This window comes from Ochotona princeps, chromosome 25, assembly GCF_030435755.1.
Source record: "Ochotona princeps isolate mOchPri1 chromosome 25, mOchPri1.hap1, whole genome shotgun sequence".
Lineage (NCBI taxonomy): Eukaryota > Metazoa > Chordata > Mammalia > Lagomorpha > Ochotonidae > Ochotona > Ochotona princeps.
The window spans coordinates 18,229,739-18,286,703 of record NC_080856.1 but is presented as its reverse complement, the minus strand read 5'-3'; the positions used below and the strand labels follow the sequence as shown (position 1 = coordinate 18,286,703).

The 56,965-nt window shown below is 46.6% G+C and overlaps 2 protein-coding genes across 2 annotated transcripts; one reads left to right on the top strand and one right to left on the bottom strand.

The window, feature by feature from the left end:
- The first annotated feature begins 6,091 nt into the window (after positions 1–6,091).
- CLCN1 (chloride voltage-gated channel 1) lies at positions 6,092–37,602 on the top strand. Its single transcript, XM_004594333.3, has 23 exons — positions 6,092–6,411; positions 9,546–9,666; positions 10,063–10,194; positions 10,765–10,893; positions 11,116–11,249; positions 13,142–13,219; positions 14,265–14,343; positions 20,886–21,011; positions 21,329–21,413; positions 21,645–21,746; positions 22,081–22,165; positions 22,410–22,559; positions 26,900–26,969; positions 27,157–27,267; positions 29,499–29,712; positions 29,931–30,064; positions 32,011–32,255; positions 32,658–32,775; positions 33,011–33,090; positions 33,272–33,310; positions 36,339–36,443; positions 36,536–36,622; positions 37,170–37,602. Exons 1-23 carry the CDS (start codon positions 6,232–6,234, stop codon positions 37,548–37,550), a joined length of 2,985 nt encoding a protein of 994 aa, XP_004594390.2. The 5' UTR covers positions 6,092–6,231; the 3' UTR covers positions 37,551–37,602.
- A 2,561-nt stretch (positions 37,603–40,163) lies between these two features.
- Positions 40,164–47,638, bottom strand: FAM131B (family with sequence similarity 131 member B). Its single transcript, XM_058681464.1, has 7 exons — positions 47,489–47,638; positions 45,151–45,260; positions 44,757–44,792; positions 44,447–44,540; positions 43,991–44,188; positions 42,448–42,591; positions 40,164–42,241 (listed from the first exon to the last, which is right to left on the bottom strand). The coding sequence occupies exons 1-7, from the start codon at positions 47,514–47,516 to the stop codon at positions 41,766–41,768; spliced, it is 1,086 nt and encodes a 361-aa protein (XP_058537447.1). The 5' UTR covers positions 47,517–47,638; the 3' UTR covers positions 40,164–41,765.
- Positions 47,639–56,965: the final 9,327 nt, after the last annotated feature.

Genomic DNA, 56,965 nt, shown 5'->3' with positions numbered 1-56,965 from the left:
TGACATGGCCCTGGGATTTCTCATGGTCTGGTGTCATGGGAGAGTTATTAGCAAGCCATGTTGGTGCTGGGTTATTTATATTTTAGTGTGGAGATTGAAATAAAAGGTTGGACTGAACTAGGAGATTGAGAGGGCTGGGATGGAAGAGTTTGTTTTTCACATGGTTCAAAGTAGATTTAAGGTTTTTGTTTTGCTTTTGTTTCTAAGCGTGGGCCTAGATTGTAAAGGATGTCAAGGACAGCATGAAGAGATGTGCCTAAGCAGTGGTCTGAGAATTGGGGAATGCCTGGAGAGGCAAGTGTGCAGGTGTATATGGGCTATGAGGTTTTGTAAGAGGGCAATTTTGTAGGAATATTTATGTAGGAAACAGCTGATGACAGCAGAACCTGATGAAAGGTACTGAGAAGTACAAGCATAGAGGAAATAGCTGTCTAGCAAGAGGACCTTTGAGTCGGCCTGAAACATCACCAAATAATAGATGGGAATTTGGTATGGGACAAAAGGGTATGAAGAATAAACAGGTTGTTTTACAAGAAAAAGGTAGATAGCCTTAAAGGAAAAATTCAGAATCTAGGTGAGGCCGAGAAGTCATTGGAGTAGTAACGCTCTTGGGAAGTGTGATGTGTCAGAAGGGGAAAGCAGCATCTGGTTGAGCTGGATGCCATGTCCTTCCTACCCCCGCCCTTGAATGCGGGTGCGGGATCAGTTTCACAGCTCTGTTCCCTGCCCCCACCCCACACTGCTTATCTCTGCCAGGGGATTCTCTTCTAAAATTAACCCCCTCCCTGAGCTGGGGGCTGCCCTCTGCTGCCCTTCCCTATCCTGTTTGCTCACACGGAGAAAGGGAAAACAGGAAACAAAACAAATGGAAGATCCAGCCAAAGCTGCTGTGCAAAGAAAAGGAGGAAGGCATTAATACTGGCTGCAGCCAGAGCTGAGTAGAGCTTTCCATTTCATCTTCCTCACAGTCCCCACAAGGGAGTCATTTACCCTGTTTTCTCTCTGAAGTGGAAAATGAAGCTCAGACTTTGAATTATCAAAAGAGGCACAAATGCAGCTCACTTAAAGGCATGGATTCTAGAATTGAGACAATCCCATTGTGCATACCAGCTCTGCCTTTGCACTTAATGAGCCTCGGTTCCTCTTATCTAAGAGTGAGGAAAATGTTTTCTGCCTTTAAAGTTCCTTATGATGATAAAATATAATGTTACAAGGAAGGACTTGGGAGAGGAGCAAGGACTCTGAAAGAATAGAGGGCAAGGCCCCATAAAGAATAGGAAAGACAGCTAAGGTGTGCTACAAAGAGAAAGTGTTCAGAGGAAATTGCAGTTACTTTGCTGTAACAACGTGAAGCAGGAACGGATGGTTTTCTTCTCCCTGCATTTACAGAGGGAAGTAGTCACCAAAAACATCCTTACAGGGTGTGATGGCTGTATTGCCCACTAGGTTGGGGCGGCTGGTGTAATCCAGAAAGAAAAACCATTCCGAAATTGACTTGGGGACACCAGAGTGCTGTCTCCAACACTGCCATCCCTACTCCCATACAGGTCATTGACCTCATTGTATCTTTATGCAGACTTATAGCAAATGGCAATTCTGTACCTGTGGTGTGTGCGTGTGTGTGTGTGTTTAAAGATTCGCTTATTTCTCTGAAAGGTAGAGTTACAGTGATCCAGGTAGAGCTTTTACCTCTACTGGTTCACTCCCCAAATGGCCACGACAGCCAGTGCTGGGCCTGTCTGAAGCCAGGAGCCAGTAGTTTCTTCCTGGTCATCCACAGGGGTACAGAGGCCCCAGCACTTGGATCTTCCTCTGCTGCTTTCCCAGGCATATTAGCAGGGAAATCATTGAGAAGTGAAACAACTGGGACTCAAACTGTGCCCATATGGGACCCCATCACTGCAGGCCGTGGCTTTTCCACTGTGCCATTGTGCCTGCCCCCAGGTCTATATGTTTTTAGGGAGTAAAGAGCTATTTGCTTTTTTTTAATGTTTATTTTAATTGACTTGAAAAGCAAAATAGCAAATAGATCTTCCATGACCTGGTTTACGCCCCAAATGCTGCAAAGGCCAGGGCAGAGCCAGGCGAAGCCGGAAGCTAGGAACTCCATCCAGGTCTGCCTCGTGAACGGCAGGGGCCCAGTGCGTGAGCCCTCACCTGCTTCTCCCATGATGCTCCAGTAGGAAGCAGGATCAGAAATGAAGTATCCAGGACTCCAACCAAAGTCTGACAGTAGGGTAGACATAACCACCTGTTTCACATTGCCTGGCCCAGAATCTATTTTAACTATTTAATACCATGAATCCTGGGAAAATACAAGAAACCTCAGAAAAATGCATGTCATATATACGCATGAATTTATTTTCTATTGTAGGAGCCTTATAGTTTCCAGAAGTCCACACTTGACTTTGCAAATTAGAACAAAAGCACTAGGCGCAAGGCGTGTTGGGGTGGGTGGGGAACATAGTTTAAGTTTTGTTTTCTAGTTGCCTGCAGGACAATAACTGAACCATACTCTGCAAAGAGCTGAAAACTTTTCTATTCCTGAAGCCCTCCAAGAATAAAATTTAACGTAGCATTCTACTTCCTCTATTAATAAAACATTCCTTTCATACCAATCCCTTAGTGCCTTCCCTGTTTTCTTCCTGCAGAAAAGTGGCTGTCATTACAGACTTGCAGTTCGTGAGTGGACAATAAGCCTTGAGGTTTGTAAGACTCATGGTAGAAAAGGTGCTTTTTGATGTATAATTGACAAGTAGAAATTACACATATTTAAGATGGACAACTTGATATCTTAATATATACCTTGTGAAATGACAACCACAACCAGGCAGACCAATGCACACATCCCTCATCATTTGTGTGTGTGTGTGTGTGTGTGTGTGTGTGTGTGTGTGTGTGTGTGTGTGTGTGCTGGAAACCATTTGAAGTTTAATGTCTTGGGGCAAATGTCAAAGCCAGCATCTGATACTGAACTGCTGTTTTGAGTCCTGCTAACTCTGCTTCCAAACCTGCTTCCTACTGATGCACCTGAAAAGGCAGTGGAAGGTGGCCTGAGTACCTGGGTCCCTGCTACTCATGTGGGAGACAGGAATGCAGTTCCTGGCCCCTGGCTTGTTCCTGGCTCAGCCCAGGCCATTGTGGCCATTAGGGGAGTGAACCAGTGTGTAGAAGAGCTTTCCCTCTCTGTCACTACCTTTGAAATAAATATATATTTTTTAAATTACCCTCTTATTAAAGTTTAAGTGTATAATTCAGTGTTAACTCTAGGCACCATGCATGTTAGGTCCTTAGAAGTTGCTCACCATGTGTAACTTAAACTTTTTAAAATTTTTTTATAAATTTTATTTTTTAAAATGATTACGTGGTGGACTAGGGTGGGAACGATCGAGGTTTAGGGAAAATTGGATGTACTCGTTGCATCCAAATTTGCTATTTCTTCTTGTTGTTTCTGAAGGAAGGGGAGAAACATAGGGGGGAACCATGCATGATTTTTCGCACACCGCAGTACCCAGGGATGAGGAACTTCCACCTCATATCAACCCAGAGTCTCAGTGTGTACATGTTCCGAGGGTTCTCTCCAAGTGGTTTGAATAGATCTGAAATGCTGCCCATTTCACCAATCTGAGGATGATGTCACCCTCCTAATGTCCATTGGTTCCATTCACCAATATTTTTTTTTGCTGTGATCGTTTGGTGTAGTTGTCCGGTTAGTGCTGTTCTTCTGCTACAACACCAAATGAGCTGAACTTCCACCTCATATCAACCCAGAGTCTCAGTGTGTACATGTTCCGAGGGTTCTCTCCAAGTGGTTTGAATAGATCTGAAATGCTGCCCATTTCACCAATCTGAGGATGATGTCACCCTCCTAATGTCCATTGGTTCCATTCACCAATATTTTTTTTTGCTGTGATCGTTTGGTGTAGTTGTCCGGTTAGTGCTGTTCTTCTGCTACAACACCAAATGAGCTGCCATATTCTCCTTTTACAACAGAGGCATAACTTAAACGTTATACCCTTAACCAGTATCCCACTGATACCCTCCACCCCACCAACATCATCAGCCAGGTCCTGATAACCAGTAGTCTACTCTCCTTCTATAAATTCAACTGTTTCATATTCCAAATGTAAGTGAGATCATGCAGTGCCTGTCTTTTCATGTCTCGTTAATTTTACTTAGCACAGTGCCCCTCCAGGTCATTCATATTATTGCAGATGGGAAGATTTTTTACTTGTTTTAAAAAGGTTTAGTTTTACTTGAGTTACAGAGTGAGTAGAGAGAGAGATCTTCCATCAGGTGGATCACTACTCAAAGAGCCCCAATGGCTAAAGCAGGGCCAGTCTGAAGCTGGAAGCCAGGAGCTGCTTCTGGATTTCCCATGTGGGTACAGGGACCATCTTTGTTGCTTTCCCAGGCCATTAGCAGGGAGCTGGATTGGAAGTCAAGCAACCAGGACTCGAATCAGTGCCTATTTGGGATGCTGGTGCTGCAGGCGGAGGATTAGGCTATTACGCCACTACACCAGCCCCTGGATCCTCGTAATATTCCATTGTGTCTCTGTATCACATTTTCTTCACCCGTTCATGAGTTGACAGAGGCTTGGATTGTTGTGATAGTGCTTCTGTGATCATGAAAACAGGTACTTCTTCAACAATTGGATTTTGTTTTTCTTATGCCCAGAAGTGGGATTGCTAGGTCATACAATGGTTCTGTTTACATTTTTAAAGGACCTTCTTACCATTTCCATGCATTGCCTGAACAAATTTACATTTCCAGAAGCAGTCCACAAGGGTTGGCCTTTTCTCCATTTCCTTGCCAACACTTACCGGGTGCCTTTTTGATGATAGCCATCCTAGCAGGTGACAAATGATAATCCAAATAGGTGGTTTTAATTTTGCCGATTACGCATGCTGAACACCTTGAAAAGGTCCTTTTAGTGATTATAACAGCTTTCTGCTTGCTTTGGGTAGTCCCACCCAGCCTAGATCAAAATTATACTGTGTGCAAGAGACCACATATTTGGTGTAGCTACACCAGTCCCTGAATTTGGATGGTCTGAATACATACTCCACTTGAGGAAGCATCCTAAGCATCTCACCTTGTATCTCTTATTCTATAGCAGGTTTACACAGAAAGAATGTACTTGGAAGAAAAGCAAAAGATACCAGGTAGAGTAGCTTGACCTTGGCCAAAACTTATTTATTGACCTGAAAAGGGAAGCATGGCTGAGAGTACTTCCCCTGTGTATATGGTTCTCATCGGGAGAAGCACCTCTTCCCACCTCTGCCTTCCCTGCGGCACTGGCCGACTTCCCCTTTCCTCGGTCACCTAACTCACCCTGAAAGTACTGCCGTGTGTACATATCCACAGTCTACATGGAAGCTCAGTTCTCATAAATCTAGACTGATAGTGTGACTGACACTTAGGAGTCTGAGAAAAAAGAGAAATTGCAGAAGCCAAAGGCTCTCTGCTGCCTCCCACACCCAGGAGTTGACAAGGGTGGGATCAAGGGAACAGGACCAAAGTGTTATTAGCAACCCCTGGCAGGCAGAGGGACTCGGAGCTGGAGGGGCAAAGTGGAAACAGCATAGACTGGGAGAGCTGGCCAGACGGCAGTCCGTGATCCAGAGGAAGCCTAAGCCTGGAGAAGATACAGAGCTAAGACCAATCCGGGAGGGAGAGATGGCAGAGAGGCACCGCTTGCTCTCCCAGGTGAGTGACAGCTCCCTTTTTCCAGACCTTTGATTCACTGCATCCAGCACACAACACCCCTCACGGTCCACACACCGAAGAAGACAGGTGGGATTCAGGGAGGACTTCAGGGGAAACAGTTCTACACACAGGTTTGCCAGCGTACCAAGCAGTTTCCCATGCTGGGCATGGTGATATTTATAGAGGGCCCAGTGGGGTGGGGCTTCAAGCCTACTAGTGGCTCAGGAGGGGGCGAGGCTGCTGACTTGCAGAGGGATTCCCTGTGAGGCTCTCCCTCAGGTTGTCTCTCCAACCCCCACCCTACGCTGCACTCACACCTGCTTCGACCCCAAGCAGATCAGATGTGGCCGTGGGGGGGAGAGGGGTGTCATGTGATGGAGAGGTAGCTATAAATAGCTGGAGGTGGGCATGCTGCCCCAGACGCCTTGGGGACAGGCAGGAGCAGAGGCTTAAGGAACTGCATTGGGGGAAGGACGGGGCAAGCAGGCCAAGGCCTGGCTAGGACTGGAGGGAGGGAGCATGGAGCCATCCCAGTCACTGCGGCGTGGGGGTGAACAAAGCTGGTGGGGCAGTGCCCCCCAGTACCAGTATATGCCCTTTGAACACTGCACCAGCTACGGACTGCCCTCCGAGAATGGGAGCCTTCAGCACCGGCTCCGAAAGGACACAGGCCTCCGACACAACGTTCATCCCACGCAGGTAAAGCCTGAGGGGAGAGGGGAGTGGTAGGTTAGGTGGGCTCAGTGGTGCCAGGGATTGATAGAAATCAGGAATGAGATGCAAATGGGGAGCAGTGTTGTTTTTTTACAAAGTTCAGGCATGTGTGTTCAAAAAATGAAAGCTTTCTAAGATCTGGGGTCACTTGAGTATGCATTTGCCAAGAAATACATGAGCTTTTATATAGTCTTTGATAACAGACTAGTCAAGACTGGGGAATGGCAGAGCCACACGTGCATGGATAGCCTGTGCTTACGTAACGTGCATGGAGTGATTTGTACGGGAGCCACACCACCTGGTGCTGCAAGTGTCTCCACACATTCACCCACGTACAGACGCCACCAGATTTCTGCCATTCGACCCTTGGCAGAACACCCACACACATGAAGCCTTCTGCAGAAGGCAGGAGAAGGGATCTGGGAAAGGGGAAAGGACTCACTAAATTGTTCATCTGTAATCAAAGGCCCACTTGTGTATCAAAAGAGGCAGCAAAATGTAAACAGACTACAATCAGACACAATCTAGTAGGTGTGAAGCACTGGGAAGGTGTAGTGATGTGATCCAGGTGAGAGGAACGTACACACTAAGTAGAGGTGTTCAGGGATACATATGCTCCAGGGGTGGGCATTAGCAAGTTCCTGACATCTAGGAAATGGAGAATAGGGCTGGGCAGAGCTCAAGGACAAGTGTGAAATTGCCTTAAGTACAGGTTATCTTGAGTAAGTGTGCCAGAGGATGGACCATACCCCAACAGGGAGATACCTGGATGTAAAAGCAGTTTTGCTCACCAAAAGCCTCCAGGTATTTTAGGTTTAAGGGTGAGAAGAGTGACCACAGCACTGGGGACCAAGGGAAGCCATTTGTCAGTCTCTGATCTATTTGCAGGTGCGAAGAGCGCTCCAGGGAGTGAATTGGGGAGCCAGGGAAGACAGACATCAGTGTAGGGGGTCAATTATAAGTTGGCAGAGGCCACCCAGAGATGATGGGGCCTGACTGAGGCCCTGGTTAGACCAAAAGACCCTCCTGGCCTGGTGCTCTTCACCAACGTACAGTGCGAAAACTGGCAGAGCAAGCCAGAAGTTCATGTTGAAAAGAAGTGAAAAGTTTGGGAAGTAGTGTTGGACTAGTTTGTAGAGGGCCTTCCTTGAAAGCAGAGTTTAGACTTAAGCTGTTTTTTAATTTTTTTTAAAAGATTTATTTATTTTTTTTAGAAAGGCAGATTCATAGAGAGGAGAGATAGAAAGGTCTTCTATCTGCTGTTTCACTCCCCAAATGACCACAAAAGCTGGAACTGAGCTGATCTGAAGCCAGAAGCCAGGAGCCTCTTCCAGGTCTCCCATGTGGGTGTAGAGTCACAAGGACCTGGACCATCCCCCACTGCTTTTATAGGTTATTAGAAAGGAGCTAGATAGGAAGTAGAGCAGCTGGAACACAAACGGCCACCCATATGGGATGCCTGCTCTTAAAGGTAGAGAAGTCATCTGTTGATCCACCATGCTAACCCCCCAGTTGTTTAAAAAAGAGACCGGGAGAAAATCTTCCATCCACTGGTTCACTCCCCAAATAGCCACATCAACTGGAACTGGGCCGGATCCAAATCAGCAGCCCTGAGCTTTTTCTAGGTCTCTTACATGGGTGCAGGGGTCCAAGCACCAGGACCATCCTCCATTGCTTTCTCAGGCACAGTAGCAGGAAGCTGGATCTGAACTAGAACAACTAAGACTCAAATTAGGACTCACGAAATGCCAGCACTGCAGATGGCAGCTTTATCCCACTACCCAACTGTGCCAGCCCCTTTCTTTAATTTTTATAGTGGGAAATTCCAGATTTACACAGAAACAGAGTGGCATAATAAGCACCCAAGTACTCAACAGTTGTCAATATTTTGACAGAATTGCTTCATCTATCCTTCCTACTCCAACCCTCACCCCTCCACACACGCTGGTGTACTTTTTGAACAGATCCTAAACATTGCATCACTCTTAGACTGGAGTTTTGATTTCTTCCTGGCCCTCTCCAAACTCTGCCATAGCACGGTGGTGGTTAACACTGGGCCAGCCGGGACAGATCTGACTCCAATAGTGTCCTTTCGTCAGCTTGTGCCCTCAGGGAGCCGGAGTAGCCTCTGCTGACCTCCTGTGGGAGTGTCTTCTACCTCTGGGATCTAGGGAGCATTTAGAGGGAAGGTCTGTCTCCTTCAGTAACTAGCCTCATCCCAGAAGATGAAATAGCTGTATGCATGGGCCTATTCAAGACCAAGGCATAAAACTGCAGCTGGAATTGTGAAGTCAGATTTCTACCCAGGTTCTCCCAGAATCAGCAGTGGCCTAGGATGACTGTAGCCTCATAGGACAGAGTCAGTATAGCAGGGGTGGAACAGATTAAAGTGAGTGGAGTTGTAGCCTGCACACACACACACACACACACACACACACACACACACGCTTGCATGCTCTGCATTGAGAGGAAAGAAAAGAGTCACCAGGTCTCAAGTTGCTACTCTGTCCTCTCCACATGTTGCTGGGGGCCCAACTGTTATGCTTTGGAGAAAAGCCTGCCTGGTCTTAACAGGGCTGCTGCTGCTGCTGCTGCTGCTGCTGCTTGTGCATACAAGCCCTAGAGATGAGTTTGACAAAGGTTTCTCAGTACCTCAAGGAAGGCTACACACACCGGGCATCTGCCGACCAAGCCATTCTTCACCACATCCATCTTAGCTTCCCAGGGAAGGAAGCCAGTTCAGAGCAGACCAGGAAAACTGCAGAACCATGCAGGCAGAAAACATGGTGAGCCATAAAACACCTAACATACAGATTGCCAGTCTCAGCACAGTTCTCCGTGTCTCCTCTCAAGTAGAACTTGGCCTCAATGAGGGCTGCTACCATGGTCCAACTGGAGGAAAGGCTGCATAGACAGGGATGGATAGACAGGAGTGCACGGAGGGAAATGTGTGAATGGAGAGTGAAGAACTGAAGGAAGTAACCCTACACGCAGTGCTTCAAACCCAGGCCTCAGGAGAGCCATTTCTCTTTCCTTTTGCTGGGAGTCTGTGTGCTGCTCTCTATCCACTCTTTGCGTTCTTCAACCAAACAGACCCTGGCCATTTTCTCTCCACCCAGATTTACGGCCATCCCAAACAACAACTCTCAGACAAGGAGCAGGGCGTGGCGATGCCCAAGAAGATGGGCTCCCGTTCCACACTGGACAGCAATGATGAGGATCACTATTCTAAATGTCAAGGTGATGGGGACTGAGGAATAAGGAATCTGGAGTAGAAGGAGGTACAGGGATTGGGATGATGACTTGAATGCACCGTTGCACATCCTTCTCCTCCTTCCAAAGCCCTCTAAAGCATTAAGGAGAAGCTACCTCTCCTGACCTTCACACGTTGCCTTGCTCCGTCAAAACCAAGAAATAAAAGTTGTAGAAAGAAATTCAAGCATCCAATAGGGAACTGGATCCTGAAGGGCAAAGAGAGCAGCAGTTGGCAGAGAGATTAAGGGAAATTCAGTGACTGTGATGTACAGACATGCTCCCAAGGATTCTATCCCTTTCCTCCACTCTTCAGTTGTGCATCCAAAGTAGTGACTGGTCAGTTGCTGTTCTTTTTCGTTTGTTACTCTTTTCTCTTCCCAGATTGTATCCGCCGCCTGGGACATGTGGTGAGAAGGAAGTTGGGGGAAGACTGGATCTTTCTGGTGCTTCTGGGCCTGCTGATGGCTCTGGTCAGCTGGTGTATGGACTATGTCAGCGCCAAAAGCCTTCAGGGTTCGTTCAACCCCCACTGTGCTCGACTAAAGCTGTTTGAGTTTCCATTGAGGACAAGCACAGTGTGTTTGAGGGGTGGCTGGCATGGGAAAGAAACCTTCTGGGTCTGCAACCCTAGACAAGACCAAGTTTGGATCCTGACTCATTTTTAAAGCCCCTTCCATCTAAGCTGTGGATGTCCTTCTAATGGATGACCACCTTGTCCCCATTTTTCCAAGGGCTATTCCAGATTCAGCACAGAAAATGTTAAGCCCCAAAGGAACTCCCACAGTTTTTGGCAAACCAGGAGGTTGGTCACCCCATGTATAACCATAGACCTCCCAATCTGCAAGTATGACTTGCAACACAGCCATAAGGCTGCCTCCTACCAGTGGCAACTTGAACAGGGTCTCCCTCCCCCACCAAAAAAACACTCAGGTTCCCCACATGAAAAGTGAGAGGGGTAGCACCTCAGGAGGGACAGGGGAGCCAACTGTGCCACAAGCACACCGCAGTGCGTGATCCAGTGCTGTGGAGACACTGAGGCAGTGGCATCGCCATCACTCTCTGACCCCAGGTGTGTCCCTGCAGCCTACAAGTGGACATATGCTCAGATGCAGCCGAGCCTCCCTCTGCAGTACCTGGCCTGGGTCACCTTCCCGCTCATTCTCATCCTCTTCAGTGCCATCTTCTGCCACCTCATCTCTCCCCAGGCAGTTGGTGAGAACTTTCTGCAGCATTTCTCAACCGGGTGGGCTTGCACTCCATGCCCTCGGTCTTCCTCCACCCCTGCTGTCCTACAGCCCTTTCCCAGCTCTGTCGTTATCAGCCCCACCTCTACCTCTTTATCCTCCCCCAACCCCCATTTCCACTTGCTGGATGTTCACCTCCCTTGGGATTCCCAGCTTGCATCTGCACATAACCACTGTACTACCCTTTCAGGCTCTGGAATCCCTGAAATGAAGACAATCCTTCGTGGGGTTGTCCTGAAGGAATATCTCACACTCAAGGCCTTTGTGGCCAAGGTGATTGCCTTGACTGCTGGGCTGGGCAGTGGCATCCCTGTGGGGAAAGAGGTGGGTCTGACTGCTGAGGTGTGAGCTGGGAGAGGTGCTCAGTGGGAAAGAATGGTGCATAATCTGGAGGGTTCCCTGGAGAAGAAATGGATAGTGCTGATCGTAATCAGCTAGGGCCATGGAGTATGAGGAAGGGGAAGTGCTTTAGACAGTCCTTATCCTGGGGTACAATGACAAAAACGTCAGCATCATGGAGTCTGGAAGTGACATTCAGTCTGGGAATCTGGCTGTGTCCTGCAGGATGTTTAGCAACATCCCTGACCTCCAGCCCTATGCCTGTAGGAGCCCCAACTTGGGACAGTGACTGCCAGATGCTGCCTATCAGCAAAACCTGCCCCAGCTGAGAACCAATGTCTCAGTGGCAATGCAGACCAACTCCCTTGTTTTAACATGCTCTTTCCCAGGTGGAACATTTGGGTGTCCTTCACTTCTGTCCTCATGAGCATTCTTGCCCCCTGTCACTCCCCAGCAGCATCTTGTAAAAATGGAAGCAGGCACTTCTGGCCATTGATCAAGAGCTTCTTCATGGCTTTCCATCACACCAAAATGATCTCTTAACTCCTCACTATGACTTGCAAAACTGTGCTCTTCTGGTCCCCTCCTGCCTGTCCAGCCTGCTCCTCCCAGGTTGCCCCTAACTATGTTTGATTCACAGGATTTTGTACTTGTCTCTCATCTGCCCAAGCCTGTCCCATTATCCAAGCTGCTGCTCCTGCGGTAACCTCAGCCTGGAATGCTCTTCTGATTCCCTTGAGGCTCACTATGTCCCAGGTCCTTCTCTGATGTCACCAGTTTGACATCCGAGTCTAAGCTCACATCCCCATCCCACCTTCAACAACCCCATCTCCTCTCTCCCTCTCCCTTATTTGTTGCCCGAAAGAATCAGAATCTGGGTGAAGTATAAAACAGTTTGTTTAGTGTGGAAAAGAGGATTTCAGCCCGAGAAAAACGTCAGGCGTCGGCTGAGCAACTGCTCCACCTGTCTTGTTTGAAGGCAAGTTTATGCCCTTCTTAGTGAGTGTATACAAGCAGAAAACTGGGCCTATGAAGCAGATTTAGTCAAGATTCATTAGTCTTTTTTTCCCTTAGGTCTGTTTATTTATTTGGAAGAATTACAGGGAGAGAGAAAGAGAGAGGTCTTCCATCCGCTGTTTCCATTCTGCAAATGTCCCCAGCACCTAGGTCTGAATTAGGCTGAAATCAGGAGCAGGAATTTCATCCAGGTCTTGCACGTGGGTGCAGGGTCTCAAGCACTTGGGCCATTTTCTTCTGCCTTTCCCAGGCCATTAACGGGGGAGCTGAATCTGAAGTGGAGCAGTCAGAACTTAAACTAGCACCCAGATAGGATGCAGGCACCAGCCTCACATCATCTGGTTGTTCTTCAGCAAGGGATTAGCACATCTGTGGGTCATAACAACGGAGGTCACTGATGACAAGGCGCTGCACCGTGTGGCCACATCTGCCGTAACCCATAGGCAGGAGGAGCCCGTACTGGGTGATTAGTGATCTTCCTATGGTCCCTGCATTGTCAGGCTGGCCCCTTTCACTCCATTTTTGTGTGACTGGGACAGACTTGCCTCAGAAAGGTGAGAAGTGGAACTGAAGTTACCACAATGCCTCTAGGCAGCACAGATCTATCCTGCTGCTTCAGGCTTCTGCAGTCTCTGGTTCATTCTGAACATTTCATTCAGTTCACACCTTTATGAGCACATTGTTTCTGACACCTCCAGGGCTAATTTGGAATGATATGATGTGAATGATGACTCCTCCTTCCTAGGATGTGGTAACACAAGGGCAGACTTCATGCCTGGAGCAGGATAGATTATTCTGCCAACATGGCATGCCCGCCACCTCCACCTCTCACACCTGTGTCTGACTGTCCTCTCTTCCAGGGCCCTTTTGTCCACATTGCCAGCATTTGTGCTGCCGTCCTCAGCAAGTTTATGTCCATGTTCTGTGGAGTCTACGAGGTAAGGCTGAGACAGGACAATTCCAAAATGGTCAATTGGTGGGAGAAAGCCGGGTGTGTACAGGGCATAGGGAGGGCTGCCTCTGCTCTGGGCTGGCTGATATGCTGAAGGAGGCATCGCACTAATCCCTGTGCCCTCTTCTCTGTGCCTGTAGGCAATGCCCATCCTTCTCCCTGTATGCTCATCTGTGTCCAACCTGCCCCCTGGCTACCCGGGCAGGTCCACACCGCTCCTTGTGTGTCACCTCCCCTCCACCTTTCTCTCCTGTGTTCTTCTGCCCTTTTGCTTGTCTTGATTCTCTACTCTTGTCCTGCTGCCTAGTGCCTGCCTGCCCCACCCCGCCACCCTCCTGGTCCTGCGTGCTTCTCTGTTGCAGACCGTGCCTGGGCAGCTTGATCTCCTGGTGCCAGCCTGCGCAGTGGGCGTGGGATGCTGCTTTGCAGCCCCTGTTGGAGGCAAGTTTCACTTCCTCCCTACCTGGGTTGCCTGAGCCAGACCTGGAAGGGGAAGTGGGTGGCTGCCACGGCTCTGGGGTGGAAGGGGTGGTGCTTACCAAGAGACTGGTGGGTGGGCATCCAGGGAGTGACCATGGATCACAGCCCTTGGGCTCCAAGCACTTGCATTTTCCTGCCCAAGGGCTGTATTCTTTTAAGACCGGTTGCTGTACCATGCAGATTCTATTAGTACTGTCCTGTCTGAAATCTTTGCCAGTCTCTCATTATTGCCACTTCTCTCTCACAATGGATTGTCCTATCTCCAGCCCCTACTTAGTGATAATTTATTTATTGATTTCCATGATTGTTATTTATTTGCCTTTTATTGTATTTGCTGTCTTTGGACTTGTACTGTGAGGTCACTTCCTGTTTGCCAAACTCACTGAGTTTCTCTTTGCCTGGGAGTCACAGGGTACAATGGAATCGTGGTGATTACCTGCGACTTTGGCCTCTCATTCCTCCTCATTCCCCCTCCCTGCTCGTACTCTCCTCTCTTTGGTCCCCTTCCCACCTCTTCCCACCTGTCTCTCTGTCTGTCTCTCCCCTAGTAGCAGCCATACTATTACACTGACATCCTGACGGTGGGCTGTGCAGTGGGAGTCGGCTGCTGTTTCGGGACACCACTTGGAGGCAAGTGATGTGCCCCTCCACACCAGGCCTGCTTGAGTTTTACTCCAGAAGCAGTTTTTGTCAGCATTCCCAAATGCTGGTGTTGCCAGCTTCCTTGTTAAAACCAGAAGAACTAACTCTCAGGGGGCATTTACTACATGCCAGGCCACATTTTTAGCATTTGTTCTGGCTAAAATCTCTGTAAGACAGGGGTTCCAAAAGGAGAAGAAAGAGCTGAATTACAAAGAAGACAAGTGGTTTGAACATGGTCTCCGCATTTCCCTCAATCATTTAAAAACATACTTAGCTTACTGAATATGTTTGCCCTACACTTACTATAGCCTGTAACAGGGTACTGGAGGTACTTCCTGTTCCAAGAAAATTTTCACCATGCTGTTTCATTAAGGCCATGGGAGTCTGGGTGGAGTTATTTAGATGCCAGCAGCCACCCCCTCATCTTGTGGGTGACGTTTGCTTGTTCAGAAACTTGCTTCTCAAGTGATGAGACTCTGGCATTCAACCTGACCCACTCAGAAAAAGATACTTGTGCGCCAAGATTCATCTTGGTTGATGTTGCTATTTATAAGTATCTAGTGATTTTTTTAAAAAGTAGATTACAGTAATTTCCCCCTTTTCCACAGGGGAATGTCTCAAGACCCAAGTGAATGCCAGAAATTGCAAATAATACCAAACTCTAAACATATGATGTTTTCTGCAATACTTACATGATAGGCACAGTAAGAGAGTTACAACTATAACTAGTGATAAAATAAAACCAGCGTAGCTATAGATTACAATAAGAGTTATGTGAATATGGTCTCTCTGAAAATATCTTCACCTGTATTTATTCTTCTTCTCGTGAGGCTATGAGATGGCACAGCACCTGCATGAAAAGATGAAATTAGGTGAATGACATACGCGTTGTAATAGATCATTAGGCTGCTGTCTAAGGGTTACAAACACTGTTGTACCATGCCCGTCTAGCTGACAACCACAGTGTTAAAGTGACTAACAAGTAGGAAGCGTGGATATGTTGAACAAAGGTATGATTCACATCCCGAGCAAGACACAGTGGGACACTGAGAGATTTCATCACATGGCTCAGAACAAAGTGCAATTTAAAGCTTGCTGTTTGTTGCTGGAACTTTCCATTTTATATATTTTTTTATCATGTTCAGCCTTGGATCAACTAAAAGAGTGGAAAGAAAAACTATTGTGAAGGGGGGAGGAAAGGCCAATTATTGTCATGGTACGCTTTAAATAAGTATTTATAGGGAATTTTGTTCCCTGATAGCAATTTAAAACTGAGCTGAGCCTTTAGGTGCCTTCAGTTTGTTTTCTTATTATTAATAACTACCAAATGGATACGATGAGAAAAAGCAGTTACATCTGTTTTTTTTTATTCACCAAATCATTTGTAGCCAGAATAACAGGGCAGGGATAATATTGATCATTCACGTAGCTTCATTGGTGCTAAAAAGGGCACCAAGTTGGCAACTGAAGAAACAAAACTGCAGGAAAGACATATGCTGCTTGAATGATCGCTGCTGGAGGTTTCTTTTCGGTAACGAAAATGTCATCAGTAGTACAGTACAGAGTAGTCCTCGTGTAGCTAGAATTACCTGGCTCAGCAATGACATATGGACAAGAGTTTAAAGTAGATGAAAACGAATCATGCTACTTTGTTCTAATACTGGGCCAAAGTGCACAGCAGCAGGGGATCCGGTGAGGAAAGGCAGCAGACAGCACCCTGTTTGCACATCTGTTATGAGCACCCATCATTACAGCCGTTAATCCCTGTCAGGAAAGCAGAGTGTGTTGGATTATCTGCACATGTTAAACATTCACACTTGTTTTTAAAACATGTGTCTTTATTTGCTCTTAAGCATTCCTGTTCCTGAAGGCCTAAAGAATGTTTTCAGAAGTAATTAGTTATTGCTTTGTTTCATTTTATTTTTAATCAATTAGATTCTTTCAACATGAAGAGAATCTATGTTTTCTTCATAAAACTGGACTATCTGAGATGAACAAGAAAGCAAGGTTCTTCTTGGTCCTGTGCAAAGTATGGGAAAGATAAACAGTGCAGCAAATTTACAGATAGCATATTGTTCTTGACACAGGAAATTGTTCAGCACTTAAAAATTAAGGTGCAGTGCTCATGTTGTTTGTATTAAGTACTAAATTATAAATGTATTTGTAAGTGGGATTACTTGACCTTTTTAAAAAAAGGATGTATTTGAAATGCAAAGTTACAAAGAGTAATGGAGAGAGGAAGGGAAGAAGGAAGAGAAAAATAAGAGAGAGATCTTCCATCTGCTGATTCACTCCCCGAAGGGCTATAAGGCCAGGGCTGGGCCAGACTGAAGCGAGGATCCATGAGTTTTTTCTGGGTGTGCCATGTGGATTACAGGGGCCCAAGCACTCGGGCCATTTTCTGCTGCTTTTCCAGGCCATTAGTAGGGCGCTGCATTGGAAGTGGAACAGCAGAGTCTTCCAAAAGAGATGCTGGCATTGCAGGCAATGGCATTACCCACACTATCAATGCCTCTTTATTTCCTTTGTTAAAATCTATAAATTTAGATTAATTCTAAAAGAAAAAAACAACATTAAGACATAAGCTTAACATATTTTAAGACATTTATTTGTTTTTACTGGAAAGGCAGATTTACAGAGAGAAGGGGAGACAGAAAAATCTTCCATCCATTGGTTCACTTCTCAAGTGGCCACAACGGCTGGAGTTGAGCTGATCTGAAGCCAGGAGCTTCTTTCAAGTCTCCGACATGGGTGCAGGGTCCCAAAGCTTTGAGCTGTCCTTGACTGCTTTCCCAGGCCTCAATCAGGGAGCTGGATGGGAAGCGGGGCCGTCAGGATTAGAACCGGTGCCCATATGGTATCCTGGTGCGTTCGAGGCGAGCACTTTAGCTGCTAGACCACCATGCTGGGCCCTATTTTATTCTTTAGACCATGATTTGCCCATATGTGTTTTATAGAACACAATTTTTAAAGGCATTTTTAGATGTAATATATAAAAATGGTTCTAAGGTCAAATCAGTTGAAAAATGCTTGCTTAAATGTGTTTTTCCAATGGAAAAATTATCAGGACAGTGATATGTTGATTTGCATTATGCCATCCAAAATATACACCTAAGGCAGCACTTTCTATGAAACCCCATTTACAGGGCTATGTCATGGGACTTATAGTATGTCATGAATCTCACTTTGGGAAATGCTGCCATAGGTCAGTTGAAACCATGGAAGAATTTTGAAAAAAGTGGCATGGCCAACTTTGCACATCCATCCAGTCCCTTTGGCATTAGTGCACATGATAGTAGCGGCCTGTCAATTTGCAGGAATAACTCAAGATGGACGCAAAGGTTATCGTAGTCCTTGTGCTGTGCTAGATAATGAGAGACCAAAAAACAGAAGAGATAGGGAATAGAATGATAAATGTGAGTCATGGAAAATAAAGATCAATGCTACCTCGTGATTGATTTCACCAAGCACGTGAGGGACCAGCAGAAAAGGGGTTTAAGGCTGACAACCAGACTTCCAGTAAGGGTAACTGAACAGACAGTAGTATCAGAAACCACGATGGAGGTTAGGGAAGAGCAAACAGGGCATTGATTGATTTCATTTCGAGCATACTGAGTTCAAAATTCCAGTGACTTGTTCATGTGCCACCAAGTAGGCAGCAGGCATGATGAGTCTGAAGCTCAGGAACTGGGCCAAAAGAATGGCTTGGCTAATAGGCAGCATATAGGTGTAGCTGACATCATGGGTATAAGCAAAATGAGAGAAAGGGTGTCTGAGCAACAAACATACGAGACCAAGGGCAAAACCCTGGCACCAGCTGAGGCAAAGGAGCTGGCAGAGAAAACAGAGAAGGAATCCAGAGTGAGAGAAGAGAGCAATGTTCCAGAACCTAAGAGATGAAAGTTTCCAAAAGCTGTTTATATTTTTAATGCGTTGTTTGCTTCTAGCTGCACATTTTACGTTTGGCTCAGGCTATTATTAAAATTAGCTCTCATTCCTGTGTATATAGTGACAGACTGCAAGGAAAAGTGTCCCAGATTTACACTGAGGGAAAGAAAACCAGCCTAGAGTTTCAAAACAACAATTGCCGCAAGATACTCCCAAGTTGGATAGGTGACACCCAAGCAAATCAAAGCTGACTTTGCTTTTGTTACCAGTTTAATCAGAAACAAAAAGGAGCAAGACTCCCTCCATCTGATCTCCACTATATCAAATCTTGCATTTAGGCCACAGAGACAGCTGTCTTCCTTGATGTGATTTGCAGAACAGGGCAGGAGTGGTGGTTGAAAAACTCTCTACCCCCAGGTTACTCATTGTTTTACTCTGTTTTATGAAGTTCCACCTATTCTTTCCTCCTCTATTCTGTTTTTCTTTTTCTTACCCCGTTCTTTCCTCTCTGCTCTTGCTCATTGTGAGAATAAACATTGATGATCTACCAGGCCCTGTAGTAGACAATTGGTTTCCAAGCCTAGGGATCGCTTAGAAATGTGAATAAATCACTAGATCAAAGAGTGGTGCCCTGAAGGGCCGGAAATCTAAGCAAATATGACAAAGGATGGATGGTTTCTACCTGAGGAGCTGGGGAGAGCATGCTGGATAAAGTGACATGGAGCTGGCCACTAGAAACCCTTTGAAAGTACAGCAGCTGCTTCCTGAGGGAGAGACCACCAGGTGTGTGACTCAGTGTGGACCATCACCTTTGGAAGAGCAAACGAAGGTGTTGAAGGATTAGAGAGGTGATTTTTACAGGTCAAGGAAAAAGAAAAATTCCTGGGAGCTGATATGCTGCCTAAAGATTGAGGCAGGAGAGGGGCTGAAGGCAACTGGCAACGATTTACTACAGAGATAAAGGAAACAAACCTTGCTTAGTTTATGGTTTATCTTGAGAGCACATCATTGGCTTTCATTCAATTATGTGTTGTGTTTCCTTGGTTCTCTTTCCTCGTTTTGGATAAAGATGAGATTTAGCCAGATTTTAGGTAATTTTAGTCTTTTTTTTTCTTACTTTAAAGCCCAAGGATCTTATTATTACTGTATTAAAGAATACTTTTCTTTGCATCACTTTAATATTGCTTCTTATGTTCTCATTAGTGTTATTTTACTTTGTCCCTACCCACTGTTATATTTATGTATCTGCCTCCTCATTTTCTGCTTCAGCATCTATTCTCAGAAACAGTACTAGCTTTAACTACTAATTAGCTTTCCTTTACCTCACCCACTTTCTTAAATGTGATTTTTACTCTTCTAACTTCACTTCTCCCCCTTGCTTTAGTCCTTTTAAGGTATTCTTATTAACTTCATTTTTTTAAAGTGGGTGACTCCCTGCCTTCTTAAAAAATTGGGTATTGTTAGCTCTAACAACCTCCCTTTTATTTTCCTTCTTTTTTTTCTTTTTATTAGAAAGGCAGATCAGATTTTATGAAAAAGAGAGACAGAGGAGGAGAGACAGAGAGAAAGGTCTTCTGTTTGCTGGTTCACTCCCCAAATGGCCTTAACAGCTGGAGCTGAGCTGATCTGAAGCTAGGAAACAGGAGTTTTTTCCAAGTCTCGCACATGGGTGCAGGCTCCCAAGGATTTGGGCCATCTTCTATTGCTTTCCCAGGCCACAAGTAGAGAGCTGGCTGGGAAGTGGAGTAGCTGAGACATGAGCCGCTGTCCATATGGGATCCTGGCACTTAACCAGTGAGGGTTTAGCCACTGAGCCCTTGTGCTAGGCCATACTGCTTTCTCCTAAAGGTCCCAAAAGGTATGCGGTAAAGGGAGACAGATGGCATGTTTTAGGGGCTGTCAGGAGAGCTTCTGCAAACCCTGAGCTGTGTTGTTGAAGTCCTTCCCTGGAAGCTTTCTTGCTTTTAACCTTTCAACTCCTTGTTAGCCAAGTGTATCTAACAGTTGTGAGCCCCTCACACCTACATTCCAAGGAGTCAGGAGGGCATGGGGTTCATCCTTGTGGTTTTGGTAGTTCAGCTTCCATTCTATTCCTATCTTTTTTGTATCTTGTTAGACAACATCCCTCATCTTCAAAACTAAAGAACTAAACAGCTAAGGGCAGGCACTCAGTGCAGTGGGTAACATGCACCTTGGCACAACCATATCGTGAATCTGATATCTCAGTTTAGGTTCCAGCTCTTTAGCTGATGCCAGCTCCCTACTGATGAACACCCTGGGAGTCAGCAGGTGATGGCTCAAGTCCTGAGTCCCTACCACTCATGCGGGAGGGGCTTGGATCAGTTCTGGGATCTTGGTTTGAATCTGTCCCGGATCTGGCTGTTGTGGGCATTTAGGGACTGAACCAGCAGATGGAGGATCGAGCTCCTGTCTCTCTGCCTTCCCAATAAGATGAAAGTAAATAAACAATGCTGGCATGAGTAGGTGTGTGGTTATGGTGTGGGACTCCAAGAGGTCATAACATTGCAATACTGCTTTCCCCCCAGTTTCAAGTTTCATTGCCTCAGGTCCAAGGGTGGGAAATGTGGAGGACATTGCCTTTCACTCTTGTCTGTACTTGACCGTCCTGTGCTGCCCTGCAGGAGTGCTGTTCAGCATCGAGGTCACGTCTACGTACTTTGCCGTTCGGAACTACTGGCGAGGATTCTTTGCGGCCACGTTCAGTGCCTTTGTTTTCCGCGTGCTGGCAGTGTGGAACAAGGATGCTGGTAACAGACATCCTGGGGCAAAGGTTGTGTGGAACAGGGTGCTGGCATTGGGGCATGCAGGGAAGCTCTGTGGAAGGTCTGGAAAAGAAATGGATTTCACTGTTTAGGACGTGAGACCAAGGTCCCAGGGTATAGGACAGAGATGCAGGTCAAGGAATGAGGGAGTATGACCCTGGAGTAGATAGATGTACATAGGAAAAGGGAGAAGTCGGGATTTATGGAAGGAAGAGAGGAGCTTTTGAAACTGATAGCCTGCGTTGCCCTGTCTGTGGGTTTCTGTGAAGCTCCTGCTGCAATATTTCCTTTTCATTCTACAGTCACCATCACTGCTCTGTTCAGAACCAATTTCCGAATGGATTTCCCTTTCGACCTGAAGGAACTCCCAGCCTTCGCTGTCATCGGGTTAGTGGGGCCAGCTGCTTTGGGTGTGGTGAGCAGGGAGTAGGGTGAGGCTGTGGATTGGGAGGGAGCCAAACTGGAAAGAAAGGTGGGATGGGAATGAAATGTAAACTGCTGTGGGAGGAGGGTAGCAAGGGAAAGGGGAAGCTTGGTGTTGTTTCCCTGCAAGTGGCTAGATTGCAAGAGAAAGAGTTTTGTGCCTGTAAGATTTCCCCCTGTACCTTGCACCCTCAGGCTTTGCTGTGGGTTCCTGGGAGCTGCATTTGTGTATCTGCATCGCCAAGTCATGCTTGGAGTCCGAAAGCACAAGGCCCTCAGCCAGTTTCTTGCTAAGCAGTGAGTCACTGCCCTTCCTTTGCCCTACCCATTTACCTTCTGGTTTCTCTAAATGTCCTGCCTTTTTTTTTTTTTTTTTTTTTAATCTTTGTGGATGGCTTTCAAGGCCTTCAGGTGGCTCACATTAAAATATAAGGAAGTCCTGATATTGTGAGTAGGCGGCAAGTCACGTGATCTCCTCTTAAAAGATTAATTTTTGGCAAAGCTCAGCTCTTTGTTTAAAGAGCTGAGACTACCATGGACTACAGGAAATTGGAGCTAGCCAGAGTCAGTGTGGGATTCATTGTGGGTTGTCTGGGTTAAAGAGGGATGGCTAACTCTGTTTCTTTTTCAGCCGCCTGCTGTATCCTGGAATTGTTACCTTTGTCATCGCCTCATTCACCTTTCCACCAGGAGTGGGTCAATTCATGGCTGGAGAGGTCAGCTCTACGGGAGTCTGAGGGCGGAGGTCAGGTCCCTGAGCATGGGACCAGGTTCCTAAGCTAGGACAGGGGTCCCAACAGACAAGAAGAAACAGCACAAATGCCCCTCAGGCTTTGGAGAGTTTGCCATTTTTCCCTAGACTGGTTCTCTTGGAGAAGGGCGAAGAAGACCCTTGGATAATGAGATTGTGACATTGGGTTTCTAAAGGAGAACCTGTTGTTTCTGCCTCTCCCCTCACAGCTGATGCCTCGTGAAGCCATCAGTACCCTGTTTGACAACAACACATGGGTCAAACACATGGGTGACCCCAAAAGCCTAGGACAGTCAGCTGTGTGGATTCACCCCAGGGTCAACGTTGTCATCATCATCTTTCTCTTCTTTGTTATGAAGGTACTGCTCCCTACACTGCTAACTTCTGAAACTTTCATTTGTTTTCAGAGTAGGAGCCCAGGGTTTGGATAGTATAGGATGGCATAGAACTACACCTGGTTGTTGTCCAACCTAAAAAAAACATCATTTGCAAACCACAGCCAAAGTAAATTGTCCATCTATGGATGTGAACCAGTATCTTAGCTAATTACTCCACTCATGTCAACTTAGTGGTATTTGATGTAATTATAATAACCTTCATAATAGTTCCTACTTGTTACATTATTAAGACATTACTGCTGCCAAGTAAACAAGAACAAGATAGAGTTCACCAAGATTTAACTGTGTAAAAAGCTCAGATTAATTAACCACAAAATAGATGGTTCCTCCTACACATTAGATAATTAGGCCCTTCATTCTCCCCTTATCTGATTTTCCATTTTTAGGTGATTTGCACATTCATTTTTTCCCCCAGTTTGTGGGTAATCTCTTTTCAAGAACTTAAAAACAGATTAAATATTTAAGTCAACATTATTAGTGAGTCTAAATAATTTTCATTCTCCCCTTGGGTAGTGAGATTATGAAGATTTTGCCATTCTCAAGTAGTTTTCTTCTAATCTAGTTAGGAACTTAAAGTTAATGTCTTTATATAAGTTCTTTTTTGTATGTTCCAATCAAGGATTGTGTATTTATAGAAGTCTCAATTGCTGCCTTATACAGAGACATTTCATTTCCACCCCTGGTTGTGACAGCTGTTACAAGTGCTAATTGCTTTTCTCATTTCTAATGATTACCACTTACTTATAGGCTATCTTGCCTAAATAATCCAACATGTCTGTGTACTAGGATTCTCACGCATTTATCCACATGAACACTCATGTTTTAGAATATTTTGCTAATAATTTATTTGTGTTACCTTTTATGAATCAACATGTTCTCAGGATATGAGTCACTAGTGATATTTACATTGCAATCATTACAACAGGTTCATTTTTTTCAGTTATGTTATACAGCGCTGTGTGCCAAGTACAAAATATTTGATCATTGATCTTTGGATATTCTTGTGCTTACTGTTGAGAAAATATTTTGTAATTTCTTTTTCTTTCTTTTTTTTTTTTTTTGCTGCTCATTTAAAGTACATGATTAAAGTTACTCAGTGCTTGACATAGCAGCCTCAGCTCTGACACAGTCTCAGAGTCTGCTGTCAGTTTCTGGAAGCTATATTTCTGTCAGATTCTTCCTCCGTCTTGGCTACATGAATTAATTGGGTCAAGAGCTTCCATATGTTGCACCCCCCAAAGTTTTCCACTTTGGAAACATAATCCTCGTTTATTTATTCCTTTAAAATCTTTGATATTTTTGTCATGAAGAAGTTATCAGTGTCTTATTAGGGATTTGATGTTTGAACTTTCATTATAGAGTTCATCTATAGTTTATGAACTCTGATTTCAAATAATTCATTGTTGAGTGTGCAAGACCATCTGCAATAACTAAGTCCAGCTTTGATGGATTCCAGACTTGATTGTCTAATGACATCAACTGTGTTTTTTTCTGTTATTCATCTAGACTAAGCTATATGGTAGCACAGACCAATATATTTTATAAGGTTAACAATTAGAAAAATTTTAAAAAAACCACAATTCTAATTATCAACATTTCTACTTCCACTGCTCCCCGCATCTATTCAACAACCCCAGATTCCTGAGTGTGTGTCTGTATTCCATTGGTCAAAGCATATTTTGAGAAAATTATTTGAGCCATACAGGAGCACTCAACTGTACGCTACTGTCACTAGTTTCTAACTGAATTTGTGCTTGGTGTTTGTACCATAAGTGTATTAGAAAACTCACACTTCCTGGGCTGTATTTTGCTGGAGGCCTGTGATATGTGTAACCGTAAAAGCACTCAGTGCCCCTAGTTTGTGTTGATACCCAGTCACCACTATTTCCTAGCATCTTTACTTTATAACCACTTAACTAAGCCCTTATTGTTTCCTACAGAGTGGGAATTGGGCTACATGGTCAAATTAAAATACAAAAGTGACTGAACTACTTTTCCACAGTCTGGTTTGAATTTTAATCTGCATGGTCTCCCAGCAGTGTCAAGACAGGCAGAAAAGATTTTCATTTCAGCTCTTTTATAATACTGAGGAAGGGAAACTTGTGCCTTCTTCAACCTCCAGACATGGATATAAATCAAGAACTTTTACAGTAATATGAATGTAATTCCAACCTGTCAGTTCCCCCTTTCAGAAGACTAACATTATTATCCAGTGTCATTATCTTCTCAACACAGTCCGGGGCTCTGGAGGATTCCTTTTGCGGTATGTTCACATCACTCCTTCGGAGAGCTGGAATATAATAAAACCTGTGGTAATGGATTTCTAGTTTCCCAGTTCTCTAGAATTGGATGTTTAAACTGCTAATAGTTATCTGTGCTCCACATCGCTTCCAGATCTTCTCTTTCTTGTACTAGGGCATAAAAAAAAAAATAAAAGTGAGCTAATCTCATGCAACATCCTTTGTGATACATGAATAGCTTCAATGCCTCTGATCCTGATGCTGTTCCCACACGTATCTTAAAGGATAATCTAAAGTTCATCCTCTGAAATCAGGCCTATTGACCATCTTTTATTTGTATTACTGGAGCTTTCAGATTAACCTGAGTCCACAAAATCTCTTATTGGCTTTCAAGTACTTATTTCAAAATGTTGGTACAAGATAGTTCAAGGAATCACTTAAGAAGCTTAAAGTGCAAGTTCCTAGCATTCTATCTCCAGGCAGTCTGATATGGGGCTGGTCCTCTGCAATTTAAATAAATTTTCCCTGGGTAAACATTCCTCATAGGTGTTTTGGCAAATATTAGCTTCAAGAAGGCCTTTTCTGCTTTATACAACTATGAAAATACTTCAGAAATCTGCTAGGAAAATTGAAATGAAAGGATAAGTTTTATTTTGGTGCCAAAAAACTTTTTTGAAATCCATGCATATTTTTGGCAGTGCACAACTCCAAGTTCTTTTAGGAGATCTGCATAACACTTGATCAATCCATCTTCTTGCTTTTCTTCCTATCTACCTCCCTACCTTATCCACCTACCTACCTGCATTTATTCAAAACTACTGCAAGGACACAGAGAAGACAGAGATAACAAGATACACTCTGTGTCCCCTACAGTGTCCCAACTTTGTATATTAAAATGTTTACTTCCCCACTGTTTTAAACAGTTGTGTTCTCTCATAAAAAGACACAATTGCCTTGTCTTAGAGCTCCTGGGGTGCAGCTTCACTCGGGATGTTTGTCACTGTCTCTTGAGATCATCCCAGGCTTAGAAGAAGTCGTCCTAACATCAGAAAATCAAGACATTTATTTCAGATTGGTTTACTGTGCAATGAATATAATTTTGAAATAGTAAATACTCTAATCTTGACAATTTATTCTGACTCTTAGCAGCTATTTTCTTGCACCTAACTAGTTTAAGATACTTTTCCAAGATTGATTTGCTTGTTTGGGAAACAATTTACCAACCAGTTGCTTAGTTTATATATTATGTCTCATACTTTTATTTTACAGTTATCTCAAAAGTTCAACCAATATTCCTTTTCCAATTCTACATCTCAATTCTGTTATATGCTTTACCTCAGAATGAACATATTTCTTTTGTTTAAATTGTCCCAGTTTCTACTGGACTACCTTACAAAGTTGACCTTAGAAATTTTTCCATTATATTGACTGGCTTATCTAGTTTTATCAGTTTGCCTATCCAATATAGCCTGAAGACACTAATTTTTAAAATTTGTTCAAGTGATTTGATGTCAGAGCAAATGATTCAAGTATTCCCTCCATGTTCTTCTGTGAGATTTGCCATTTAACAGCTTTGTACATGATTATATCAAAGCTAGATGGATTACACAGGAAGTCACTAAGACAGTAAGATATTTCCACTTAGAATTAGGACTCTGTTTTCAGAAATATAACCCAACTAGGAAAAGGAATCTCTCATCTTCAGGAGTTTCAAGTTACTCTGCTGAGCTGAAATTTCTAAACAAAGTAATGATGGTGAGCTGAAGTCCCTGGAGGCTTCACTCCTTTTCCTAGATTGCTGGGAGATGAAGATAGTCAGGCAAAGCAAAAGAGCCTTGGTTCACCAACTTTACTGTAGTGTTGTGTTTGGTAAGATCTTAACAGCTCTGTGTTTTTTTGGTTCTGGAGGATGGGTGAAAAACAAGATGGCTTTAGCAGGGATTCACTATCCCAGGATCTCTGTGACTCCTGAAGCAGGGAGGATAGTGGGAAGGGAGTTGGGCACGTGCATGTGTTCTGGGGAAAGTTGAAAGGGTATTCTGATGCTTCTTTTTACTCTAGTTCTGGATGTCCATTGTGGCCACCACTATGCCCATACCCTGTGGAGGCTTCATGCCTGTGTTTGTGTTAGGTAAGTTTTGATAGGAAGCCTGGGATCTTACTGAGAGCGTCAATCTAGAGTACGGAGAAAATAAAGTCCCGTGATGCTGCAGGTTTGTATTTTGTTTTAGCACCCCAGGAGAGATTGGCCTGAAACGATAGTGGGTAAAAACTTGAATCTCACAGCCAACATCTTTCCTCTTTTATCTTTCCCCTAGGAGCTGCATTTGGAAGGCTGGTTGGAGAGATCATGGCCATGCTGTTTCCTGATGGTATCTTATTTGATGACATTATCTACAAGATCCTACCTGGGGGCTATGCAGTAATTGGTGAGAAATATTCCTGTCCTATAATCAAGCACCAAGTTTCCAAAATGCTTACATTCAGTTGCTCCTGTTATATCTTTATTCTGGGTACACAATTTGGGTTTTTTAAAGCCTTATTTATTTTTATTGCAAAAGCAGATATATATAGAGAGGAGGAAGATCCTCTGTCTGATGACTCATTCCTCAAGTGACCGCAACAGCAGGAGCTGTGTTGGTCTGAAGCCAGGAGATAGGAGCTCTTCCAGGTCTCCCACAAGGGTACAGGATTCCAAGGCTTTGGGCCTTCCTTGACTGCTTTCCTGGGCCACAAGCAGGGACCTGGACGGGAAGCGGGACCGCTGGGATCCTGGCAATTCAAGGCGAGGACCCTAGCTGCTAGGCCAACGCACTGGGCCCAAGATTTGGTTTTAATCCAGTGCTATTTAATTCTACTTTATTCACATAAGCAACCTTTCATAGTAACTCCCATTAGCTCTTAGTTTCATCATGTTGAAAGGTGATCATGGAAGTCAAATGAGATAATAAGGATGAAAACACTAGGACTGTGTGTGAATGTTTGATAAAAATTCTTCTTTTTGTTCTTCCTAAGAATCATGGGACCAACCATGCAAGTGACTGGCCCACGTGCCCTTGGCACTAACAGCTGAGAAACCCGAGCTCTAGATTAATAGCCGTGGGTTGCTACCTAGGTGGTCGCAGATTTCTAACACAGATCATTATGCCTTCTTCCTCCCTTTCCTTTTCATCAAACCCCAAAACAGTTAAGGCCAAGCCTCCCCTGGATAATCATTAATTACCTTTCTAGCTTATATGGCTCCCTACGCCTCTGTTTACAATCTCTTTATAAAAGCTGTGTTCATAAATCAACGTCATATCCTCTTTTCCCCCATCGTTGTGCTTTTCAGGTACCTCTCCTTATCACCCCTGGCATGCATTGTGCAGTATACACATTTTGTGATAGTTTGATTTGGAGATGTATTGTGTGTGCCACCAATATTTCTTCCAGCATATCGCATTTTCTACTTTTTTATTTTCATGCATATTTCACCATAGGCATCTCCATCATATATACATAAGAAAAATAGTTAACATACAAGGAATTATTTTGATTGACAGGGAAATAAACAAAACAAGCAGGACTGTTTCTGTCTTCAGAGAAATTAGAGAATTCATGAAGTTTTTGGCCAGCAATGGTCTTAGAAATTATTTGATGACGCACCCCCTCCTTTACATTACAGAGGAGCACATGATATTTTAAAAGAAGTTACGCTCTATTCATGCAGTTGAGAACTAGTAAACTCAGGATCTGATGCAGATCTTACTGCTGCAAGTCCACAACATGGCCCTTAGGCCTTCTCTGCATTCATTCATCAAGTCTCATCAGCAGTACCTGGGACCCAAGATAAACTGTTGTAACTGGGTTTTTTTTGTTTTTTTTTTTTTTTAGATTTATTTTATTTTTATTACAAAGTCAGATATACTGAGAGGAGGAGAGATAGAGAGGAAGTGGAAGTGGAGCTGCCAGGATTAGACCCAGCGGCCATATGGGATCAAGGCGAGGACCTTAGCCACTAGGCCACGCTACCGAGCCCTGTAACTGGGTTTTAAAATGATTATTTAAGATTGGCCCAAACTTTAAAAGCAAGGAATGGATTGGACATCACTATCTTTACAATATAAATGAAAATCCTGGCACAAAAAATATTTTTTTAGTTTGCTGAGAGTCACAGAAGGAAATCAGAATGATTATTTTTATTTATTTATTAAAGGTTTACTATTATTATTTTTAATGTGGAAGGCAGATTTACAGAGAGAAGGAGAGAGAAGGATCTTCTGTCCACTGGTTCACTGTCTAAGTGGCCGGAGCTTTGCTGATCTGAAGCCAGGAGCCAGGAGCTTCTTCCAGATCTCCCATGTGGGTGCAGGATCTCAAGGGTTTGGGCCATCCTCGACTACTTTCCTAGGCCACAAGCAGGAGCAAGATGGGAAGTGGAGCAGACAGGACATAAACTGGTGCCCATATGGGATACCAGCACGTGCAAAACGAGGATTTAGCTACTAGGCTATCATGCCGGGCCCAAAATGATGATTTTTCTACCAGTTTGTAGGTTTAGCCTGTACTTTAGGCAGATAATCATCTTCTGAATGTTTGTGCTGAGTAATTTCTTCCCCATGTGCCTTATAAGCCAATAATGGTTTCCCTAATGCACTGGTATATTTCTGTGTAATTCTAGGAGCAGCAGCATTGACTGGCGCCGTATCCCACACTGTGTCCACAGCTGTGATTTGCTTCGAACTAACGGGTCAGATTGCACACATCCTACCCATGATGGTGGCTGTGATCTTGGCCAACATGGTGGCTCAGAGCCTACAGCCTTCTCTCTATGACAGCATCATCCAGGTCAAGAAGCTACCTTACTTGCCTGATCTTGGTTGGAACCAGCTCAGGTCTGGGCCCTTGGCTGGGATTAGTTCATGTTTGATAAGGGGGTGGAGGATTCTGAGGTTGAGATTGAAGTCTGGGTCACTGCTTGGAAACATTTCTAATTATTTCCTTGCTCCCATATTCTTAATAAATATTGTTAGTGACTGCATGGGAGAAATAGGAGGGACAGCAAAGGGACCAGTGAGGTGGGGTTAATCCACCACACTTTCTCCTTCTATAGCAAATTCACAATATTTGTTGAGGACATCATGGTACGTGATGTGAAGTTTGTTTCAGCTTCTTGCACATATGGGGAACTGCAAGCTCTGCTCCAGACGACCACAGTCAAGACTTTGCCACTGGTGGACTCAAAAGGTCAGTGGGACGAAGGGAAGCAGACTCCTAGGGTAATGGCTTTAAGGCATTTAAGTCGTTTAAGAATGTAGTAGCAACAGAGAAGGCAGTGTGGGTGGGCTTGTCGTCAGGGCCATCCAATTTGCTATGGGGAGCCCAGCATATACTCCTTAGAGAATATGGTCATGCTCAAGGAAGGAAAAAATGTAGCCATAGCTCATGCACAAGAAGACATTTAAAATTCCAACTAAAAAAAAAACCCCACAATTGATTCTCATTCTTCATGGTGGCTGGGCTCTACAAAGTCACCACAAGCAAACATGCCAACTGCTGTACTGAACAACTGCTTCTAAAGCAAATATAAAGATAGGCTCTTCTTGGCCTCTGGTCACATTTTTGTCATTTGTTCCTGTTTAAATACACCTTACTTAATAGATTACGTTGGTTCTTTAACATTGAATTCCCTGCCAATAGCACCATAATGCCTGCCTGAGTAAAGTGTATCTGAACATGGGTAATTTTTCTTCATAACCTACATCACAGAGTCTTTCTTGAGCATAGGAACATGATCTAAATAGCTCTTAGGAATTAGGCTTGGGAGTCACTTAGGCAGCAAAATCACCAATGCTAAGCACAAAATGGCATTAAATAGACTGCAAAAAGAACATGTAGGAAAGCTGAAACGAGAAGGCAGAGCATTGTTCTGCTCTACCTAATCTGGGAACACAGGCAGGGGTAGCTCAAATGCTTGCTTGCTGTGTGTATGTCTGTGAGTTACAGTAAGCATACTTCCAACACTGAGTTGGCGTTGCGAAGGTAGAAAACAGGTGAATTCACAGGTGGGGAAACCCATGAAAGATGAACATCAGCTGTTCGTCTCACAGCCTATCACAGAGTTCCCTTTGCTGCCTGACTAAACCACATCTGTTCTATAATGCCCGACTTAAGGAAGAGGTGAACTGCTTCTTATGGAGGTGTGAGTGGTTTTAGGGAACCATGGTTCACATTTCTCTTCCTTCACTCGGTCTTCTTGTCTACCCAGAGCACTTCAGCTTGTTTTGCATTATTATTATTTTTTTAATCTTGTCTTCCTCACTAGACTGTGTTTTCCTGGAAGGTAGAGGCTCTAACTTCTATATCCACAGAGTGCCTTGTTAAAGGTATCTTTGGATATTCAATATTCAAATGCTCGTCTAGTGTTTGAATTCGTGTAACAGAAAAGTCCTGTAGCGTTTAAGTCATTAAGACTCTTGGTTTTAAGTTCAGATGATCAGAATCTCCAAATTTCTCAATGATGATTAGTTCAAATATGTTCCCACATCTCAGGTCGCTCCTTAAAGCAGTGAGTGTCCACTGGGGTGGAGGAGATGCTGGTTTTCATAGTAATGCCTAGGACTTAACCACTCTTATCTCAGTAACACGCACTTTCACAGCCTTAATGAAACTGTGAAAGAGAGCAGAGTTTCTAAAATCATGTCAAAGACCCTAGGAGAAGTAGGTACTTTGTTTATGCCCCCAGGACCCAGGTTCTTTAAGTGGTGAGAACTCAGATACCAAAGATAGAGTCCCCTGTTTCCCTTCTTCCCTTCTCCTTCATTTGAATTCCCTGGAGACTGTTTTCAAAGTGCTCATTCTAAAAGCATCCAAATAGCAACTCATCTCTTTCTGTGTGGACAGGGTTGATTGGGCTCTTCATACCCAGCTCACCTATTCGTAAACAACCCGCAAGGGCTGCATCAAATCAGAACACATTAGCACCAATGAACGCACCTTCCTTTGGATCTGTAAGTGGTAAAAGGAATTGAGCAGGTCAGTCCTGCTCAATTTGAACCAAGCTTTTAGGAAGACACGGCAACAAATGCCAAGATAGGCCCAGGGGCTTCTGCATCTCCTGACTCCGTGGCGCTGAGCATAGGGTGCAGAAGGTGGCAGGGAGACCCCTCAGACTGAGCGTGCATTTTCACCAGATTCAATGATCCTGCTGGGCTCCGTGGAGCGCTCTGAGCTGCAGGCCCTCCTGCAGCGCCACCTGTGTCCTGAGCGGAGGCTGCGCGAGGCGCAAGACCTGGCGCGGAAGCTGGCAGAGCTGCCTTACGACGGCAAGGCGCGGCGCACCGCACAGGACCTCCCCTGCGGCGCTCCCCAAGGCCGACCCGAGTCCTTCGCCTTCGTGGATGAGGATGAAGAGGAGGACCTCTCAGACAGGACCGAGGTGACAGCTGGGAAGTCAGGCGAGAGGGATAGATCTGGGGCAAATAGGCAGGCGTCAGTAGGGGTCGCCAGCGACCTCTCCACCATTTGGGGATGACTGGGTTGGGTTGTCACAGGAATGGGGCAAGTAGGAAGAGGGAGAGCAGATGCTGACAGCAGAAGCAGCCAGAATTCTTCTCCAGGCACGAAAGAGCCCAAAGCCTGGGACCCGGGGACAGAAGGAGTCGCAATTGTAAAGGATGTGCTTGAGAAAGAGAAGGAATAAGAATTCTGAACTGATGTGTGTGTCCTGGGTGTAGGGATGCAGGGTAGAGTTGGATGTCCCAGGACCCATACTAGTAAAAGCAAAGAAGCACAAGGCAACCTCTTTCCTTTGGCTGAGAATTTTTACTCTTTCTTACAGCTTCCTCCTTCTCTGCCTCCTCCTGCTCAGCCCCTTCCTCCTGCTCCACCATCCTCCGAAGAGCCCAATGGGCCCTTGCCCAGCCACAAACAGCAGCCAGAAACCCCAGAGCCTGCAGGTGACAGCCTGCTAGCATTGCCCTCACTGCTTTATGCCTTGTGGATTGTCTGCATTGCCCCCTACTCAGGCCTACTCTAAGAGTCGGGGTGGGATGGGTGAGAAGTTGCTGTCTCCAGATTGGGGGCAGAGGTTGGTGAAGGGCAGAAGACAGGTGTCTACAGACACCTTTAGTCCCTGGTCTGATTCCTCCAGAACACACAGGGTTTCTGTTTCCATCTACCCCCGTCTCTCAGGTCAAAGACCCTCCATTCTCCAATGTCTGCTACGCTGCTTGCTGGGCAGAAATCGACCCACAAAAAAGAAAATGGCCCAGGTGAGAGAAGACAGGGAAGGATGAACCAAAGGGAGCCTGACTTGCAGAAGCAGGCCGGAGATCCCACCTGGAGGCTACTAGCTGGAAAAGGAGGCCTCGTGGCCCTGCCAGGGGAGACGTGGCTGTTGGCCAGTGTGGGAAGCTGAGGGAAGGGACTTGCATCTGTGTCTTTCTCCTCCAGGATCCCATGGATTTAGTGGATAACATGTCACCAGAAGAGGTAAGTAAGGGCGGCGTTAACCTGGGGCAGGTTGTTCTGTCACAGGAAGATGCTGCTATTAACCTTCCTCATTGTGCTATTAGAATGAAAATCTCAGGATAGGCAGGAAAGTATTTTAAGAGGTTGGAATAAGGAATGTGCGATTATGAGGGGTACCAAGCTTGTGGAGGGACACGGTGGGTTTCTCAAGACAGACTCATCATAGAAGGGGAAAGTTTTGAGTGTCCATATGTGAAGGACACCATGGTGCTAAAAGGACTTTTGGATCATTTAGACATTAGAGATGTGTTGGACCAAGGACAAGCTTTCCTAGAGGTAAAATGGCGCTGAAACAAAATGATGGGGAGATTTATCTCAAAGCTATAATGGGGAAGTCTCCGCTTGGACTGACGATTACCAACTGCAAATTTTCAGGCAGCAAGACTTGGGAAGAAATTGAAAGAAAAGGCAAATGAGGATAATAGTGTGTGGTCAGGACAAATGCATATTTACTAGAAGAGAGAGAGGAAGATCCATGAGAGTCATCAAGTCCCCATGAGAGAAAAGCCAGGCATGCTCAGTACGGCTGGCCATGAGGCGTGAAGTGAATGAACAACAGGGGTCGGTAATAGGCACCTCACTGGCACAGATCAGGACACACCTTAGAGTTCTGGGGGAGCCAGAAAAATCCATGAGCAACTGTACAGTGAAAGAGAATACAGGTTTCCTGTAAAGACGGAAAGGAAGAGCTTTTGCACTGTGTAGCTGACAAAAAAAATTATGATGGATTCCATTATAAACTTCCTGTTGGACATGCAGAATAAATATGTACTGAAGTCTTAAAGCACTTCAGGTTGTGAGTGACAAGGGAAGAAAGGAAACCTTTCCTTTCTCCCCCTTGCCATCCTTTGAAACACAGTTCTGACAAATGCCTATGCAAAAGTCAAACAGACGATCACAGGAGAAAGAAAAAAACTACTTCTGTCCACAAACAGGAATCAGAAGGGCCATGGCTACAGTTAAGGAGTCCTTGCTGGATTTCTGAATCCAATTATATATAGAGAAGAAAGATTTAGATAGATAGATAGATAGATAGATAGATAGATAGATAGATACCAAATGGAGAAAACTAGTTAGTACGCCTGTTTAATGACCTCAGGAAATCAAGTGCAGCTAGGTATAAAACGGATCTCTAGCACACATTTCCAGTCCATATCTTTCCCCAGGAAGACTTTAACTCCCCATCAATTCCCATATAACCCCTCCAGAGACATTGGAGGGATAAGGTCCAATAACAATGAAGATATTTTGAACATGGTTTTCAGACTAGATCAAGTGACACCCTTGACAACATTAGCATGTTGATACAGTGTGACAACAGAAAGGAAATCAAGAAAAATTCTGTTACAAGTTGCCAGAAGTCCCTGGTATGATGTGTTTAATTCTGTGTAATCTGCTTAGAATGAATTCACTTTGAGCTCTGGATTCTAATTGATGCTGTAACTTTTTCAAGATTCAACAGTTACACCTCCTCCTCTTGACAAAAGCTGGGGTGTACCTAGAATGTGACCCAGGGTCAAGGTTAGAAGTTCAACGCCACCATGACCAATTGCCATCTTGAACAAACCACTTAAACACTGAGTCTCAGTTTCCTCATTTGTAAGGTAAAGAAAAAGGGAGGAAGGCAGCACAGAGAGGATTAAATGAGTTGGAACAAGTAAAGCAACCAGAATAATGCTAGGGTCAGAAGTGCTCCACAAACACTTGCTGGAAATGTTGCTGCTGTTGTTACTGTTAAGGAAAGGCCTGGATGGAACCCACTATGGCCACAGATGATCACAGCAAGGACCTAAGTACATGATCAATCAGACCACCCTAGTTCCCTCTCTATACCCATCCTGCTAAGAGGGCGTCTGCACTGCACCATGAGGCCTGGTTAAGGCCTGTGTGGATACTTAATCAGGAGGGCAAGAGTTTAGAGGACGTATAATGGTGGCTCAGAATTGTCAGGAAAGTGAAAACAGATGGAAAAACCACCACAGTGGACACACACCAGACGCTAGTACTGGGGACAATCCTAGCTCATCCGCTCTCAAGTCTGAAAGGCATAGATAAGAACAAATAGGAGAATACACATAGTCCTCCTAACTGAAGAGCGAGTTTAGATTCACTTATGAAACCAGGAATACAGTGGGTCATTTGGAATGGTGACAGTTTTGGTGTACCTTTCCAAAGTCAAGAGGATGATTGGCATTCGCACTCTGTCACAGACAATTACCTGCACACGCCAACCAAAAATGGCTTTGCTCAACTCAGCTAAATGCCAGGCCATGTAGTCCAGCCTCTCTAATTCCAGGAGCATTTGCTGTGTTCTGTCTCTCTCTGTCTTACAGAGTTTACAGCCAGTAGACAAAGATGAGATAAATGCCAATATTAAATTCTGTATAACCAATGTTGTGTCTGAAAAGCAGACACCTACAATATACTATCGGATTTAGGTGGTCGGGAGTTGGGGTGAAGCACAACTAATTGGGGGAGTTACAAAATACACCCAGGACAGAGCTAAGGGGCAGGTAAAGGAAATCCCATGGTGAGAACAACAGCAACAAAAACAGTATGGAGAGTATGTTTGGAAAATAGCAAGCAGTCTGGCTTGACGGGAGTGAACCAGTATATGGAAGCACACATGCTCTAGCTTCCTCGCTCAGGCTCTCCCCTTTAAACAAAAGCAAAAGTAAAATCCCCGAAAGTAGAACGATAAGGCAGGAAATCCTAAGTGTTTGAGATCACCCTGGGCTAAGAGGTCTGGGGGACCAGAAAAGGGTTTTTGGGTCTGGATAGCTAAAGGGCAGATTTGGAGCCTGATGAAGGAGAAAAGAGAAGCCGCTGTCCCCTGGGAGGAACGGACAGCTGCTGATGGGGCGGAGCTGTGATAGTTCATACAGGCAGGGTACAGTCGGGCTGGGACACCCATTTGCAATCAGAACAGACAGCATCTGAGGCTGAGGAGGCTCCATGGCTTAGCTGACTTCCCTGCTCTGCTGCACAGATTGAGGCCTGGGAGCGAGAACAGCTGAGCCAGCCTGTCTGTTTTGACTGCTGCTGTATTGACCAGTCTCCCTTCCAGCTGGTGGAGCAGACCACTCTACACAAGGCAAGTGCCAACCGCTCTGGGTACAACCAGGGCAGGCGAGGCAGGGGCCGGGTGTGGTAAGGCCCACGCTGATCTGTGCTTTCTTCACGCAGACTCACACACTGTTCTCACTCCTCGGCCTTCACCTTGCTTACGTGACCAGCATGGGGAAGCTCAGAGGCGTCCTGGCACTGGAAGAGGTAACAGTAACACGTAGCACTTCAGCAGCAAGAGGGAGGGGTGAGCAAGAGGTAGCATTGCCATTTGGGGATTTTTCCCTAGATTTCCTTTTCTGTTTCTCAAGCAGAGACTGGAGGGAGGGAGGGGGCAGCAAGAGGAGGTAGAGACACAAAGACTTCTACAGCCTCTGTCCTGAGAGGGACCTAGTTTTCCTCCACAGGTGGGACCTCCTGTGGTCTTCCCTGGATAGTGTGTGTTTAGGATGGGGTTCAAGGTCTGAGGCACAGTCTTGAGTGGGTGTGCTGTGGGGAGTGTGGTGGTGGAGGGTGAGTGGGTCGTGAGTGCAGGAGGTCCTGCAGGAATGGAGGGTCTGAATTGCAGGAACTGGAGATGGCTGCTCGACACACAGCTTGTTGTGCCTTCCTCCTTGGCTTGGCCCACGGTGTCTCTTCCTTCTTCCCCACTTCTGGATGTGTTCTCTCTGCCTGTCCTGTCCTTCCCTTGTGAGGGCCCCATCTCTCACATCTTTTTTCTCCCACTGCTTTTCCCTTTCCCTCTATGCCCCAGCTGCAGAAGGCCATCGAGGGGCACACCAAGTCTGGGGTACAGCTCCGCCCTCCACTTGCCAGTTTCCGGAGCACAACTTCAACTAGAAAGACTCCGGGTGGACCGCCCCCTCCTGCAGAGGGCTGGAGCCTGCCTGAAGATGGAGCTGGGGCCACAGGATCAGGGGACATGGTACCTGCCTCTCCAGATTCCCCTGTGCCATCGCCCTCCCCCGAGCCTCCTCCCTCCTCGGCTCCAGTCAAGGTGGAGCAAGAGCTGGAGGTAGTGGAGGAGCTGGAGTTGCTGGAGAGTGCAGGGCTGAATGAGGAGCTGGCAGACATCTTGCAGGGCCCCAGCCTGAGATCCACCGATGAGGAAGATGAGGATGAGCTGATCCTTTGACCACCCCTTCTAGACTGCACAGGCTGTTGAGAGGCCTGTACCAGAGGGTGGCATCACGTGAGGCAGACTGTATTCTGAGGCCAGAAACATCATACCAATACCCTGGCCCCTCCCAGGAATTTTTTTTAATGTGATAGAAGTAATCTTAAAAGGAGGAGTCGGCATTTCTGGTGTAGAGGAGCCTTGGTCAATCAGGTGGATTGTTTGCTCCATCACCAGGCAAGCAGGCAGGTGGGTCTAACCCGGTTGAAGCCTCTGATATTCCACTGGGCTTCCTGCATCCTCCTGTTGTGTGGGTGGGGAACATCCTGCCTCCCCACCCCCACAGTGCCCCGGGTTCTTGTTCTTGTGCCGTTCTGATCTTGCCTGTCATTTAGTTTCCCAAAGGCATGGCTAAGGGGAAGCCCAGCTGACTGTGGCCCCGCAGGTAAACACACTGGAGAAGGAGATGGGACCACCTCTTGGTCTTGTGCACTGAACACTCTGGAACATGCCTCCAAACCACCCTCACCTGTTTCTCAGCCCCGCCACATGGCCATACTCACTCCCTGCCAACTCTCCACAGACCTCAGCCTGGCTCCCAATACCTGTCTCCAGGCCAGGGCCATGACAAGCCAGCCACATTCCCCCTCCTCTGTCCCTTGCTTCCAGCAGAGAGACGGAAATCAAAGCCCTGTTGAGGGCAGCCTCTTATAAGACAGAAGACTGCCAACTGCCAAAGGCTCCATGTGGAAGGGGCAGGTGTCTTGTTGGCAGTCATGCTCCATGGGATTCTCCGAGTCCCTCTGACGGAAAGCTCCTCATTTCACATCACAGCTTCCTCGGCCCCCTATTTCCCCAGCTATTCCCTAGAAGATACATTTTCTACCACGACCACAGTTATTCACTGTCCTGCCCAGGGTGGGCTCTGTCCTGGAGCTGCTGTGGCTGTGGCTTCTCCTGCAACTAACCCAGGCTCTGAGCAGCTAAGGCTCTGAGGAACTTGGCCATCGGCCGCCCCACCCCCCTAGGCTACTTTCTGGAGTACTTCAGGGATAGAGAACTGGGAGTGTGGTGCAGTGTCAAGGCGCCAGCCCCCTCTTGGCATCCAGATACCTGGCTGCACGCCCAAGGCTGTTCCCCAACAGCCCTGTCTGCCTTGTTTTGTTCTGTAGTTGGGTTCCTTTCTAACATTCTCCTCCTCCCCATCCCCTACGTTCAGTCTCCTTCATCACCCAAATAAGACACTCACAGCCAGAGGATGCCGCCACATTCTATTTAGTGTCACTGAACACAGCCTCTGACCCTGTGCAGAGTCGCATCCCTTCCACCTCCCCAGGCCAAGAGAAACACTACAGCCTGAGCAGGGGGACTGGCACTGGGCAACCAAGCCCATGCCCATGTATATATGATTGTATATTTATATATATTTATATAGAATTCTCTCTGTAGTAATATATGTCACAGAACCTCTCTTGGGCCTGGGGTGAGAATGTCACATTAAGAAAACACACTAAGACTGGACCCAGAATTAAGTATCTCCCAGTCTCGGAAGACAAAACTATGGGATTTTTAAGCAGGGGTAAGGAGAAGATTAAAGAACTCATCCCCCAAGATTCCCCCTCAACACAAAGATAGGAAAGTGTGTGTGGGATGGAGGGGGCAATGGAAGGGGAGGAATGAAAGATCTGGGTTTTCCTTTAATAAAATCAATTGGAAATGAAAGTGCATAGCCCCCTCCCCTCCCAAATCATTTAGCAAGAGCGGTTTCATTCACAAGAATATAAAAACAGCCCTGCTCCAGGACTGCCATAAAACGTGCTGCACAGCCTTTAGCCCCAAATAAAAGCAACCCTTCCCCACCGCCCCCCCCCAACAGCCTCTTCCTGCACATGCCCCTCCCCTCCCAGTAAAATAGGTTAGAAGCAAACCCCATGCACTCTGCCCCAGCACCAGGGAAGCAGTCCCTCCCTCCAAGAGTTCCCAAATGGTCCCGGGCCAGCTCCTGTGGTCTACTCCCTCTTCAAGATGGGGGTGGGAATGCTTCAGAAAAGCACCCCTCACCTGTTGCCTCTGGATTGTAGTGACATGCCAGCACCCTGGCTAAGCCACACCCTTGCCCATGTGTGAGCCTAAGGTCTTTAGTCATCTTTCATCAGGAAGCATTTGGCGTCTTAGGAAAAGGAGGGTGGAAAGAAAGCTGCTTGAGTCTGCCCTTCCTCACTCCCCAGTGTCCTGAGCAAAAGGCAATCCTAACAAAGAGCCTACTCACTGGACTTGCACGGTCACTGTGGACCGGGGGAACCATGGAACACTAAGGGAGTGAGATGAAGAAGATAGGGCAAGTCTGATTAGGTGCAGAAACAGCCCCTGGGGAGAAGGTGATGTGAGCATGCAATACCCAGGGACCTGTGGCAGGAGACTGGGGGTGTGGGCATGCATGACCACTTTCCAGAAGTCCTAGAGATGAGGTCCTGGTATGCAGAGTCAGGATACATCTGTAAACACAACTACCTTCTCCATTTAGGCAGCACTGCCTTAGGTGAGTAACTGCTCACCTACCTTGATTCACCTACTCCTACATTTCCTCCAAGCACAATTTCAAGATGACCAGTTTCCCGCTTCCCTGGAAGACACAGGATCCCTGCCCATAAGTTCATAAGAGTACGGACTTGATGGAAGGACAGGGTCATGGATGGACAGAAATCCCCCAACTCCCAATCTCCATAATTCCAAAGCAGTCACAGTCGGGCTTGAGGGTGAAGGATAGTTTGGGCCCAGGGGACGACTGTGCTCCCCTCTCAACAGAGGATCAGCACATGGGCAGGATGCTGGAACCTTATATGGGCACAAGGAACCAGGACAATGAGCCTTTCAGGCTTCTCTCCTACCCCAGATGCTGCCTATGCCAGGAACCAGGGTTACCACTCAGAGAAGGTGAGGTATTTGCCAGTTGCCTCCCCCGACCCATCCCCGACATCATGTGCTCTCATGGCAGTACAGACCTCCCATAATGATCAATGCTCCCCATCCCCCAAGACTGGAAATAGTGTGAGCAGGCAAGCTTGTCCCTCACAGTAAACCACCCTGGAAGGAAGAATGCACCGACTCCCCTTCTGTCCTACAACAGGCAGCTTGGGGAGGGGAGAGAGACACCTTGGAGGGCATCTCAGGAGTCCTGGGAGGAGCTGGCAGAGGGGCAAAAGGAGCTAAGTGCGGACCTGGCCTTTAGCCACCAACCCAACATAGCATAGGGAGTGACAGCACCAGACTCCTCCCTCCACCCTGCTCAACCCTGAGTCCCAATAAGTTATAAAAATGTAAAAAAGGCAAAGAGAAAAGTGTAAACAGCTCCAGAGAATTAGGGGTGGTTAGGGGGTAGACACAGCCCCCAAGTTCCCCGCCACTGGCTGGACACCTGCAACCTGTGTCAACATATCTGAGACCAGTATCCCCCTCACTCTCCTCTGGGCCAAAGATCCTGAAGCAGGAGACAGAGGAAGGCATAAAAGGAGCAAAACTGGAGCCGCCAGCCCCAGATGAGTCTTTTCCCAGATCCTTCAGATCCTCCTTCCAGCCACATTTGTTCTTGGTCTTGTCTGTGACCCTCTTGTCTCTGAGCAGCCCTTGACGTAGGAATCACACTTGTGCTCCCAATAAACCCCAGGAGCCACATCCACCTTCTCCTGAACAACTGATCTTACAAGCTCAATTAGAAGTGCCATACTTAGCAGGCATGCCCGGTAGGCCCATGGCTAGCAGCCCTTGAGGTCTGCTTCTTGCAGTAGAAGTGGGTAGGGGCCGCAGCCAGAGGAGACAGGAAAAGCAAGAGTGAAATGGAAAAGAGACATTCATACAGTACAGCCAAGGCTCCTGGAAGACGAAATCAGGGAGTGAAGAACTGAGATTCAGTCTCCAGCACAGCCGCTCTGTGCCCTGGTCCTTAGACTGTACACTCTGCAGGCTTTATGGGCACAGACCTGGAAGCCTCTGGCCGGGGACCCTTCTCCCATGGTCATCATACCAAGTCCACAGCCTTCTAGTCACCTGGCTTCCCACCGTGGTTTCCAGAGTGTAAGCCTGGATGAAACCCAATTCCGATCTTCTGTTTCTGGGAGAGAACTGGAAGCTCCCAGGTTCCCCGCTGTCTTCTGCCCAGATTCAGCTGTGCTGCTGGGGGATGGGAGGGTATGTGTTGTAGCCATGCCCCTCAGGCAGGAGTGCAGTGAGAAGAAGCTAGTTGTTGGCCTCACCCTCCTCCTCATCGAAGGACTGCACACCTGAGGATGTGACATCAGACACCTTCCGACTGAGAGCGGTGGTCAGCTCGGGGTCTTCTCGTGGGGAAAGAGACTCCAGGTCCCGGCATCCTGCATCCTCTTCCTCCTCGGGGGCTAATGGCCTCCTCTCCTCCTCCTCGGCAGAGCCCCTTGCCAGGTCCACCCCGTCCACCCCTGGAGCCCAGTCAGTTTCTTCCCCCAACAAAGGTGGAGGCTCCTGAGCAGAGTATGCCGAAGCAGTGTGGGAAGGCCCCATATCATGCAAGCTGGGCTGTGAGTCATCAAATGCAGGGCCAAGATAGGATCCTGTAGCTGGAGAGGCAATAAGGGACTGGTCGCTTGCTTCCCAGGCATCCGATGACCCCAAACAGTACATGCCCTGGGACACATAGGAGTGAGGCCAGCCATCCATGGGGGCTTGAGCAAGGCCATCTGCAAAGAAAATCAGGGAGGTTAGTGGAGCCAAAGGACAGCAAAGGCAGTGCCCATAGCACCAAGGAGTCAGGGTAAGGCACAGGGGGTGCACAGAATAGGGAGGACAGTGGGAAAGCCCAGATGAGCAGGAAAGACTTGCAAGAGCAGGGACGAACGGAGGTTGCCCAGAGAGCTGAAGAGGCTTCTGAGGCCACATCTCTCACCCTGACTCTCCATCAACTCCTGGTAGTTGTCACTGTAATTGCAGCCCAGTGGCTCCTGGGTAGAGTTGACACTCATGTCCTCGCCATCCATGGAAGACCAGGCCATAAGCGTGGCCTCAGAGATAGCAAATTGTTCCATGACACCTGTGAGAAGAAACACTGTCACTTGGAAACATCTCTGGGAAGCCTCAAGTACACTCATGAGAAAGGAGAACCTAGTGCCACACTACTCAACAGAAATAATACAAGCCACTGATCTAACTTTGATTTTTCTAATAGCCACAATTAAGAAAATTAAGGATGAGATTAATTTTTTAATAATATCTTATTTAGTCAAATGTATAGAAAGCATTATTTCAACATATGATCAATAGAAAATTAATGAGATACTTGTTTCTTTTGTTTCTACACAGTCTTTGAAAGCAGCCAACATTTTACAAATACAGCACATCTCCATTTGGACTAGCCACATGTCAAGCTCTCAATAGCCACAAAGGGCCATGGACTAGCATATTGGACAGCACAGCCTTTGTTTTTGTCCTGTAACAAGGCAAAATCGTGTGGGACTTCCCAGAAGGCCAGATTTAAAATTCCTATGGGAAAGAGTTGGGAAGGGGTCTTCTGGTGAGACATCCTAAGAGATTAGAATGAGGAATTTCCAGAAGTTTAACTTTGAAGGACTCTAGGAATCGAACTACTAGTGATCAAGGACAGAGGATTCTATCTAGCCGGAGGCTATGGATCATCAGAGAGTATGTGGGGTTTGTGGGTCTACAGTGATGCAAAGTTGAAACCTCAAGGGGTTGGAGGGAGATGGGAAGGTACAGTAGTAGGGGGTAGCTGGTCTTGTGAAAAGCCACTAAGTTGAAGGTTACATTGCTAATACACCACCCCTCTGCCTTAACTGTTCTCTGTATGTCTGTCCTTCTTCCCACCAATATTCCTTCTACGCACCCACCAACACCAACACTCCCCTTCATTGCCAGACCTGTCACTCTTCCTGGGTGTATCTGTGTGCTCCTGCATACCCATCATCATGCCTGTGCTACTTTCCTGGCATAGAAGTCACCCTCCTCAGCAGATCACCATATCCCTCTGCAGCCCTCACCCAATTCCCTGCAGCATCAAATGCTGTCACAGGGAAGCGAATTCATGGCACAAAATGCTAATGAGCAAAGACTAGAAGACATCCTCAAGGGCTTTTCTTCTTGTCCTGCTAGAAACATGAGCAGAAATATATCATTTAAAGCCCAAGGCCCCGTATTTTTCCCTCTACTAAGGGAATTCAGGGGTTGTGCAGTCCCACAACATGGGAGAGAAGCACCCAATGCCATAGGCGTTAGAGTTTCACTGGGAAACTGAGACAAATCCCATTCATTCTCTTATTTTCTGAGATGGACAACGGGAAAGCCAAGTTTGAGGACACTTACTAGAATTAACTTAGAGCTGTTTGGGAAATGTAAGGCTATGGTCAACAGACAGATCATGCCAATTCTGCCACAGGGGATCTAAAACTTGTCATGAGGGTTCAGAAAACAAGTACCTGCCAGAAAACGGGCTTCCTTCTCGCCATCACTGAGGTCAGAGTAGGCGTCGGTATCCCTGCGCACTGCCTCATGGCTGTGTTGTGGCTGAATGGCTGGTGCCTTCCCCCAGCCCTGCCACTCAATCATGTGGGCTACCCGACCTTGTCCCATGGCTGTGGGCTTTGTCACGTGGTCCTTCATGCTGCGCGAGATCCCTAAAGAGCCAGACATTCCCCACATTGTCCAAAATGACACACAACATCCTTACCAGACCCTGCCCACCAGCCCCAAACCCATCACATGGGGTATGTATCCCCTAGGACTCCATAAATGAGGGGTAGATTGCAGGATGGCAGAGGTTTGAAGCAAAGAGGTCAGGGGTGTGGGTGATAGGCCTGGAGGACAAGGAGACTGAGACCAGGAGCTTTTAGGTAATCTCCTGTCTAGGGGCAACCCCAGGTCAAGAGTCTCACCTGAGAATGATGATTTAGCCAGGGCCCCAATGCCATAGGCATTAGAGTTTCGCTTAAGCTTCGGAAGAATAGAAGTGGTGTCCTCCATGGAGAGCTGTGATAAGAAATGTGGGAAGAGAGGCAAAGTAAAGAAAGTATGGGGGAGCTTTCAGTATGGAGGCATATACCCTAAAACGGGAGGGCAGGTACAGAATGTGAGGACTCTTGGTGCCTGCAAGTCAGGGTGTCCCACGTTCCATGGGCGGTGTAAGGGAGATCATAAGAAAGGGATTAGGGTAGGTTGAGGAGGACTAGTGGCAGGTGCACTCACATTGATGCCATCCCAGGAGAAATCAGTTCGCGTTTGCTGTGAGGAGACAGGAAAAGGGATGAATTATCTCAGGCAGTTCCAGGAATACAACCAACCCACCTTCCTTTAGAGAGACTCCAGAAGTCTGGGGAGTGAGAAGGGCTCTCCTGAGGGAAACACAGAGACTCAGAATCCCAATGGGCAATGTTTGGCATGCATTTTGAGGAAAGCAAAAACGTTTTAGAAAACTGTCAGCATCTGGGATGTTGCCGTGGGATTTCCAAAGAGAACCGAAGGACCAGGCCAGCTGGAGAGGCGGCAGGGGAGAGTGAGTGGGAAATATTCTTGGCTCATGACCATTCTTGGAGTCTCCTAGAGGTCTTCTGGCGAGAAGGCTGAGCAGCGAGGACCTCACCTCTGTAGATGGCCGATGGAGGCTGCTTCCGTGCAGAGAGCTGGTACTGTCCATGTTGATTTGGTCAACATCCTTGAGGCCCTTCCAATCCACTGCGATCACCTCGTTTCCTGCAGGGGCCAGAAAATTGGTTGCTTTCTCCTCCCTGGAATCCTGCCTGGGGTTTCCTCACAGAAGGTGAGGCTGCACATGGAAATCAACCCTCTGCACCCCACTCCTTCAGAATGCAGTTCCCTTTTACATCCCTTGCAGTTCCCTAGTTTTGCGGGAGGGAAGTAATAGTGCTAAACCAACCTATTCTGGTTTTGCTCAACCAAGAATAGCACATTCAGAAAAAGTAATCTTTGTTGTTTAAAAACTTACTTGTTTTTTTTTACACAGGGAACAGAAGTCATCTTCAGGGGGTTATCGCTAGGAGCTGGGATTTTCACCTAGTTCCCAAACACAAGCAGAAATCTCCTTGGGAAGCTTCTGTGTCGGGTGTGTGGAGAAGGGGGGAATGTGGCTCCCAGGAAGTCAGAGGCAGGAGTTGGAGAATGAAACACTGGGTGTTGTTACCAGGAAGACATGGGAACAGAGAAGCTGGAACTGTGAGATGGGGCCGCCACACCTGACTGCTCCGAGACAGGGGATGGATTAAAAAGCAGAGCAGAGAGGCAGTGCAGAGGGAAGAGGGCTTTTTAAAATTAGGAATGAAAGTCTGGGAAGGCAGAAGATCGTGGGAGGAAGTGGCAGGGTCTGAAGGCTGCCTGGGAAGGCGCAAGGCCAAGCAGGGCACAATTGTGCCCATTGGGACGGTCGCTTGGGTAATTGCATTAAGCGTCACACATCAGCCAGCCAACCCCACAGAGCCTGCAGACACACGAAGTTTTGTGATTCTGAGAGGCCTGTGATTGGGAAGAGGTAGACTGAACGAGGTCTCAGGCATGGGGGGGGGGGTGGCTGGAATGAGCATAGCAGGCATACTCACACACCTGGAGGGGAGTGTGTTAGATCATGCCAAAGTTAGGCGCCCAGGAGCGACCATATGGGTCAGGCTAGAGGCTATGGCTGGAGAACACACAGCAGGAATGGGGCAGGCTGAGAACCTTCTCTGAGGAGAGGAGGGCCCCAGGAGGACAGAGTGGGAGAGGAGAGTGAGGGGAGGTGGCCTTTGTGGGAGAGGCAGAGCTGAGTCAGAGCCTGGGGTGCAGGGCAGGGAGTAGAGGTGAAGGCAGAGGAGGAGGGGGTATCCATGGAAATCAACCAGGTCTCAGAGAACTCAGGCTTCCTGGGAGTGAGTTTGTTTGTAATAATAATACGAATTATTCTCTCAGCCTGCGGTCACTGAGTTCGTAGGCGGCAGAAACTGGGAATTGGAAAGGGGAAAATTGGGGGTTTGGGGAGAAGGTTGGATTAATTTGTTGAGCTGTTCAGAGTGGAGTGGGAGCACGGATTGGGGGTAAGAGGGCGGTTGCAAGGCCAAGGCAGAAGGGAAAGGGTGGATCAGGAGGGGCCTCTCCACCCTCCCCCAGTCAAAGGTAAATAAAGGGCCGGCCCCGCCCCGCCAGGCCCGGGTGACAGGTGCAGTAGGGTCTCAGAGCTAGCCCCACCCTTCTGGGAAGCGGGCTCCCTACCCTTCTCGGTCCCTCCACATCCCGGCCTCCTCCCCACGTCCACCGGCTCTTCCTCTCCAGCCCAGCCCAGCCCTGCCCGATCCCCTCCGGGCGTGGAACCCGTTCTCCTCCAGGAGGCACCGGGCTCATCCCGCCCCCGCCCCAGAGGGGAAACATGCACGTGAACAAAAGCAATTCGGGGGAGGCAGGAACGACAGGAAAAAAGGCAACCGAGAGGGAAAGATAGGGGGCAAAGCACCCAAGGGAGATGGAGGGCGGCTGGGGTGGGGGCAGGGGCGTGTGAAGGGCTGGGGGGACTGAGAACGAGACCAGGAGACTGTTCTACGAGCGGCGACAGGAGGAAACGCTGGGGACCGCGGAGTACGGCTAGGGATCCGGGGGTGGGTGGTGGGGGCGAGGGGACGCAGGGCTGGTCCGAGAGGCGGAGAGGCGGAGGGCGGCGGAGAAGAGATGCCGGGGAAGGGCGCGCGCCTTGCGGGAGGACTACGAGGATGGTCAGCAGCCGGGATGCACGCGAGCTCCGGAGGCGCAGGCAGAGATCCGGGAGGACGCGGGGATGCAGGGACAGCGAGCAGGAGGAGGGAAAGTGAAGGCGCGGGGCAGGGCCAGGCGGGTGCCTAGCGAGGGTCCCCGAGGGGTTAGGACGGGTGGGGGAGGGGCCGGGGGACTGACCCAGGGGCCAACGCTGTCCCCGCGCGCCCGCGCCCGGTCGCGGTACCCACCCACAGTCCGCGAGCCGATGCAGCCCATGGCTCCGGGGGCCTCCGGGCCGGGCCCTCACCGACTGGGGGCGCGCGCCGGGGGGAGCACCGGGAGCCGCGCCGCCGCCCCAGCCGCTCTGCAGCGCCGCGGCTGTCTCCACTCAGCTCCGCTCCCCCCTCCCCTCTCCATCCCTCCCCACGGCAGCCTCCGCCGCTGCCGCCGCCGCTGCCGCCAGGCTCCCCCGCCCCGGCTGGGCTCGTTCGCGGCGTCCGGGGAGGGGGCGGCCCCGGGATTGGCTGTGCGCGGTACCTCCCCGCCCCTGCCCCCCCCCCATCCCGGCACTATGTTCCCGGCGCCCCTCCAGGCTATCCTTTAGCGCGAACTGGCGGACTGCGGGGGACCGGTACCCTCGCTACCCTCATCTCCACTAATCCAATCCTGGCACCCAGGGATGCTGGCCAAGTCTCTGCTAGTCTTTCGCCAAGGTTCCCCTCGGAGACGTGGAGAAGGCCAGGCTCCGGGTCCGCTTGGAGAGGTCGGGAACCTAGAGCCCACCCTGGGGCTCTGATGTATAGACTTTAAGGGCCAGGGTTGGGGTGCGGGTACCTTGAAAGAAAGTGAGATAAAAAGGAAAGAGCAGAGTTGTGGGTACCAAATTCCGCAAACATTTGTTTTCTTCCTAGGCTGCATCTGCGTGACTGGAGAGATCTCGGGTGGCTTTGCGTTTTGGGTGCGCTATTTCGTCCACCCAAAACAGATGCTGAAGTCTTTGCAAGTGGATCCTGTGTTGTGCTGCCCAGGGCTTGTCGCTCGCTGGACCAGCAAGGAGGTGGGGGCTGTGTGAGGGTCAGGATGAAAGCATGTGATGAGGATAATTCAACCACAGTTATAGTGAAATCAAACTATCAGCGTGAAGACACGCTTAAAAACCCACTCAACTTTTCTGAGCCCCGGTTGGCTGGGGTGTTTTGAAACTGGGAAGGGGGCTCTGCTTGGGCTGGACGGGACTAGGCTCCGTGGGAGGGAGTTTGAGGGATAAGATAGGAGTATGCTAACAGCAGCAAATCAAGTTACGAAACCGTGAGCCAGAAAGCGCGAGGAGACCCTTCAGCCTAGGCAGTACTCCGAAAGCCCCATGTGGGAAAGAGCAGGCTACCTAGAGAGGGAAGCATATGCCAGTCCAGGGCCATCTGGCTTCCCTTTGGCTCTGAAGTCACTTCTGGGAAAAGAGAGGGGGCAGGGAGGTAGTAAGATGGATGGAGGGCAAGTCTCCCAGGTACAACTGTTTAGATTATGAATGGGGAGCTGCCTGTTGTGGAATCTCAGGTGAGAAAGTAGGAAAAGCAGACACCTAATCTGTTGCCTGTTGCTGTCATACCGTACCTAAAACCAGGTGGTTTGGCCCACAGTTCTGGAAACTGGGAAATCACGGAGAGCACACAGCCCCGGTCTCCGACTGGCATCTGGTGAGGACTTTCTTGCTGCAGCAAACAGAGCAGAACTATCACATGGCGAGACAGCAGGTGTCCCAACTTCGGCCAAGGCCCCACCTCCCAAATACCATTAATGTATACTTCCGGGGATGTATTTTCCAGCATTGGAATTTTCCGGGGACACATTCAAGCCATAGCCAATACTGTTAACCTAATTGTCAGTCTGTGAAGTGAAATTATAGAGAGAAAACCCATTGCTGGTTTATGTGAGGAAACAAACCAACCAAAATTTGCATCTACAAAGCCAAAGGAGTGGGGCTGGTGTGTGGCAGTGGATTAAGTCCCTGTATACAACGACAGCATTCTGTAAGAGTGTGGGTTTGAGTCTAGCCTGCTCCGCTTCCAATCCAGCTTCCTGCCAATGTGCCTGGGGAAGCAGCAGATGATCATCCAGGTACTTGAACATTGTCACCCGTGTGAGAAACCCAGATGGAATTCCAGGTTCCTAGCTTTGTTGTGACATAGCTTTGGTCATTTTGGCCATTTGAGGCATCATCTGGAAGACAGAACCTTTCTTTCTTTTCTCTGTCTCTCCCTCTTTCTCTGTAACTATGCCTTCCAAATAAATGAAATCATTTAATAAGTGAAGTCAAGGAAAGAATTGGCTTCTCAGATTTTACTAATTAGGCTAGTTTGTGCTAGGTTCTGATTCCTTCTTTTTACAGTAGAACGAACTAATAAACAGTTTCTTTGTTTATATCTATTGTATCAAATGGTTTCTGCTCCAAAAGACAGCTGTATAGTCATCACTTGATGACCTCAGGAGGTTGGTTCCAGGACTCCTGTGGCTAAGAAAATCCAGTGATACCCTAGTGTTTGGCATAAGAATCATGAATTATTTGCGTATTTTCCTATATACTTTAAATCAACTCCACATTCTTAATACTAACTAATACAATGTGAATGCTATGTAAAGAATAAACTGCATTGTTTAGGGAAGGGTTAACTATATATTGCCTAGGCACAAAGAAAAAAAAAAAGATGGCGAGATGGACAAAATGTGAAAAAGAAGCAGTCTCCATTTTTCCTGCGACAGCACTCAAACCTCTAACTGTGAGTGGAGAAGACACCGATAGGGGAAGGGCCACGGAGGCAGGTCATTGGCCAAGAAGTCATTGCTGCTCGTCCTTTTTACCTAAACTGCTGTCTGCTTATGATGCTCCCTGATGTATGCCTATGTATTACTATGTATCTGGTGCTGTGGGACACACAGAAATACCAACCCCTTCCCTTGGTCCCATTAGCATAGCTATTGGAGGCTGGATCTATCCAAATGATGTAAGTCAAGTTAGCAGGAAGGATCCCAGGCCTCAGAGACTCAGTCCAAACCCTCATCCTTTCTTGAAGCTACTTACAACATCTAAGAAAAGTCAAATATCATAGAAACACAGTTCTGGCTGGCTTCCCTCCTCTTCTCTGTGGGATTTCTCATACAGCATCTTCTTACATCTTAGCATTGAGGAGCAGTCTCCCATCCTCCCTACCATCTTCTAAGCCAAGCCCAAAGATTTCAGTTCTGGTAGGAACTGGAACACCTTCCTGGAACATAGTTTGACAACACTGATCAAAAAAAGTCTTTAAGTATGCATTGCTGTTCTGGTTGTTACTAAATTAGGACACAACTATTCCATTTATAGAGTTACCATAAGGACACAAAAATAGAATGTGGACGAAGATTTAACTTACAGAGTTCATCAGAATGCTGTTTAGCTTCATCACCAGCTAATGAAGATTGTACATAACATACATACTCAACCCGGGGAGTAGCTAAATAAGTTATGATACATGTCTGTGCTAGACACTATGCAGCCATTACTGATAGTTTGCCACTGTATTTGTTGACCTGGAAAATGTTTCCTGATCTATTTTGATTTAAAAAAAGGCTTTAAAAATTACAGTGCATCAATTTTCGCTTAAAAAGCACACACGCGCATACACAGATTATTCCTCTCAAGTAATTGATGGCATTCCCTGAGGAAATTCCATGTTTTACAGATTTCCAGGCCTACTCATAGATTACAGTTGGATCATCACTGAAATCACAATGCTGACCACTTCATTTGCAAAGGCTAAAATTATCAGACCTTGGCAGGATGCTCCAGTGTGGCTCTGGTATTTCCAAATTGCTCCCCCTTGGGACACAGTCCCAAAGTGAATTTATGTCTTCCGTTCTCTGTTGTGCTGGTTCATGCTGGATCTTGGGAAAAAAAAAAAAAAAAAGAAGCAACCTGGTTCAGAGTATCATCTAAGACAGGAATTTTTATCTCAGCATTAACGTCTATTCAAAGTCCATGACACTGGATGGGACTCACTATCCTGTCACTGAAACTCTTCATTTGCTTCAGTCACACAGATAGGCACCAAGCCACAGTAGTGTTAGAACTATGGTTTTGTGTCTGTATCACCAATAAAAATTGCAGATGTTTACATCACATAGCAGTGTTTTTTTTATATTTACTTATTTTTTTAAAAGATTCATTTATTTCTATTGGAAAGTCAAATATTCAGAGAGGAGGAAAGACAGAGACGAAGATCTTCCGTCTGTTGATTCACTCCCCAAGTGACTGTAATAGCTAGAGCGGAGCTGATCTGAAGCCAAGAGCCCAGGTCTCCCATGTGGGTACAGGGTCCCCAGGCTTTAGGCCATCCTCTACTACTTTCCCAGGCCATGAGCAGGGAGCTGGATGGGAAGTGGGACTACCGGAATTAGAATTGTCGCCCATATGGGATCCTGACGAGTGCAAGGGGAGGACTTTGATCACTAGGCTACCACGCTGGGCCCAAGATTTTTTTTTTTTAAATTGGAAAGGCAGATTTATAGAAAAAAGGAGAGGCAGAGAGTAAGATATTTCATCCTCTGGTTTACTTCCCAAATGGCTGCAATGGTCAGAACTGAGCTGATCTGAAGTCAGGAGCTTCTTCCAGGTTTTTCCATGTGGGTGCAGGACCCCAAGGCTTTGGGCTATCCCCAGGCCACAAATATGGAGCTGGAAGGGAAGTGGAGCAGCCAGGACATGAACTGGTGCCTCATATGAGATGCCTGGCACTTGATGGGAAGAATCAACCAATTGAGCCACTGCACTGGGCTCAACATGATCATTGTTATAGGTTATGTTATAGCATACTTTCTGTTCATTGCAACTTTGAAAGTATGGTAGCATTGAACCTGACTCTGCCTTCTTTTAATGCCTTTATAAATGAACAGATACGTTACTATATTACAGTTTCATAATAATGACATTTTGATGTAATTGATTTCCTCTGTAATCATATTATGTTATTTTATACAGCTTATATTATTCTTAGGGGACATCATGAACTATTTAATCGCCATTGAGATCATGGCATTTTATACTGAAAAAGATTTGTGAAAAATGAAATTTAAAGATAAGCTTATTTGGGTGCAAAAGTTCTTTGAAACCTGTGATAAAAGGTGCGCTAGTTAGCTTTTCATTACTAGTCCTGAAACGAAAGACAAGCTGCTTTAAAAGGCAAGGTTTTGTGTCGGCTTGTGGTTTTGGAGGTTCACAGTCTAGAATTGGGTGGACCCCTCGGCTTCACCATCTGGTGAGATCAAAGGATGGCAGCTATGGAGTGCATATGATGAAATGATCACTTGACTAGTCACAAAGGCCCAACTTGACTTTCATAACCAACCTCTCCTGAGGGCTTGTTCCATTGACCTAAGGCCTCCCACCAGGCCTACCTCCAAAACATCATTTTTGGATTAAATTTCTACCATCTTAGCATCAGCAACATGACTTGGAGTTTTTAATCTGAATTGATGTCTGCATGCAGGAGTCACACGCTATTGAAAGCACAGCATTCGGCCACTGGCTGACCAACACTCATGTTTTTCTTTTCTTTTTTCTTCTTTTTAAAGACTTATTTATTTTATCGGAAAGTCAGATATACAAAGAGGAAATATATAGAGAGATAATTCTTCCTTCTGCTGGTTCATTCTCCAAGCGACTGCAGTAGCTGGAGCTGAGCTGATCCAAAATCAGGAGCCAGGAGCTTCTTCCGGGTCTCCCACACATGTGCAGGGTCCCAAGACTTTGGGCCATCCTCTGCTGATTTCCCAGACCACAGGCATGGAGCTGGATAAGAAGTGGAGCAGCCAGGACAGGAACCGGCGCTCATATGGGGTTCCAGCGCATGCAAGGGGAGGACTTTAGTCACTAGGCTACTGTGCCAGGCCCAACGCTCATGTTTTTCTAAGCTAAACACAGCCATTCCAGCCCCAATAGCTCCAAACTCAGTCCAACATTCATTTGAGGGCCCAACATACAAAGCTGTATTCCAGACTCAAGGTAAACTTGCTTATCTGTGATCCTCTGTGTAGTCAAAAAAACAAACAGAAAAAGTTGCATATGTCAAAAATACAATGGAGGGACAATTGCGGGGTACACATTTCAATTCCAAAGGCGGGGTGAGGGTAAGAATAATCGACCCTGAAGGGATAACAAAGCCCAGGAGGGCAGACTTTAAATTGTAAAGCTCCTTGTGTACCTTGTGTGTGGAGCGCTTGAGCTCCCATGCTCCACAGCTCCTGTGTAAGTGCTTGTGAGTGTAGCCTTGGACTGCCTTTCCACCAGGCGTTGTCCTGATGGGACGTTCTGCAGCAGGTCTGATCCCAGCCTTTGCTTGGCATTGTCTTTGCAGACTGTCTGTAGTGCTTTCATCCTTGAGGCAAGTGCCGCACACCTGGGTCTCAGGTTGTCTGGGACATCCTATAAAATCTAGCTTATGCCTCCATAATTTTGTTGGTCTCTGCTCACATGGATACTCTTTGAGACTACATACAGCTTATTTGTAGGTTGCCAATATGCATGTTTCATGTTGTTGGTCATATTACCATCCAGGCGTCTCCACTTGATCTTCTCTTTTGCAGCTTCACTGTACATCACCCAAGAGGGGGCTCCACATAGGATCTCCAACCCTGCAGCAAACTCTGCCTGGTCTCCCAGGCTTTCTTTTGACATCTCGTTGGAAGCCACCCTAACCTCTTAAGTCCCCCATGTTGAGCATGCACAAAACCAGCACTGTGCGGATGACACCAAAGCCTCTTGCCAACATGAGCTACTTTGCACCTGCTTGAGCAAGAGTTGGACCTCAGAGTGTTTCCTAACTGATTGCAATGAAGCAAATTCCAAGGCAGTCTTGGGCAAGCTCTCTGAAAATGTTTCACAAAAATAATTTTGTTCTTCCAAACCTCTAGGTCTGTTACGGGAAGTGGCCTTGATGATATCTGAAATACCTGTGAGGTCTTTCACTGTTTTGCCTATTAGTAACTTCTACTTCCTTGAACTAATCACTTTAGCAAGCAGTGTTTTCACTTCATCTCCTGTCCTGAACATGCTGCTTTTTTGTCTTTACCTTTTCTGGTCAAGATGTGAATTTTCCAAAACTTCTTCCTCTTCTATTTTCTTTCTCTTTCTTTCTTTCTTTCTTTCTTTCTTTCTTTCTTTCTTTCTTTCTTTCTTTCTTTCTTTCTTTCTTTCTTTCTTTCCATTTTTCTCCTAATTCTCTGTAAAATTGTCCAAGAGTGGTCAGTTTACCCATTTTACATTTGAAAACTTTACTTTGAATTATCTTCCACTAAATGAACCAGCCCACTATCCGCATTTGGCTTTCTACAGAATCTCAGGACATGGACACAAAAAGGACAAGTTCTTTGCCATGGTGCAGCAAGGATGGCCTATACTCCAATTCCCAAGAAAACCTTCATTTCCATCTGAAGCCTTGTCAGTGCAGCCTTTATCATCCACCTTTTTTTTTTAACTGAGCATTCTGGTATTTTTAGCTTTATCAGAAATGTCTGTAACTCTCAGCTTGCAGCATTCTAGGTGTTTTGTTTTTGTTTTCTGGTTGGCTCTCTAAACTGTCCCATATTTTTCTGATAAACCGATTCAGATGCCTCTATGTTTTAGGTACAGTAATATTACTGATCCCACTCCTCAGAACACGTTTTTTTTTTATTGGTTGACTTTTCATTACTGTCACTAAATTGCTAAAACAATCTACTGATAGAGGGAAGAGGTTTATTTTAACTCATGATTGTGGGATTCACAGTTCAAGGTCTGACAGCTCTGTTGATATGTTCATCTAGTGAGGCCACAGGACAGCAAGCGGCAGAATGTAGGGTATAGAAGATGACACAGCAAGCTAGCAAACGGTAGCTAGGCCCAATTAGGTTTTTTGAACCAAAGACCCAGGATTAAATTTCCATTTTTCTCAGTACAACCGCAGGAGGCCCTGGGGTTTGAATTTTAAATGTCTGCGTGCTTTTAAGAACCACCTCCCACTCATACCACAGCACGAGCCGTCTTCAAAAAGTTCGCCGAAGATGAAAAGTATAAAAATTGTTCACACCAAAATAACTTATATTTTAATTTCAGTTATCTGTGAATCTTTTGAAGTACCTTGTATTTGGTGGAAGTGCTCTAATTCTGCAGAAGTTGAATCTTGTTAACAGTCCCAAGTGAAATGACCAAGCCAGACACTGACATCCCAACTTGAATTTAGAATCACCAAGAACATGACAGGCATGTCTCTTATCTACAGAACTGAAAAAGAGCACCAAAGTCTCAGCAAATGTAGAGATAATATCAAAAGTACATCCTCTTAATAGAGCATTTCTTTCAGTTTAATGGGACCATTAAATCATAGTTAAAGATTCAGGGAAAAAATTGAACAGAAAGGGGTAGATTCCAAGTACGAGAAAGAGGCGATGAGTAGACACTGAGCATAAATTCCTAAAGCGATCACAGAGAATGGGAAGGAAGTCCTGAGAAAGTTAGTAGGCTGCCTAGCACGAGCCAGTTCTATTCTGGCAGAAGGAATCATGGGCAGGTGCTGGTAAGATGCACACTTGGTGCTGGAAGGATGAGGAATTCCCATCTGATGGCATCTCTTTACTCTGAGAAGTAGACGACATGGTCATCTAATGACAGTCTGGAACCAGGAGATTTTGAGAAAGCAATAAAAATAGATAACATGTGGATGTCACTTGGTAGTTGACAAAGAGTTTTTAGGCTTTTCTTTCAATAATTCTATAAACAAGACATTCTCTTTGCATTACACTTGGGAAAACTGGAGTGTTGAAATAATTTTTAAAAAGATTCATTTTTGTTTGAAAGACAGATTTAGAAAGAGAAGGAGAAACATACAGAGGGATCTTCCATCTACTGGTTTGCTCCACAAATAGCTATGATGGCTGAAACTGAGCTGATCCAAAGCCAGGAGCCTGGAGCTTCTCTCCAGGATTCTTATGTGGGTGTAGGGGCCCAAGGACTTGGACCACCCTCTGCTGCTGTCCAGGCTCTTAAGCAAGGAGTTGGACCCAAAGTAGCACAGCCAGAACATGAAGCATGACCATATGGGATGCTGATACTGCCAGCTGTGCCAACATGATGGTTCCAAAAATAATTTTTTTAAAGTTTTGTCTGTTTACTTAAAAGGCAGAGTCACATAAAGGGAGAGAGGATGAGAGAGAGAGAGAGAGAAAGAGAGAGAGAGAGAGAGAGAGAGAGAGAGAGAGAGAGAGAGAGAAGCTTTCATCCTCTTGTTTATTTTCCAAATGGCTACAATAGCCAGGGCGAGACCTGGTTGAAGCTGGGAAGGAACCCAAGCACTTCCACTGCTTTCCGGGGCTAATTGGCAAGGAACTGAATCAGAAGTGGAGCAGGAGGTTCCCAGGAGACCTATTTGCTTAAGGCATCAGGCACTCAAACTGACACACATAAGGAATAGTTGCATGGATGTGTCACAGGTTAACTTTCATGTCCTAGAATATTCCAGCTGAATGCTGTGGCATAGTAAGTGAAGCCTCTGCTTGCGATCCCCACCATTCCATATAGGTGCTGGTTCGTGTCTCAACTGCTCCATTTCTGGTCCAGCTCCCTGCTTATGACCAGAAACCAGTGGAGAATGGCTAAAAGTTTTGGGCCTCTGCACCCACTTGGGAAATCAGGAAAAAGCTCCTGGCTCTTGACTGAGAAT

Coding starts and splice junctions, on each gene's coding strand:
- CLCN1 (XM_004594333.3), top strand. CDS start 6,232: ATGGAGCCATCCCAGTCACTGCGGCGTGGGGGTGAACAAAGCTGGTGG. Junction 14,344..20,885: donor TTTCGGGACACCACTTGGAG/GCAAGTGATGTG, acceptor GCTGCCCTGCAG/GAGTGCTGTTCAGCATCGAG. Junction 26,970..27,156: donor CATGCCTGTGTTTGTGTTAG/GTAAGTTTTGAT, acceptor TCTTTCCCCTAG/GAGCTGCATTTGGAAGGCTG.
- FAM131B (XM_058681464.1), bottom strand. CDS start 47,516: ATGGGCTGCATCGGCTCGCGGACTGTGG. Junction 44,793..45,150: donor TCCATCGGCCATCTACAGAG/GTGAGGTCCTCG, acceptor GTCTCCTCACAG/CAAACGCGAACTGATTTCTC. Junction 44,189..44,446: donor GGCTAAATCATCATTCTCAG/GTGAGACTCTTG, acceptor CTGGCTCTTTAG/GGATCTCGCGCAGCATGAAG.